Below are 72,089 nucleotides of genomic sequence, written 5' to 3' on the forward strand. Positions count from 1 at the left end.
TATGTGAAAATAAGTACACATCCTCTTACACACAAGTAGATGTTCAGAAAATGTTGAATAAATAAATAAATACATAGACATATGGATAAATACGTTGATTATGACTTGCTTCTAATGCAAATGACTTGTACTTCTTTAGAAGAATAATGCCAGAGTAAGATTATTACACCCTTTACATTTTCTCTTAATTGTTTTTAAAGTTTATTTATTTTTGAGAGAGACAGAGACCGAGCTTGAGCAGGAGAGGGGCAGAGAGAGAAGGAAACACAGAATCTGAAGCAGGCTGCAGGCTTTCAGCTGTCAGCACAGAGCCCGACATGGGGCTTGAACTCACAAACCACGAGATTATGAACTGAGCTGAAGTTGGCTGCTTAATCGACTGAGCCACCCAGGCACCCCTACATTTTTTCTTAAAGCATATATTCTCTTGCATTCCACTTGCTAATTAATTTGGGTCCTCCCCACCTCATGAATGGACAGCAAGAATAACAACTGGTCATTTCTGCCTCTACGACTCACTTTGAGTATGATTCTCATACAAATCTTGTATCACCTAGCTCTTTCAAAATCGTCAAAGACCTATTGCAGGTATTAAAGGTTTGATTTTCTTATCATTATCCCGTGCTAGTACTCTTCAGTTTAGCAAACTAAAAATTGACCAGCACATTTGGTCAACCCATTTATTTGCAATACATTCTAAATAAATATTCTACATTGCACATGTACATGGAGTCAAAACACCGTATTTGTTAATTTTATCATCAGAATTTTTCTCAGCTTTATCGATGTAATTGACCTGTAACATTGTGTACATTTGAAGGGCACATAGTAATGATTTTACATATATATATATATATATATATATATATATATATATATATATATTGCAAAATGATTACCACATTAAGGTTTGTTAACACATACATCATCTCACATAGTTACAATTTTGGGGGGCGTTGGTAAGAACAATTACAATCTATGCCCTTAGCAACTTCTAAGTAGGCAATACATCATTGTTAACTGCAGTCATCAGGCTGTACATACATTCCCAGGACTGGCTTGTACCCTTTCATACTTTCACCCATCTCCCCCACCCCCCATCCATGGAAACCACCAATCTACTCTCTGTTTCTATGAATTTAGTTTTTTAGACTCTTCATATAAGTGAGTTCATTCAGTATTTTTCTTTCTCTGGTTTATTTCACTTAGCTTAATGCCCTCAAGGCTCATCCATGTTGTTGTAAATGCAGGATTTCCTTCATTTTATGGGTGAATGATATTCCATTGTGTACACACACACACACACACACACACACACACACACACAATACGTATATGCATTAATAAATATATATACACAATCACCTTTTCTTTTCATCTATTTGATGGACGTTTAACATTTAGGTTGTCTTGGCTATTATAAATAATGCTGCTGTGAACATGTGGGTGTGGCTATTTCTTTAAGATAGTGATTTCATTTCATTTGAATATATGTCCACAAGCGAAATTGCTGGACGATGGTAGTCTTATTTTTAATTTTGAAAAAAATTTTTTTTTTTTAATTTTTTTTAACGTTTATTTATTTTTGAGACCGAGAGAGACAGAGCATGAACAGGGGAGGGGCAGAGAGAGAGGGAGACACAGAATCTGAAACAGGCTCCAGGCTCTGAGCTGTCAGCACAGAGCCCGATGCGGGGCTCGAACTCACGGACTGTGAGATCATGACCTGAGCCGAAGTCAGACGCTTACCCGACCAAGCCACCCAGGCGCCCCTTGAAAATTTTTTTACATTTCCCGGTGACACTCCATACTGATTTTTATAGTTCCTATACAAATTTACATTTTCACTGACCGAGTACAAGCATTCTCTTTTCTCCACATCCTCACCAACATGTGCGATTTCTTGTCTTCTTGATTATGGACATGCTAACAGATGTAAGGTGGTACCGTCTTACGGTTTTGATTTACATTTCCCCGATAACTAGTGATATTGAGCACCTTTTCGTGTACCTTCCGTCCATTTGAATACCTTCTGTGAGTAAATTTCTACTCAGGTCCTATACTCATTTACAATTGGCTTTGTTTTCTCTTGGAGTGTATGAGCTGCTTATATATTTTGGGCATGAGCCCGTCATCAGATGAATGGTTTACAAATATTGTGCTCCATTCCATAGGCTACCTTGTCAGGTAGCTGATTATTTCCTTTGCTGTGCAGAAGACTTTTAGTTTGATGTAGCCCCACTTGTTTATTTTTTTTGCTTGTGCTTTCGGGGTCATTTCCATAAAATCATTGCCAGGAAATAATGTTAGGGAAAATTTCCTTATTTTTTTCTAGGAGTATTAATGGTTTCATTTTTTATATTTAAGTATTTAATCCATTTTGAGTTAATTTTTTTGAGTGGAGTAAGATAAGGGTCCAGGTTCTTCATTTGCATGTGAATATCGAGTTTTCCCAGGACCATTTGTTAAAGAGATTACCTTTTCCTCACTGAGTATTCTTGGTTCTCTTGTCAAATCCTATTTGATTGTTTAGGCATGGGTTTATTTTTGGACTCTAGATTCCATTCCATTAGTCTATGTGTCTCTTTTTATTCCAGTATTACGCTGTTTTCGTTACTGTAGGTTTGCCGTGTCATTTAAAATCAAGAAGCATAGGGGCGCCTGGGTGGCTGTCGATTGGGGCGTCTGGGCTCAGGTCATGATCTCACTGTCTGTAGGTTCTAGCCCTGCGTCGTCGGGCTCTGTGCTGATGGCTCAGTGCCTGGAGCCTGCTTCAGATTCTGTGTCTCCCTCTCTCTCTGCCCCTCCCCCCACTCAAGCTCTGGCTCTGTCTCTCTCAAAAATAAATAAACATTAAAAAAATTAAAATCAGGAAGTGTAATACCTTCACCTCTGTTTTTATTTCTCAGATTTGTTTTGACTGTTCTGGGTCCTTTGTGGTTCTAGAAATTCTGGAATTGTTTGCTCTATTTGTATTTAAAAAAATAAAAGCCACTGAAATCTCAATAGAGTATATTGAATCTATAGATTACATTGGGCAGTATGGACATTTTGACAATATTAATTCTTCCATACCAAGAACACAGATCTCTTTCCATTTATTTGTGTCTTCTTCAACTTCTTTCATCAATGTCTTATGGTTTTAATTATACAGATCTTTCCCCTCCTGGTTTAAATTTATTTCTAAGGATATTTGACACTATTGTGAGATTGCTTTTTTAATTTCTTTTTCAGAAAATTTATTGTTAGTGTATAGAAACAAAACTGGTTCTTGCGTGTTGGTCTTGTAGTCTGCAACTCTACTGAATGTGTTGATTTGGCTCCAACAGTGTTTTGGTGGAGTCTTGAGGATTTTCTATATGTAAGATCATATCATGTGCAAACAGAGACAATTGGACTTGTTCCTTTCTAATTTAGATGGCTTACATTTCTTTTTCTTGTCTGATTGCACAGGCTAGAACTGCTAGCATTATTTGAACAGGGTGGTGAAAATGGACACCTTTTCTTGTTTTTGATCCTAGAGGGAACGTTTTTAACCTTTGCCTCTGAGTATAATGCCAGCTGTGGGCTTATTAGATATGACCTTTATCATATTGAAGGTACTGTAGTTGGAAAAAACCTATGTCACCATCTTGATGACTTCTCCCCACCGTGAATCTGTTTCTATCATTTGCTGAAGTCTACCAATATTCTTTCCCATGCATGAAAAAATTCATTTTTTATTTCTTTTTTATTAAAACAATTAAGATGGAATGTATTTTCCTTTAGTCTTACTTTTCTATCCCAACAATATATTTTAATTTCATATATATATGTATACACACACACTCACATATTCAACTATATTTCTCGTGTAGGGATTCACAAAGTTGAAAGAATAGCTGTGTGCTTTGACCATTTTTCCTCAGGACATTTCCCACACTTAAATTCAGGTCATAAAGATATTTTTAAATGTCATTTTAAGAAGACAGGGAGGTGGCAGATGCAGCATTTGATTTGTAGGTTTCTCGTGTTGTTTACGCGACCCTGCAGCAGCACAGAAGAGCACCAGATCCCTGAGCAAGGCAGGCGGCACTAGGGAGGTGATGGCATCCCAGTCGATGGGAGCTGTCTCTGTGCCCCTGGGTGCTTTTCTGATTGCCACCCAGACCTATGTGTTCCTTTTTAAAAAGAAAAAAAAAATGCATCTGCTTAGTCCACTCTTCTCTTCCTGCTGAATGTCATTCTGCTGCTGACACCGATGTGCATCTTGCTCTGTGTCATAGTCACTGCCCTTGGTGCATCATTGTTAAGGGCACATACAAAATCAACTCTGGGAAGGTGATGATGGTTGGACATCTTTCCATGGAAAAGAAGTGTATATATTAATCCAGATCTATCTATCTATCTATCTATCTATCTATCATCTATCAATCATCTATATATCTATTATCTATCTATTATCTATCTTATCTATTATCTATCTTATCTCTTTATCATTTATCTTTCTATATATCATCTATCTATCTATCTATTATCTATCTATCTTATCTATCATCTACCTATCTTATCTATCTATTATCTATCTATCTATTATCTATCTATCTATCTATCTAAAGAATAATATGCCCCTAGCAAGTCAGGCATCTTTCCAGAATGCTAAACTTGTTCAACAGTCAAAAATTAATTAATAGAATCCATTATATTAACAGTCTGAAGGGAAAAAGATCCCACATGATTGTATCAGTGAATACCAAAGAAGCAAATTTTCCCCATTCTTAAAACCTCTCAGTGACTTCGGATGGCTCTTAGACTAAAGAATACATTCTGTCAAGCATCCTGCAACTCTGTGTCTGAATTGTCTTCCTTCCGCCTCTCTGGCTTTCCTCTTCCCCACCTATCATAGAGCCGGGCAGGCTTTCCGGTTTTCTCCGGGAGAGGTGGATTATCTAAACTCTTTTTTACCCCCAGTTATTCTCACTCAAAGTTGCCTCTGCTTTGAAAGTTCTTTTCCACCATTTTTGCTTTTTCCCTTCTCTAGCTTTGCTTGAGCATAATTTAATCAGGGAGACTTCCTGGAAAGGCTGATGTAAATGAATTCTTACTCACCTACAACTCTTAGTTTATGTTTACGACTGTACTCACACAGTAATTCCACATTTACATACACATTTGTTTATGCTTACTCCTCCACATCTGCTGTCTAATTCATAATAGGTATTAGTAAATATTGATTGTCTGAGTGACTGAGTTGCTTTGTAATGACTTCAGCATTAGAGCATTTTATTAATAGCTGTGCCATCACGTAACAGGCAGAGCAAACATGTGAGAGAAAACACTCTAAAAGTACATAGAACTGAATCGGCTTATTTTGCACTTATACAGGCCTGTTATTCTCATCCCAATGTTATATTCAATATTTTTATTGATTTTTATTGTTTCTTTATGAAATGAACACTTATTGAGCACCTAATATGTTTCAGGCTCAAGGGACACAGTAGTAAGTAATCCGGACAAAATTTCCCAAATCTCAGAAGCGTGCAGATTTGTGGGTCTTTTTGTTGTTTGTTTGCTTTACAAAAGAGGATACAAGGGAGGAGAGAAGCAGTCAGTATTCTTTCTTCCTAGATAACCCCCGTCAATATCACAGAGTAGTATTTAGTTAAAAACAGTTAAGCCATTTGAAAACGAGTGAAATGAAGGATGAAAGTATCAATCCCCTCTGCAACTTTGAGCTTCTTTCCCTAAAGGCGACCACTGTTTTCTTTTCCTTTGACTCTCTGAAAATAAATGAAAAAATATATATGAGTACATTTTTATTTACTCCGAGGAAAGGAATGGTAGTTATTCACCTCTGTTTTCCATTGAAATCACGGCATGTCAATTTGCCACATTAGCATATGCACAGATAACTCAATTGTTTTCGCAATGCAACATTATGGCTAAACCGTGATTAATAAAACTCATCTCCTCTTGAGTAGCTCCAATTGTGTATGTTTTACATTATAAAAATTATTTTGAAAAATACGTAATATGTTGTAATAAATATTTGAACAGTGAGGAAGGTCATAGAATGATACTTAGTTCATTCTAAAAGAAAAATAGTAGATATTATAATATTAAATTGATCCTTTGACGATCTCATAAGAATCGAGTAGTTCATTAAGTATGACTTCCCTATGTATTGAAGGACCAAAAGGTCAGTTATAAAATAAGAAATGAGCAGTTACTGAATCACACTGGGAAAGTCACCAGCTTTGAACTATTTTGCCTTCTTTGGATCACAGATAAATGCTTTTCCATAAGAATGCCCCTTCAAAAAAAAAAAAAAAAGCATCCCAAAGTATACATATGTCTGGCCAAAAATTCCTGTCCTATGTTTTTTGAAAGTGGTCTAGGAGTAATGCAATTTTTGGACTTATAAAGCGGACTAAAATCCAGAATTTTCTATCGGCACATCGCTGATGATATCTACATTTCTTGCAGAGAGCAGTAGGTACAAAGCCTAGTAGTGCCTTTGCTAAAGGTAGCATCCTCTGTTTTCAAGGAGCAGCGAGAAACCAAGGCGGTCCAGGAAATTCATCACACATAAGCACATTGACAATGAAATGAGAGCATTCATCTGAAACAACCCACCAGATGCTTCCATGATATCCTGTCAATATGGTTCACTTCATTCTGTCAAAGCCTTTCTGACAGTATGGTGGTTTTGTCTTGTAACTGTCAAAGATACTTTTGTATTGGCAGGCCCAGAAGGGATCATTTTTGAGTATCTTTTTTTTTCTTCTTCTTCTTCTCATCCCATGAGCACACAGGTGCAGTGAAGGACAAGAATCAATAAGCCCGCAGAAGATTCTAATGAGGAAAGCACATGTATGTGCTAACCTATTTTGTTCTTTAAGAAAAAGTGTGACGGGAGACAACGTATACACAAGGAATAGCTGGTTTGTTTCTAACACATCGTTGCTGACTCTGTTTAATCTCTGCTTTTTCCTGGGCTTAGTGGTAGGAGCTACAGTTTCTTTTTCCTTTTAACTAGAGACTGTGTGACCAAATGTGTTGTCTTTGTGCCTGAAACCTGCACTATTTCTGACCCAACATCTCTCTAAACGTTGAAGGTGATGTTCTCCGCAGCGGAAAACTTTAGAGTTCCAACATCAATTCGTGGACACAGCTGAACCAACCACACGACCTGCATTGGGAAAGAAAAGGACCCAGCAGGCTAAAATATCAGAAAAGCAGCGGCAAAACTGGATTGGACTGAAAGCAATTTTGGCTCAGAATATGTCAGAACGTTCCTTTCTCAAAAGTAAGATTCACTCTCTCTGGAGTTAGAGGTTTTGAAACTTTTAAATTTGAAATCCTTTACATTCGAAAGAAGTTGCAAAAACTGGAGCCTTCACAAGCACCTCTCCCCCAGCTTCCCCCGGTAGTAACATTGTGCACAACAGCATGTTTCAAAGCAGAAATTTCACATCGGGTACAACACTAATATAGTCACACCCTGCTTCCAGTCCAACCCACGGGCGGCTACGGCATTGCCTCCATCACCCCGACTTTGTCATTGCAAGAATATTGGAAAAATTAAATGATGAAGTATTTAACCCAACCTAACAGATTTACAGAGAGATAGGACTCACATGTCATAAAGATCACCCATTTAGAGTATCTGGTTCAGTGCATTTTAGTATATTCACGGACCTGTGTAACCATAACTAAAATATTTTCATCTCAAAAAGAAACTCCAGGGGTTAAGCATCTGAGTCCTGATTTCAGCTCAGGTCATGATCTCTCGGTCCTGAGATGGCACTCCTACATTGGATTCCACGCCTACAGCAAGGAGCCTGCTCGGGATTCTCTCTCTCTCTCTCTCTCTCTCTCTCTCTCTCTCTTTCTCTCTCCCTCTCTCTTTGTCCCTCCCCTGTTCATGGTGCCCCTCTCACTATCAAAATAAGTAAATAAACGTTAAAAATAAAATAAACTCCATACCCATTAGCATTCACTCTCCGTTCCTCCACCCTCAAAAGCGCACAGCGTTAGATATCCAAGGATGTATTTTCCACTTTATGTCCCTAGAGATACTTCTACTCTAGATGTTTCACATTAATGGACTCATATGATATGTGGTCTTGTGTGACTGACCTTTCACTTGACATATTGGCATCAAAGTCCACCAACTTTTATGCTGCCAAATTATTCCTTTGTTATTTCCAAATCATATTCCATTTGATGGATATTACCAACATTTTATGTGTCCATTTCCAACATTTGGTGGAAATGTGGGTCCCTTACAGTCTTTGACCAATATGAGTAGTACTGCTGTGAAGAATTGTTTTCACATCTGTGTGAGCATGAACGTTGCCTGTCTGTTGAATATGGGTTTTGAATAGAGATATTTTTATTCTTTCATTATAAATACGCAGCAATGTAATTGCCAGGTCATATCGTATACATTTAACTCTGGAAGGAATTGTCAACTGTTTCCAGCATGGCTATGATGATTCCACATTCTCACAAGCAGTGCTTAGAGATCCCGTGGCTCCTTGCCCTCATCAGAACTTCGTATTGTCAGCGTATAATTTGAAAAAAAAAAAACAAAAAACAAAACTTTAGCCATTCTTAGCAGAGTGAGCGCCGTTTTGTTGTGGCTTTAATTTGCGTGTCCCTAATAAGCAATGACGTCGGCACCTTTCAGGAGTGCATTTGGTATTGAATATTCTCTTCCCTATTGTGGCTTTTGAGTGTTTTGCTCATGTTCTAAATGCATTGTTGCCTTTTTTTAAGTTTGTTTATTTATTTAGAGAGAGAGAGAGCATGGGGGAGGGGCAGAGAAAGAGCGAGAGGGAAAGGATCCCAAGCAGACTCTGCACTGTCAGCACAGAGCTCAACGTGGGGCTCGATCCCACCAACCTAAGATCATGACCTGAGCCAAAATCAAGAGTTGGACTCTTGACTGACTGAGCCACCCAGGCACCTGTAACTGCACTGTTTACTTAACTGTAACAGTAGAAAATACTTTATGTATTTTCCATTGTGAGATGTGTGATTTGCTGGTATTTTCTCCCAGCCTTTTTGTCCTCCTAACAAGGTCTTTCACAGGACAGAAGATTTTAATTCTGATGAAGTCCAGTTGAATCATCATGTTTTCAATGAGCTGTGCTCTTAGCGTCATGGCTAGGAAATCTGCCTAGTCTTGGATCTCAGTGATTGCTTCAATATTTTGCAAAGTTATAGTATACATTTTAATCTATAAGTAAACTTTAAAATAAAATATGGACTTTAATGGGTTTTTTTTTGTGTGTTTGTTTGTTTTGCCTATTGATGTCCCTTTGTTCCATCATGATTCATTTAAAAGACTCGATTTCCCCATTGAATTGCTTCTGCCATTTGGTCTATTTCTAACTCTTGGCAGTGGTGAACTTTACCTGAGCCTTGCAATCCGGTAAACAGCAAAGATTAATAAATACCTTCAACCTTTGTGTCCTACAAAGTTAAATGTCTTACCTGAGGTCAGCCTAGTTTCTAGGATGACCCCTAGGGCAGGGTCGGATGGTGGCAGAGGCCAAGTAGGACAAAGTCCAAGATGTGGTTCATAAGCATTTTGTTTCCATTGATAAGTGAGGACAAACAGTTCAGCTGATCATTTATTAGGTAAAAAATGGGAACTTGGGGTGTCTGTTTCTAACCTTGCCAGAGGTAAGCAGGGCAGTATCCCCGAGACTTACTTAACTCATATGGCAGAGGATGTTACCTTTAGCAAAGCCACTGCTATGCTTTATGTCAACTGCCTTCTGTAGATACACAGATATCATTAGAGATTTGCCAATAGAACATTCTGAGTTGTAGGGGTGCCTGGGTGGCTCAGTTGGTTAAGCATTGACCAGCTCAGGTCATGATCTCACGGTTTGTGGGTTCGAGCCCCATGTCGGGCTCTGCGCTGAGAGCTCAGAGCCTGGACCCTGCTTCAGATTCTGTGTCTCTCTCTGTCTCTGCCCTTCCCCTGCTCGTACTCTGTCTGTCCCTCAAAAATAAACATGAAAAAAAGAAAATTCTGAGTTTTAGCCCAAATTGTTGGTCAAAAGAAATTGCCATTGCTCCTATACACGTTTAACAAAACATGTGAAAGGAATGTCTCACTATACACGTGCGTATTATTGAAATATTGCTTCTTTTCTTTTTGAAGGAATGTTCAATGGAAAAGCTTCAAAGAAACAAAAACTAGCTCCACTCCAAAAAAAGAAGATAATACATAAAAACTGGCTACTTTCCATGTGTGATTCAGTGACATCTTTCTTATTCCCTATCTTATGGCTTACCTTCTGGTCCTTTAATACGTACGGAAGTCAGACTCACTGAACTATTGAGCTATGTTTATGGGATGGCTATAGGATCAGAATAACACTTAATATTATAATACCTATTAGTTTTCTTCTGGAATAAACCAAATATTCTGTGACATTCATCACTAATAGAATATTTATTACAACATATTATTACATATTTTCAAAATATGTAATTTCTTTTTATTTTTTTTTGAAAGAAATACAAAAAAGAAAGACATATAAGCAGTGTGTAAAGCAAGTGAATGAGATTATCTACTAAGAAACAATGTTGTCTAAGTGAAGAAAAGCTCAGGACCAGGCCGGACAGACTATAAGAAAGCAGCCAATGAATTGGGCGAAGATTGACACCCAGGGGAAGAGTAACACTGTGAGCATGTGTAATGTGTGGTATCATAATCCAAGATTGATGAGGATTTCAAGGGGTGTGAGAGTTTCTAGAATATGAGGGAACACGGGGTTCATTTGGACGTAAGTGAGGGGGGATCGCTGGAGTTATTGGCTATATAACCTCCTGGGGAAGAAAACTGTAGCGAATTGGAGATAGATCCTGAGAGGAGGACTGGAGTCAGTCAAACTTTGGAAAATCTGGTTGTAAAAGAATATAAGCTGGACAGGTAGGACAGGAGTTGGCGGAAGACGTGAAGCCAAAGAGCAGCTCATTTGCTTAAATGAGATGTTCTAGCATACATTTACACATTTAAGGGAGATAAATCAGGAGACAAAAAGAGGCTCATTAAATCGGAGAGAGACTGGGTGCCGAAGTTGAAGGAATAAAATTCTGTGGTAGACAGAACATCGTAGACAGAATAATGGCTCCTCGAGATATCCACATTCTATTCCAGACCCTAGGAATCTTGTTACTCACATGACTCTGCTGATGTATTCAAGTAAAGGACCTTCGGAATGGGGAGATGATCTTGGATTATCCAGGTAGATCCAATGTGTATCAAAGATCCACTATAGATCCAAGATCATAAAGTTTCTTAAAACTGAAAGAGGCGGGAGTGACAGAGTCCGAGGAGAAGATATGAGGACAGAAGATGAAGTTTAAGTGATTGCTGGCTTTGAAGATGCAAGGGGCCATGGGCCGCGGGGTGTCAGGTGCCCGTAGAAGGTGGAATGAGCAAAGAAATGGATCGTCCCCTAGAGTCTCCAGAAAGAGCACAGCCTTGCCGACCCCTTGGCTGCAGCTCTCTGAGACCCAGAAATCCTGAGCTTTCTGCCATCCCAAAACATAAGTTAACACATTTGTGCAGTTTTAAGCCCTTGAATCTGCGTAAGTTGTCTCAGCGGCAACAGAAAGCCAGCATAGCTTTTGTCTGGTCAATCTCCCTTAAAGATTTCACATCTGGAATGTGTTTGTGGTGGCAAGAGATGGTTCTTATTGACTCATTGACTTATTTCTTCATAAAACCATCTCATTAAAAGGGGGGACTTGGTCCTTATTGGCAAAATAGCTTTTCCTAACATATAAAGACAACTTTAAATTATCTACTTAATCAAAATACTTTGTAGTCGGGCCAACGGTAGCCAGCATAAGCTCCTACTTTCCCCTGTCTCTACTATAGTATCTAAATATCACAATTATATTTGTTTTCTTTTCCTTATCTCCCAAAGTTAATCATCAAAAAAAAAAATCTCGAGAAATTCCTGACAGCTCAGAGTTACGAGGGGATTCCTAGGAGTGATACTGGCCAAGCTTCTGTGGCATAGCCCCTGTGGCAGGCATCATGGGTGATCTCTGAGATGCAGTTGTGGGTGAGTCACTGTATTTCACCCTTTTAGCTTATGAATAACATCGATGAAACTCTCCCTAAGAGCAAATAGCATCTACAGAAGGCAGCTGTCCTTGTTTTATTCCCTGATGCCAGTGTAGAGGAAAAATTGTTCCCTTATTTGAGTTTCCGCATACTTTATACATCCCACTGTTGTAGAAAATTTTATATGGATAAGTTACTTACTTATATCAGTTTTTACCAGAAAGGTAAATTAAGGTTAAGAATATTACCTAATTAATGTTTGAATATCTAGCTCTAGTCTTGGTACCTGATATATAATAGATACTTCCTAGATCAGCAAAGTGAGAAGAAAGCAGCGATTTCTATGCCTTTACCACAGTGTGTATCTTAGAACTTTAGCTTGGTATGAATAGAATCTCTGAAATGATGGCAATGAAAACAAGGGCAAAGCTGTCACATCTCTCACCTGGGTAAGCCCTGGGCAAGTCAGTAAGTTCATCTCTGGCTCTGTTTTTACATCAGTAAGATGAAGATAATGATAGTCCCTACTTTGTCTTGTTATTTTCAATATCACATAAGACATGGCATGTAAAATTCTTAACCCAGTGCCTTATGTAGTCTATCTTCAAAAAAGTTCAGCAAAATTGTAACCATCTTGCAAAATCGTAACTCCATAGACAGTAAATATTGATACTATTACACATTTATTTTCCCAAGTGAGATGCTAAAGTCAGCGATGTTGCCTACTGCTTTTTATATTAGATACTTAATTGAAAGCAACAAATAAATTATGGATAATTTCACTTGAAGAGGAATGTACTAATAGGATATTAAATGATTCACCAAGCCTCTAGGAAATCTAACAAAATTTGGAGGCTGCAGAGAGAAAAACAATGCTCAAAATCAAGCCAGTGAAAATGCTTCTGGGGGAGACAGAACTCCTCTCCCAGAAACACCACCCACAGTGGACAACGCTCCACGTGGTTTTTAGTTTTTAAGTGTTCATTTATTTATTTTGAGGGGGCCAGGGGCAGAGAGAGAGGGTGAGAGGGAGAATCCCAAGCATGTTCCGAGCCACCCAGGCAGAGCCCAAAGAGGAGCTTGATCTCAAACACCTTGAGATCGTGATCTGAGCTGTAATCAAGAGTCGGATGTTTAACCGACCGAACCACACAGCCACCCCTCAGTCCACATTGTTTATGATTCAAATTATGAGGTCAGCATGTCCAGCTGGACAATCCCAGGTCATGTGCTCTGCCTTGCCTCCAAGAGAGCCTGAGAAGATGAAACTTTGGCATTTTGGTTTCCATGGGGGAGATGAAGGTGTTCCTACAATGCAATTCCCTGATCACAGAAAGGTAATTTAAAAGCTGAACGGCAAAAGAAAATGTAAAAAGTTAATAGGTAGAATCCATGGGATTTCAAAGAAAGAAAAATTAAGTCTAAAAAATATACTGTCTTGAGTTTAATCATATATCAGATTTCCTTTAAAGTTCTTTTTATCAGAGGCTACCCCTCACCTTCCCCCCAAACCAAAGTGGCTTTACACCCCACCCCCCCGCAACGTGTTACAAGTGTTTACAATCTTGCCTTTTCTTGCTCTTAGATTGGAATCGTGATGTGGCATCGTGAATGATGGCAAAGACAAAAGTGTCACGATCGCCGGGCTGTTGGTGGCAGTTGAGCGGCTGAGACGTGCACTTCAACTCAGACACGCTCTTGAATTCTCATGGGGGAAATCTTAAGGCAAGTCTATATTTGGATTGTGGTTATTGTTTTCTCTCCTTTGTTCTATATTCAAATTATCCCTAGATTTCACTCTGAACACAATCAAATCCTACCCATGCCTACTAAAGAAAATGTGTGAAGCTTCTACAAACACACTAGGCGATTTGAGCAAAGCCTCTGCTTCTACAACTCTTTAAAGTAACACTTTAAACTGTATCACTTGCCTTTTGTATTTCCCAGGAGAATCTTCTTGAATGTTGTTCCAAAGAAATAACATTTCTGGGTTGAACGGGGTGACTGTGTAACTAAAATCAATGTGAAATTTTTGACAAAAAGGATTTCTCAAGAGTGTTTCACAATTAATATGAATTCTCACTATAGTCTCCATAAAAAGGTAAGTTTTTTTTTATTATTATGGTAAGGTATTTTAATTCACTAGAGTTAGAATAATCAGAGAAAGCACCATATTTAAATATGTATGATTATGTGTGTATATAAATATTCATATTTGTACAGTTTATTAGTTATACCCTATGTCACTAAGCCCAGGGGTACAGTAACATAATTTAAAATACACACTCCACATTTCAATGTTTAAAATATTTAAAGTCAGTATGAAATATATGGTAACTAGTAATGTTAATGTATATTCTCTTGCCATAGTTGTGTGTGAATACATATATGTAAAATGTAAAAAAAAATTTGTTCAATACATTAAATATATTCTTATATAAGAATAAAAATTCTTTCTATCCCATTAATATCAAGAACATATTAGATGTCAATGACTGGGAGGTTAAATTCATTTCTAGTGAGTTAAAATTTAAAGCAAAGATTTAAAAATTCTTGCATAATATCCTGGCCAAGAACAAACCTAAGTCATGAATCTACAGAACAAGAAAGCAGTGGAGGCAATATTTCTTGAAGAGTATATGACAATTTCTGATGGCTTAAAACACAAATTTCAGGAACCATTACAGGAGACAAGAGGCAAATCTAAATCCCTGAGTTGGGTGAGAAATTGCACTTAAGAAACCCTATTTACAGTAAAGGCCTCTGACAGGTAGCAGATTCAGTGGATAAGACAGGAAACACTGAGGATTTATATGTTTTAACCATTGGGTTTATATCAATTTTGAGTTGGTAGAGCCTCTAAGCTCCTAGAAGTAACAACAACAACAAAGAAGTGAAAGACAGTGTGTGCACATACGACACAGAAACAGTAAGAGACAGAGAGACAAGGAGAGACAAGGAGAAGAAACCCATTCAGAAGAAACACTCCTGAGGCCCCTGGGTGGCTCAGTTGGTTGAGCACCCACTCTTGATTTCGGCTCAGGTCATGATCTCACGGTTGATGAGGTCAAGCCCTGCGAGGAACTCTGAGCTGACAGCACGAAGCCTGCTTGGGGCTGTCTCTCTCCCTCCCTCTGCCTCTGCCCCTCCCCTGCTCACACATGCTCTCTCTCTTTTAAAATAAATGAAAAACTAAAAACTTAAAAAAAAAGACTAAAAATGATGTTAGAAATTAAATGACTATATACCAAAATAAACATAACTGAAGAGATAATTAGGGATAGATCTGAAAAAGTTTATAGACAGTTTGAAAATATCACATGAGAAAAGCTCTGTAGAAGACAGGGGGCATCTTTGAAAGAACATTAAAAAGATATATCCTATAAGGTCCAGCACACATAATAGCAAAACTCCAGAAAGAAACAGAAGGAATGAGGAGGATAACAAACTGGAAGATGTGATTCACAGGTTTTCAGTTTTGTTTTTGTAAACCAATTTACATATTTAAGAAACCCAGTAAATTCCAGCCAGAAAATAACATATATATACATATATGTAGTACATATATGTATATATCTATGTACATACACATATATGTACATAGATATATACATATATGTGTAAGTATACATATGTATGTGTATATGTAAGTATATGTATATATATGTATATAAGTAAATGTAAGTATTTGTAAGTATATGTATATATATGTATATAAATAAGTATAAGTATATATGTAAGTATATGTATTTATAAGTATATGTATATATGCATATATATGGATATATGTAAGTAGATGTATATATGTGTGTAAGTATATGTATATATATGGATATATGTAAGTAGATGTATATATATATGTATGTAAGTATATGTATATATATATATGTAAGTAGATGTATATATGTGGATATATGTAAGTATATGTGTATATATATGTATGTATATATATTTATTTAAGGAACTGACTCACATGATATTGTGGGCTGGCAAATCTGAAATCTTCAGGGTAGCCCCACAGGCTGGAAATTCAGGCAGAATCTGATGTTGCAGTCTGGAGGCAGAATTTCTTTTCCAATAAAACTAAGTTTTCACTCTCAGAGCCTCAAATGGATGAGGCCCATCAACCTCATCGAAGGTAATATCCTTTACTTAAGGCTAATTTATATACACCACACCTATAAAATAGAAAAAAAAAACAAGAGAAGAAACCAAGAACAAAAAACTCAAATAGCAACTAAATTGACAGGTCTTTAACAAGAGGGGATGAGAAAAAAAAGGAGACTCAAATTATGAAAATCGGGAGTAAAGAGGCAGAAATTACAACTGACTTTACAGAAATAAAAATCATGAGGGGATACTCTGTACGACTGCATGTCAATAAATTACATAACAGAGATGAAATGGACACATTCCTAAAAAGACATAAACTATAAAACTGCCTCAGAAAAAATAGGAAACCTGAGTAGATCCTGAGCGGTATGGTTTACCCTTGGGAGGAGAAAAGACCCACACTGACGAAGGAAGTGAGCTGTGGCCATTTGGGTGGGGAATTCTGGAGTTTCAAGGGCCTTGGATATGGTCTATCGAGAGTGTAATAGCTGTAGCCAGCATATCCCTTTGCCGCCCAGGACTCCTTGCCTGGGCACAGAGATGTAGACAGAGAAAGGCTATAATGCAGACCTCTGTAGTGCAGGGTTCTCTTCTTTGTTTCCAAACACAGTGTTTCTTCCACTAACTACTTGTGTAATATTTGGCAAGTCTTGTTATCTTCAGCTGTGGGATGAATATAATATGTCATTGAATTATGAGAATGAAAGGGAATCAGCGATTGAAGAGAAAATATTCTGCATTGCCTGATACATGGAAAAGTACTGTTCTGTGTGTTTCCTTTCACTATTGCCTTAGTTTCTCCTAGGATCGTAGATTACTCATTTATATAAGAAGCCTAATATTATTGCTGAATTCTCAGTATTGATGTAATGAATACATCATGTAATATATGAAAATGAAACAGTAAGAAGTAAGTGGCATTAAAGATAGTCAATACATGAGTCACTGAGCTTCACTTCCACTTGGGAAAAATCTAAGTGGAATTCATAACTATTTGGAATTTTCTGCTAGAACCATCCTGATACTTATTTTTTCACACAAAATTTTCACACAAAATTTTAGTTGACCTAGAAATTCATTCTTGCTTTAGTTTTAGCAAAACCTAATAATATGTAAACTCAATTTGGAAAACCTGCCCAAGATTTATCATATAATTTCCAATAATATGTGTCAGAGAGATTTCTGTTGGTGTCAGTCCTCAGATGTCCCACTTTTTTCCTGGCCAGCAGAAACAGATGGCTTCTTGGAGAGAAGTTGGCCTGGAGATGTAATTAGAGAAGAGATTCAACGTGTCTGTAATTTGAAAGCTATCTGGTTATGATGTAACAGAAGTCATGGTGGGATTTTGAAGTTTAGGTGGGAGTCGTCAGAAGAACAAAATATTCTCCCAAAGTGAGTCCTGAAAAGTCTGTCTTATCCAGTCATGCTACCCTCTCTACATGCATGTGAAACTGCATGAAATGCTCTCATTTTTTTTTTTTTGCTAGAAGCTTTATTCAATCCCACAACTGCTGCTTTACTCATCACATCCCCCCAAGAGCATCAGTGAAAGTACAAATTTATCTTGAAGCAGTGTATCCTTTAGGATATCGAGAAAGTTTAGTAAAATTAGATTCATGAAAACCTCTCAGAGAATGATGTTTAACTGACACTGATGTTTAACTGACTACTGAATTTTGCATTGTTAATTTGAGAAGGCATAATATTAACTTTTGGAAAAGTCTGTACATCTGATGTAAAACTCATTTAGTTGTATCAATAGATTTAATAAGGAAAGTTGACTCTCCTCCTCCCCCATCTTAAGGTTTTTTACATCATAAGAACATATTCTAAAATAGTAAGCACAAAGGGCCATGACTTTATTTTAAAAGAAATATGCCTGGGGAACTTGGGTGGCTCAGTCAAGTTGCAACTCAGGTCATGATCTCATGGTTCATGAGACTGAGCCCCACATCAGGCTCTGTGCTGACAGCCTAGAGCCTGCTTGGGATTCTCTCTCTCTCTCCTTCACTCTATGCTCTTCCCTTGTGCTCTCTCTCTCTCTCTCTCCTTCAAAAATAAATAAACAAACATTAAAAAAAAGAAATATGCCTAACATATTCTTTATTTTATGTGAAGAGAAGTTGCATTGAGAGATAATTCAACACACGATTATTTTTATTTTTGAGAATAATCAGTTCAAATTGCAACTTAATGTTAAATATAAATCTACATTGCTCTGTGAAAAAGTTTTTTTCTTTTTTTCCCATTATATTCCACTTTTTTTGAATTCCACTTTTTTCCTATTATATTCTTAAGAAACACACAAAAAGAAAACCACAAAAGAATGAAAAGTATTCCATTTTTTTCCTACAAAGTTCAAATTAACACTAGAGGAAAACTTTGGTTTGCAAGGATAATTCATTCCAGAAACAGACTTGGAATCCAAAGCACTTGTATTTCAAAGTGAATTTTAAGAACCATTGGCTCAGTTGTGATCGTGTGATGTTCGGCAGCACATATGCTCATATCGCAAGAAATCAATCATTTATCAAGTTAATATTTATTAGAAATGTTTGCTTGTCTTGTGAAACACTCATAGAACAAGTTACAATCCAAGGTTTTACCATATATATTGTAAAAAACCTCAAATGACCACCAAGGTAGACGTACACAATTATACGATGGCTTAGCTATATTTTCTCTTCCATACTATATGAACAAAAACCTTAAAATGTTCCTCAAATTAAAATTAGATTAATGCATCCCCTATCATTATATATGTATGTATATATATCTTATTAGACATACATATAGTTTGTATCTACATTACATATGTTAGTATATACACTTAAGGCTTTAAAGACTTATAAGGATGCTCAAGTATATAAGGTATTATATAGCCTACTATCAAAAGAGGGACAAGGTATAAAACTTTGATCTTTTTGTTTTGAGAAATTACTATACATATCAGTAGATATCTATTGAGACATAGAAATCTCAGAGAGGATTGGGGAGCAAAGAGAATCTCCTAAAAGACCCAAATACCTGACAGCCAGATTAAAGCAAAGTGAGACCTCCCACAGTTCGGAAAGTATATATGGATGGTAAGTAAAACTAATTCTTCATATTTTTCCCTGCAAGTTCTGCTGATCAGAAGGTCCTGATCTTATCCTCAAATTATCTGAAGTCAAGGGTGAAGGGAATATCGCTGATACAAGAACAAAGTTTGGCTTCAGCTTATGTTGGCTTGTGCCATCAGGCTAATGTCACTAGCTAATATCAATAATTAATGTCATTTACTTCAGCCGCTATTTTTCTTTTACACACACTGTCCAGCTTACAGTAAACAATTAGAAGACACATAAAGAAGCAATAAAATATAGCCCATTGTCAAGAAAAGAGATTGTCAACAGCAACAGAAATAGAAATAGACCACATTTTAGAGTTAAGTTATTTAGAGTAACCTATCTTGAAAATAGCATTTAAAACACCCATGATACATATATTAAAGTATGCAGAGAAAAAGTGGGCAAAGTGCATGAATGGGTAATTTCAGAAGAGAGACGGAATTAGAGCTAAACGGAGATGATGTTCACGAAAAATGTAATATTAGAGATAGATACAATGGAATGAAGAATCAATACAGATAAAGTCATTTTATAGAAATAATCTTATATGAAACATAGAGTTTTTTTTTTTTTTTTTAAGAACAGCCTTTTGGATTGTTGGAGCAGAATCAAATTTTCTACTATTGTTGTAATTAGAGTCTCAGATGAAGAGGAGGAAGAGATTACAAATTTCAAGAAAACCAACAATTTATAGACCTAAGTAGAGTGAATCCCTGGCAGGAAAAATGCAAAGAAACCCACAGCTAGATATATGATAATAAGCTGCTGCAACAAAGATAAAGAGAAAATCATAAAACCATCCAGATGGGAGAAAACAGACAATGTATTGGGGATTAGCTATTAGAATAATAGCTGACTCCACATCAGAAACTATGACATCCAGAAGAAAATGTAAAAAACATATTAAAGTGCTCAAGGAAGGAAAAAAACAACCTAAAAATCTATACTCTTGAAAAATTTAGTAAAAAATGTGCCATTCAGACAGATAGATGCTGAGAGAATTTATCTCCAAGTGAACTTCCTTACTAAAAATGCTAAAGAAGTTCCAGGGAGAGGGGAGACGATACCAGATAGAAACCCAGGTCTTCAGGAAAAAAATAAAGAGCACCATTCAGGAAATATAAATATATATACCTTATAATTACCGGTAAAAATAAAACAAAAATAGCAATGTATTATGTAGTTTATGCTGCATGCAGGAGTGAAATTATACATCAATAGAAGCACAAACCATCTAGTGAAATTAAGTTAGGTGTAGTTAGCTGTTTGAAGAGTAGACTGTAATAAGTGAAATATGCATAGTGTAACCTAAGGGGCAACCATTAGAAATATAACACAAAGAAGCGAAACAATAAAGACAATGAGGGAGCTAAGAAACAATACTCAAATAAAACTCAATTCACCTAAAGAGAATAGATAATGCAAGTCAATCATTGCATCACAAAACTTAAAAGGATATATAGACAATATATGGTCATAGTTGTAGACTTAACAATATTTCTCAATAATGGAGAGAGATATAGACAAAAATAAAATCAGTAAGGAGATAGAAGAATTTAACAGCCTATCAGTAAGCTAAATCTAATCAATATTTAGGGAAAATTTCACCCAGCAATTACAGAATGCACATTCTTCTCCAGTTCCCATGGAATACTCACCAAAGCGGACCACATTACGGGCAATAAAAAACAAAGCCTCAATAGGTTACCAATAATTGAAATGATACTGAGAGGCTTTGGTTTCTGGCACATAAACAGCTTGAAAGTTGTTACCACCATTATCACAACAGGAACTGAGCCAGTCAAAAATCAAAAACTCTTCCTAGACCCATCAGAGAATTGAGTTCACAGGGCAAACCAACCACGGACCCCCAAATGGAAGAGAGACAGGTGGATACAGAACATCGCAGTGGACCTCCCGGAGCAGGAGCCCAGGACCCCTACAGGAAAAGTACTGGTATAAAAGAACCTAAATTGGAGTTGACAAATTGCTGGAGACTCAGTGTGCACAAGTTAGAGAGCTAAAAATTCTCTGCTGAGAGTGATAAGGCAGGCAGATACAAGACTCCACGCCGTGTGAACGCCACTCACACGATATTTGGGAAGAGGAAGCACTGATCTGCGGCCATGGAAGTCAGAGCACTGGCTTTGGAGATGGGGGACCGACCATGAAGGCGCACGAAGGAACCTTCCGGGTTACAATGATCTATATCGTAAGAGGGCTGTAGGTAACATGGGCATATCCATTCATGAACATTCAATGGACAGTACACGTACAACCTTTACATGGAACTGCGTGTAAGTTGCATTTCAACAACAGAATTAAAAACTAACTAAATAAATACACATGTTAATTAACTTAACTCTATTCCTGTTTAGTCTTTCTCTAAGTACAATTCAGTGAGTTCAAGAGAGTCAACCAAAGGACTCTGTTTCATAATACAGCACGCCCTATGCATGTGTATGTGTGTGGACACATTTGCATGTTTGAGAGAGAGAGGGAGAGAGACGCAGAGATAGAGGGAGAGACAGAGTGAGAGGAAGCGAAATGAAGATGGGACATGAAGTCAGAGAGATACAAATAGAAGGAGACATGTTCAAAAGTAGGAGAGATAATACTCAAGTGAAACTCAATTCGCCTAAAGAGTAGGTGATGTCGTCAATCATTATATTAAAAAACCTAAAGGGATATATAAACAGTAAAAGAGAATGCTTTTGCCGAATTGCCAGACTTCGGGAAAGTTACGCAAGTCTTTGTTTTTCCACAGGCCAAAGGACATATACCTGTTGATGAACCTAACAGCACCACTCTCTAATCAACGAAGCAAATCAAGTAAGTAGAGTCAGAGGTGAACTAGAACTGAGGCATATTAAGTTAGAAACGCAGGATACTTGATCGTATGTTCCACAAAACAGCTGAGGGCTTTACGCACTTTTCTTTCTATTTGAAGTGATTCTCACCCTTTCTATGTCACCAGTTCCCCATTAGGGTTCAGGAAGACAAGGCACTGAGGAAGCCAATAGGTAGTTGTATTAGCTTTTCTATTTCAAGCTGCGACAGCTGCAAAATTGTTCAGTGTAACTCCGCAGGGAGTGCTACCCAGCTATGCAAATGAATTCCAAATGTGACATTTGCCAGTATGGGGGATGGTGGCTGTGAAGGCTGAATGACTGCCACCGGTCTGTCAGACGGATTGACGCCGATCACCGAGATGCCTGCTGCCATTGATTTCTGCTCCTCAACGACCTTCTCCCTGGAAGGAAGGAAAGGAGGGAGAAAGAATAGAAGAACAAGAGCTGTAGAAAGGAAAAGAGAGAGTTCAGGTGTTTTCTTTCTTATCCCTCCTCCCTGAAAGTATTTCTATCGCGATGTCATTCTTCCATCCATTCCCCGTGGCCACAACACTTTACTCATGTTATAACCACATTAATAACTGGTCTTCCCTTCCCCTCTGTTTTTATTATGCGGCTTGCTTTGGTGTTGCTTAATTAGTATTTGTGTCATGTTCTTTAGAACGTACTACTTAAAGAATAGAGATAACGTAGGGATTTTGTGGCATGATATAAATTCTAAACCATATGGGCAGAAGATGTGAAATATTGTCGGTTTTCTTTCGGGAAGAAACTCCCGTGTCACGTATGTTAGTTTCAGTTTTGTCAACAGTCCCCGATGTAGTGTAATGATCCCCTGTTCTTGCCTGAAAACGTTTTAGGGGGTGGGACGTTACAGAAGAGCCAGAGGCAAGATAAAGAGTGAGTCGTGTCCAAGAGAGGGGACAGGATTCAGAAACCAAGGATGCCCCGAAAAGCTTCGTGGGTTTTGTAGCCCGGAGTGTATTTCTTTCTAAATGTTTTTGTTTTCTTAATCTTCTCTGTCTACACTGGCCTCAGTCATACTTCTTTATGAAAGCAGAATTTTTACAGAGAACTGTGCCTTCCATTTAGGAGTTTAAGAGCTATCTATCTTGTTTAAAGAGTTACAGCAAAGGCGGGGCGCCTGGGTGGCTCAGTCGGTTAGGTGTCCAACTTCAGCTCAGGTCATGATCTTGTCCGTGAGTTGGAGCCCCAGTTTGGGCTCTGTGCTGACAGCTCAGAGCCTGGAGCCTGCTTCGGATTCTGGGTCTCCCTCTCTGGCTGCCCCTCCCCCACTCACTCTCTGTCTCTGTCTCTCAAAAATGAATAAACGTTAAAAAAATTCTTTTTTAAAAAAGAGTTTCAACAAAGGCAATATTGGGATGGTTGGAGCTGGGCAGATATACAAATGAGTTCCTGTTAATTTTCTCCTTGGGGCTTCACACTCGGATTCTCTGGACCTTTTAGAAGTTCTCAAATGTATGTTTCAAAATTCCTTGCTTGAGTTGTATTCAGTTTGTAAGCAGAACTTAATGGCGATATATAAGGCTCAGGATGTTATGGCTGGAGAATAAAAACAGAATTTTCATCCTTGGAAGAAGTCTGTAAACAATAAAAGACATCAGAGTGTAGACGAAATCAGTATATGGCTATAAAGCTCATTTTTTAAAATTTTATTTTTTGTTTTTTAAAATTCATATCCAAATTAGTTAGCATATCGTGAAACAATGGTTTCAGGAGTAGAATCCTTAGTGCCCCTGACCCATTTAGCCCATCCCCCCTCCCACATCCCCTCCAGCAACCCTCAGTTAGTTGTCCATATTTATGAGTCTCTTCTGTTTTGTCCCCCTCCCTGTTTTTATATTATTTTTGTTTCCCTTACCTTATGTTCCTCTGTTTTGTCTCTTAAAGTCCTCATGAGTGAAGTCCTATGATTTTTGTCTTTCTCTGACTAATTTCACTTAGCATAATACCCTCCAGTTCCATCCACATAGTTGCAAATGGCAAGATTTCATTCTTTTTGATTGCAGAGTAATACTCCATTGTGTGTGTGTGTGTGTGTGTGTGTGTGTGTGTGTGTGTGTATCATATCTATATATATATATCGGGTGATATTTGATTGCAGAGTAATACTCCATTGTGTGTGTGTGTGTGTATGTGATATATATATATATATATATATATATATATATATATATATATCACATCTTCTTTATCCATTCATCCATCGATGGACCTTTGGATTCTTTCCATACTTCGGCTATTGTTGATAGTGTTGCTATAAACATGGGGGTGCATGTGTCCCTTCGAAACGGCACACCTGTATCCCGTGGATAAATGCCTAGTAGTGCCATTGCTGGGTCGTAGGGTAGTTCTATTTTTAGTTTTTTGAGAAAGCTCCGTACTGTTTTCCAGAGTGGCTGCACCAGCTTGCACTGTCACCAACAATTATAAAGATCATTTTTAAGGACTCAGAGCAATTTAAGGCAGTGAAGAGTAGACTCTGCTCAAGTTGACAGAACGGCTTTGAAGGATCATCAGTGCGTGTGCTAACACTCCCACACCAGAACCAAAGTGTCAAAGGACCTATAGCAAAAATATTCATGCATGGGGCTTCTGGAGCATGGTGTGAACCACAATTATATTCGTAGGAAACCCATGAAGGTTTTCAAAATGTTGTATGAAATAACTCCACAAGTAGCTTGGACTAAAAGGGCCAGAAACAAGTTTACAACAAAAGGAAGGTTCCGGGCTTCCCAGTTTCTATGATGAGGAAGCAGCATGATAACTGTTCAGTAGCAAAAATTATTTTCCCAGGTTTTAATCAACTTTATTTTTAAATCAACCATATACATATGTATATGTACATATATGTGTATGTATACACACATATATGAACAATTACATGCAAATATATATATATATATATATATATATATATATATATATATATACACAGTTCATTGAATTTCGGCAAATGTGTAAATGTGTGTACCCTTGTCACTGCCACCATAATGATAGAAAACATTTTCATTTTCTTAAAAAGTTTATTTCACTGGTTAATCTCCATCCATCCTTGTGTTTCATACAACTACTGTCTCTTTTACATGGCTATTGATAAAATTTAATTTTTCTAGAGTCATATATGTAGATGAAAATAACATGTTTTAAATTATGAACATTAAATTTTATATAAAGTTTCATACAAATGTATGTATATGGTAGAAATTGGTTTGGGCTGGCTTTTTTAAAAAAAATCACTGTAACGGTTTGAGACATATCATGAGTTTTCATGTTTCAGCTTTATCTTTACATTGTCTAATGGCATTGCTGAATAGAATTCTATCCCATAGATTTCCTGAAATTGGATTATCCACTCGTCTGTTGATTTGTATCTGGTTTATTTCCAGTTTGGGGTTATTATAAATGAAAACAGCCATGAACAGTAATGTATAAATCTTTGTGTGGACACATGATTTTCTATCTCTTGGGTAAATGCCTTAGAGTTGAGTAGCTTGGCCAAATTGTAAATGTAAATTAGCTTTAAAACATGATGTCAAAGTGTTCGCAAAATGTTACATTCTGACCAGCAGTGGATGAAGTTTCTGGTTGTCCATCCCAATGTGCTGTGGTCAGTGTCTGTGACAGAATTTCTAGAAGAGTGTTATCTCACTGTGCTTTGAATTTGCACTTTCCTGGAGACATAAAATTGAGCATCTTTTCATGTGCTATCATAATTATTGAATTTTAATTCTGTACACTTTGGAGGCAAATACTTTTTTCATATGTATGCAGAGCAAATATTTTCTTCCAGTTTGTGTCTTGCATTGTATTTCCTTCATAATGTCTTTCAAAAAGCAAAAGATTTGCATTTCGAAGTCCAGTTTAACAGACGATTATTCTGTGTGTTTTACTCAGTCATATAGCCAAGGAATCTCAGACTATACCAATGATGAAAATATTTATTCTATGCTTCATTCTAAATATTTTATAGTTATTTATTAACCTATATTATTATATATATATGTTATTATATATTAATATATAATATTAGATAGCCGTGACCAATTCTGAGTTATTTTTACTGCATGGTATATGGTAAGGTTAAGGTTTTTTAACATATTAATGCACAATTTTCAGGGATTGTGTGTTGAAATTTATGTGTGAAATTATATGTTGAAGTTTCGCTTCCTCCCCATTAAATTATCTTGGCTTATCTCCCCATTACATCCCCTTGGATGAAATAAAAGCTTGACCATCTATATTTTGAAACTGTTGGAAACCGTGATTGAAAGCGTCGCTTCAGAGACCCTGTGGACAAGCCAGCACAAACCCTACCTCACCTTGCGTTCCAACACCGATGCCGCACTGAAGGGTCCTGCGAGGGGTTCCATGTGGTTTGAACCAGTTACATTACAGCAGGTGTTTCTGAAGCTGAAAGTAAGACCTTCCATTTTCAAAAGTTCATTCGTGAACACGTGCACACACTCAATGCGACAAGCTACCTTTGCATTTATGTGACACATCAAACTCTTGGTAAGACGTTAAACCACTTCTTTTTTTTATATTTTATTTATTTATTTATTTATTTATTTATTTATTTATTTATTTATTGTTACATGAAATTTATTGTCAAACTGGTTTCCATACAACACCCAGTGCTCATCCCAACAGGTGCCCTCCTCAACGCCCCTCACCTACCCTCCCACCCCTCCCTCCCACCCCCCGACAACACTCAGTTTATTCTCACAAAAATAAACTCAAAATGGATAAAGAACCTGAAAGTGAGACAGGAAACCATCAAAGCCCTAGAGGAAGAAAGCAGGAAAAAACCTCTCTGACCTCAGCCACAGCAATTTCTTACTTGGCACCTCTCCAAAGACATGAAGCCACTTCTAGCGAAATAACGAGTTAAAGATTTGCCGTGGAGAGTGCCGAGAATGTCGATGGTGTGTTTATGTGTGTGTTTTAAATACTACATCTTTTTCTTGAAATCATTTTTTAAAATGTATGTTTATAGGGCATTTTTATGTGGATAGAGGGGTGACTTTATGCTCTATTTCTCTCACCTTGATTTTGACCAATTTTAGGTCCATGCCTCGCCATTTTCCCCTCAGTGCGAAGTCACCATGTGGAAAGGGAGCCTTAACATGCTGGTTTTGATCCTTCATGGCACCTGACCTCTCTCTTCCCTCCAGGCCTTGGAGGCGGAGGGGGGGCTCCTTGAATTCCACTGTCACTGAATTAGACGACATACTTTTTTGTTCCAGCTGCTGTTCTCAAATGAGCCCATTATTTTTGCAGTTACTTAGAGGATCTCCTGTTTTACACCAAACCCTCGCTGTCCCCCTTCTGCTGTCTCCCAGTCAGATACCAACAATTTAAAATTCTTAGGACGGCTGCTGATTTTTCCCCCTATTTGCTTCTATGTTTTGAAGACTAAGATTATACTTTGTTAGTTTATTATGCTGTAAACGTCACTTAGGGATTTTAAAAGTCTTGCTATCTCAGGGAATCTGGGTGGCTCGGTTGGTTAAGCATGTGACTTAGGCTCAGGTCATGATCTCTCAGTTCCGGGTTCGAGCCCCACACGGGCTCTGTGCTGACAGCTCGGAGCATGGAGCCTGCTTCCGATTCTCCGTCCCCCTCTCTCTCTGCCCCTCCCGTGCTCACGCTCTGTCTCTCTCTCTCTCTCAAAAATAAACATTAAAAAATATTTATTAAAAATTGTGCTATCTTATTTAATTGCTCTGTTATCAGGTGGGTATTTGGAAAGATCTAAAAATGTCTGCTGTTAACTCTACCCTCCTCTTCCCTAAATCCTTTTACACCTGATTTTTATTATTTTTATCTACTATTTATTTCCATAGGTCGTTCCTTTATACATTGTCCTTATACATCTTTGATTAAGTTACTCATTGTTCTAGATTTTTTCCCTTTGAAAATATTTCTTATTAATTTCATTTCTCTCTCCCCATGCTCCTAAATACAAATGTGTTTCCCTAGTAATTCTCCTTTCAAAGCAGGTATCTTTCTGCTCTCAAACTACAAATGATTTGTCCCTTTGAGTTATCAGTTATTGAGGGTCCATTTATTTTATTTCATTTTTCAATATTTGTTTCTTTATTTATCTAAAATGTATCCCACACACAACATATATCTGATTCTGAAAAGTGTGCAGATACATTATACATACAAGTGTGTGTATCTATGTGCATATACATATATATGTATATATATATTAATTTTTCACCTATTTTTTTCTAACTTTCCATCACTCCTGATCAGGTTAAGTCTTTGAAATACCTAATTCCCCACCTTAACCTTTTTTCTGAAAAGCTTTGATTTTTTTTTTTGCTGACATATTTTCATATACTTAAATAGTTATTATTAGAACTTCTTCGGTGGTAAGAATCCATTGCTTTAAGAGTTCTAATTTAGCACTTAAATATTCCTATAGAATTTTTTGTTTTAAGTCTAGGTAAAGATTGGGGCTCCTGGGTGGCTTGGCCCATTAGGCACCAACTTCAGCTCAGGTCACAGTCTCACAGTTCGTGAGTTGAAGCCCCACGTTGGGCTCTGTGCTGACAGCTCAGAGCCTGGAGCCTGCTTTGAATTCTGTGTCCCCTCTCTCTCTGTCCCTCCCCCTATTGTGAGCTATCTCGCTCTCTCTCTCTCAAAAAAGTAAATTAATTAACATTACAAACATAAATCTAGATAAAGGTAAAGGTATTGTGTGTTTTCAATTTTTTTGTATCTGTAAATCTTCTTCCGGACATGTGACTACTAGCTCATGTGGCCCTGCTCCTTCCCTAAGTTGGAGGCGATCCCACCGCCTTCCAGCCAGCAGGGTGTGGGCGAGAATTCTGGTGCCAGACTGATATTTTTTCTTTGAGAGAAAACATGCTCTGCTGATCCGAAAACTGGCATTTTTTAAGCCACGATGAGCCTAAGTTTGTGCTTTTTCTCGTCACTTCAGATTTAGATTCAGGTAAATCCTTTGACTTGATGGATGTTAATATTCCTTTAACTCCCTGGCACTTCCCTCTGTTCTCTGTGTAATTCTGTTCATCATCTTCCTTGTGCATTTTTTTATCTTCCTGGAACCTCAACTATTTGCAGTCTTTGGCATCTCCTAACACTCTCATGATTTATATCATTATATATATCTTAATATATGTGTGTGTGTGTATATATATATATGTATATCTTAATTTTTAATATTTATTTATTTATTTTAGAGACAGAGAGAGAGAGAGAGAGAGAGCATGAGTGGAGGAGGGGCAGACAGAGAGGGAGATGCAGAATCCGATGTAGGCTCCAGGCTCTGAGCTGTCAGCACAGGGCCCAACACGGGGCTCGAACCCACGAGCCATGAGATCGTGACCTGAGCTGAAGTTGGGCGCTTAACCAACTGAGCCGCCCAGGCGCCCCTCCATCACTTTATATGTTTCCTTATTCATTCATCTCTCATTCAGCTGTCAAATGAACATGTTGAAAAACTACTGTTAACCACATACTGTAAGAACACACCATGCAAAGTTAAGCATTTCAGTACAGTGTTAAATCCCCTCAGAACTATAAACTCCCATTGTGAAGAAGATCCAAATGACCTGTTAAAAACTGTCTTTTTATCTTTATATTTTGTCTCGTGTTCTTTTTTCTTTATAAAAATCACGTTAAGTCATTTTTAACTGTCGGTATAGGCAGGAATATTTAATTTTATTTGGAAAATTAGAACTCAGTATTTTTTTCAAGTTTGTTTATTTATTTATTCTGGGGGGTGCAGAGAGATAGTGTACAAGCATGGGAGGGGCAGAGAGAGAAGGAGACAGAGAGAATGACTCTGCACGGTCAGCACGGAGCCCGATGCAGGGCTTGAACTCACGACCGTGAGATCATGACCTGATCTGAAATTGAGAGTTGGACACTTCATCAACTGAGCCACCCGGGCACCTCCCCACCCCTCTGCCCTGAATATTTTTTTTTAAAGAGAAACTGGAAGTCGCTTTGACATTTATAGCAAATCCTAGGTTTGCTTTCAGGAGACTGCTAAAAAATAATACTAGGAAATGCTCAGGGTATTTTGAGAACAGACACTTGTCTAAAGTATTAATCATGGGCTATCCCATTCAGTTGAGGATGAAATACTGAGCTATAATCCAGAAAGTGCTGGCTGAGAGAGTTGCCTCTGCTAAATTTCCTAAACAAGTGGAGTAGAAATAGATAGAACTCTACGGGAATTGACCTGGAAATGCATTAAATCCAGGAGGTGGAGACGGGAACAAGAGAGAAAGACTTAATACCTCACTGGAGAGAAGCTTTCTAATTATGCAAAATGTTTCTGTGGAAAAGTCATCCGTTAAGGAAGTAACACTGGGTTCTGCAACTGTGCTCCTGACACAGCCGAGCAAGTTTCGGTCAAAACTTCTGTAACTAAAAGGAAACAAAGACACTGAAAAACCATGCAGCAAACTAAGAATCTAGATGCTACCAGAAGCAGCAGACGTAAGCTGGTGTTCTCTCCGTGGAGCTATCAGAGGCAGAAATGACAGAGAGCTGTGGGTACATGACATAGCTCTGTCCACGAGGATGGCAAAGAGACTTGAGGAGACGTGGGCTTGAGAGAGACAAGACAAAGAGACTTGAGAGAGACTTGAGCAGACATCTGTCTGCTGTCACTGTGAACCAGACCGTTTTCAAGATCTGAATAGATTATGGACAATGTAATAAAAAGGAAGGTTGCAGAAGCTAAACACGATTGTTAAAAGGAGATTTATAAGAAGGACCCCCCCGGGTGGCTCCGTTGGTTAAGCGCCCGACTTTGGCTCAGGTCATGATCTCCCGCTTCATGAGTTTGAGCCCCGCGTCGGGCTCTGCGCTGACAGTGCAGAGGCTGCTTGAGATTCCCTCTCTCTGCCCCTGCCCCACTTGCACCCTGTCTGTCTCTCAAATAAATAAGTAAACTTAAAAAAAAAGTAGATTTATAAGAAAGCAAACTTCGTATGAGGGCTTCCTATCAGTAATCATGACGTGTGATGGGTTGAGGTGAATCACTGGGAAACTGCCTTTTAGAATAAAATAGATTGTTCTCAAAATAATTTCACGAATGTGTACAGGAGAATTGAAACATGTAAAAAAATTCTTGAGTGTTTTTTTTTTTTTTTAGTTTAAAAAGGGCTGTCTAAGATAAAGTCGAATGAATTCATAATCGTAAACATCTGAAACATTCCTGCAGCATTTTCAAGGTTGGGTTTTCTGTCCCCGCTAACTCAATCCTCATCTGAGTCACCATATCACGATTTTGTGACTGCAGTGTCTCTAATAATCTCTGCTGGTAAAGGGCTATGAAAATCCAGTAATGACACAGAGCAGGACCTCAATAGATTCAAACGCTCATATTGTCTTAGGCTTTGAGTCTTCAGAGAAAGCAAATTAATGAAAATGGTTTTCTCCCCTTTTCCTCCAGAATGGTACGTATATCATGATTGTCTTTCCCCGGGTCTTCAGTATATTTCACTGTGAAATATAAAAGTAATTTCTGGATTCGTCTTGGTTTCGTCATATACTCAGGGGTTTGCCTCAGTATCACAGATACAGAAAACACAAAAACGTTCTTTGTATTTATGACTGATTACATAGATAAAGAGCTAATATTTTGAAAATCGAGGCAAAACGCATGTTGGATGTATGCCGTGGCAATGCCATGACGTTCTCACACTTGCACGTGATGAACCTCCCGACAGCCCAGCTGAGAAAGGAAACGTGTTTAACCTGAAGATACATAGAACCCAGGAGCAAGGGCATGGTCCAAGGAAGTCAATTCTGTCCGGTTGGAGGCTCGTTCAACTTTTCTGTAGAAAGAAATCATAATCATTTCTTCCATAAGGGACAGAGATGGACAAGCCGGAAAAGGTTTAGGTACTTCCATCCATAAAAGTTCACTTCTCAGTTTCAGTACAGACCCTGAGAAAAATCAAACGTAACATACTTAAAAGTTTCCATCTGTTCGATAAGTTTGATAATTTAAGCTTCCGGTTCTGAAGTCTGGGCTCTGTCATATTCCAAAAAAAAACCACAATGTTTACAATCAGAAATCCATCGTGAGAGTCTTTTCCTAAGAGGTCGCTGTATGGAGTCTGCTTTTTCAATTTCCGTATTTTCAAGAAACGCAAGAACTCCTCTCCGTACCTGAACCTGATTATGAACCCCTGATTGTCCGTGGGTGCGGAGAGCCTGCATCCATGAGGAAGCAGTTTACAAAAAAAAAAAAACAAAACCTTAATTATGAACTAGATTCAGAACTTTCTCGGTCAGGGAAGATTTTGGGTCAGATGATCAAAACACAGAGTTTCGCTAATCCTTTCTTCTGGATTAGAGAATGTCATTTAAAACGTAGAGAGAAATACACGTAATATATTGGATGACTTCTTGTGCTGTGATCATTGTGCGTTGTCGGAACTGTTGATGCTTTAGGTTGTCATTGGGCTCCAATGCCCTGGTGGTAAGGAAATGAAAATCTGAGGGACATCTTTCTCATTTGTAGCTGGGGAGGGCTTTCTTAACCGCTGGGAAAAATTGGGAGGCCACGTTTGTCCTCCGTTTAGTGGGACCATCAAATAGCCCAGCAAAGCGCCGTGTTGATTGCCCTGTGCACCGAGCGGGGCTCTTCCATTTCATTTTCATGCATCATTTACAAGTTGCTGCAGTGAATCTACGGAGTCAGCACATCTCAGCAAGTTAACACAAGTGGGCTCGAAGGGAAGAAAGACATTCTGAGGTATCGAGGCATGTTTGTTTCTGTCCACTGATTGCATTGAAAACACAAGTCAATCAGGAAGAAAGATTAATACTTTGTGTAGATGTGAGAAGTGTGCAGGTCTCCACACGGACGGGATCACTCGCCGAGCTCACGTTACAGCAACAGCGTGATAGAAGCTACCTTTGCGTTCTGAGTTTGGAGCATCAGGATGCGAATTTCACCTTCTTTTGCCTTCATAGTTATGCGTGAGCAGAAGCATACCCGTGAAACAACTATGGACAAAGAACCTTCACATCGCGGGGTGCCTGGGTGGTTAAGAGGGTTAAACGTCCAACTTTGGCTCGGGTCATGATCTCACAGCTCATGGGTTCAAGCCCCAGGTCGGGCTCTGGGATGACAGCGGAGCCTGGAACCTGTTTTGGATTCTGTGTCTCCCTCTCTCTCTGCCCCTCCCCTGCTCGTGCTCTGTCTCTCTCTCTCTCTTAAAAATAAATAACCATTCAAAATATTTTTAAAAAAAGAAAGTTTAAAAAAATAAGAACTTTCCCATCTCAATATTAAGGAAAAAATGGGAAAAATAAGGGCATTAAACATTGTCAAAGAATTTGAACACACACTTCATGAATGAGAAGAAACAGATGACAAATTATTACGTAAAAAGTTGGTATCTACCATTAATCATGAGGGAACTGCAAATTTAAAATGACTCTTAGAAATATCTAAAAATAATCTGACCATCCCAGTCGCCAGAGAGAAAGTGGAACAATAAAACTCATTTACATTTGTGTGAAAAGCAAAATGATACAGTCTTTTGGGGGAAAAAAAAACCTCAGAAGTTTCTCATAAAATTAAGCACAAGCTTAACAAATGAGCCCTAGTTATTCACTCAAGACAAATACGAGCCCGTATCCACACAAAGACCTGTGTGCAGATCTTTATAAAATCTTTATTCACACTGGCCCAAAGTGTAAACAGCCCACATTTTCATGGTGAATGAACGAATAAGTAAACAAATGGGGATGCATTCATGCAATTGAACACTACTCGGCAACCAAATGAAATCAATCCCTGATGCCCACACCCGCAGAAACGAATCGAATCTGCAAAGCCTTAGGTTAAGGGACAGAGCTCTACGCAAAAAGACTGCATACTCAATGCTTTTATTTGTGAGGGACACTTTGCAGAGGCAAAAGGAACCAAAACCAGGCAGACGGTTGGTTGCCCATGCTGGGGACAGAAGGAATTGACTGCCTATAAAGGTGGGAAATGTCCGTGGGGTGAAGGAAATACTGTGTCTCTTTAACATGTTGATGGTTAGTCAGTCGACTGTATCACTTTGTAAGTCTTATGAACAGTGAACCTAAAAAGAGTAAATTTCATTGTATGGTAAATGTACTTCAATATATTCGATGGGCACGTATATGTGTGTTTATACATATGTATATACACGCCCTTTCCCCATTTCACCCTTGGGTGAAAGTGGGGCAAAAGGTATGGATTTCCAACTTATAAAATAAATAGGTCCTGGGAGTGTAACCTCCATCATGGTGACTCTAGTTAAGAATATTGCATGGATTTTTTTTTTTGACGTTTTATTTATTTTTGAGAGACAGACAGACACGGAGCGTGAGCAAGGGAGGGGCAGAGAGAGACGGAGACAGAATCTGAAGCAGGCTCCAGGCTCTGAGCTGTCAGCACAGAACCCGACGTGGGGCTTGAACTCACAAACCGCAAGATCGTGACCTGAGCCGAGCTCGATGCTTAACTGACTGAGCCACCCAGGCGCCCCAACTATACTGTACTGAATATTTGAAAGTTTCCAAGAGAGTCGATCTTAAAAGTTCTTATCACAAGAAAAACAAAATTGTAACTCTATATGGTGACAGAAGCTAACTAGACTTATTGTGGTGATCATTTTGCAATATATGCAAATATACTATTATGTTAAACAGCTGAAGGTAATACAATGTTATATGTCAACTATACCTCAATAAAGATATACATGCAGAAAAAAAACATATGCAGATATTTTTACATATATAGTACATAAAGAGACTAGGTCGGTGTTTCTCCAATGCACATGTAAATCTTTAAGGCATCTTTCTAGAAATGCACATTATGAAACAGTAGGTCTGGGGGTAGCCTGAAATGCAGCATTTTCACAAATTCTCAGATGATGTCTGTGATGTTATCCATGGACCACTGTGAGTACCAAGAGATAAGGCCTGGTACAAATCAGATTGCGCCATCATCCGTGGTGCTAAAAACAGTGACGATATAATTGGCGTAAATTGCAGCCCATAATTTGAAAAAAGGTCTTGAAATTCTTGAAAGAGGAAATTCTTCTCCAGGGGCCCTGTTCAGCTGAAAGCATTCAATGAAATACATTCTATGAGGGAAGGCTTCCCGGGAGCCTCCGAAGGCCTATGGAATTCAAGTCAGTGGATCTTGATTTATATAAACCTTCTTGATGTCCACAGGACCTAAATGTCCAAGATTTCATTCATAAAATTCTTGTGTAATTTTGTGCCCAAATCCAATTGCATTACACGATATAATGAACACAAGATTTACTTTTTTATGCGTGAACTTTTGGAGGCTGTAAATATTTTTGCTAAGAATTGAACTTGGGATTGGCATGATACGTCGCTACGCAGGTGAGTGGATCGCAGTTCAGTCTTAGCTCTGTACTAACACTCCAAGGGCCATCTCGTATTAGTGCTTCCTTTTAAATCAGGCCATGGAAAATTAGTAAGGAAGATGTTTCTTTTTATCCATTTTTTAAAGTTTATTTATTTATTTTTGAGAGAGGGAGAGAGAGCAGGTGAGGGGCAGAGACAGGCAGAGAATCTCAAGCAGGTTCTGCACTGTCACCACAGAGCCCAGCATGGGGCTCGAACTCACTAACCATGAGATCATGACCTGAGCCGAAAGAAACCAAGAGTTGGATGCTTCACCAACCGGGGCACACAGGCACCCTCTTTATATCCATTAATGGAGGAAAACTTCTACCCTGTCAAGTCATATTCCGTTTTCAATTTTCCTTGATTTCATTCATTGTAAAATGATACCTTTGCAAACTAATACACTAGACAAGAGGATGTAAATGACTTAACATAATTTATGCCACAATGTTAATTTTACTTGGTGTTTGAAATGCTAATGAGAGTATAGTCAAAGTGCTTGCATAATATTAGAAAGATATTTTCTTCCTAGGGGGATAGTTATGAATGCATTCCGTCCTATATTTTTATTTTCTAGACTGCAATACTTTATGAATAAGGTATGCTTTTAAATACATTTTATTTGTGCTTTTATTCATGGTAAAGATGGAAGAAGAATCCATAGAAACAAAAGTACCACCAAAATAGTTCCTTTATATGTGGATAGCATTTGTACTTACCACACCCTCAAAGCAACCTCGGTATTTCTATTTGTCTCACAATTTGTTATTTTTTCCACTATCCACTTTTATTCTCAGATCACCTGCTTAAAATATAACATATAAAACTAAGGTCTAAAATTCAATGTCATGTAGGAAGGGTGTGAACGTCAACACTGATGACCTTCGATGTCTGGAAGAATTTTGTCGGACTTCGCCATTCAGGACAGAGCTTTGTTAGTAAGTTCTTTTTAACACAAAAACCTATCAAAATCAGTCAGTACTTTGTGTTGTTAAATGGAAAAAAATTATTATTCTTAAATTGTATCTTTATAACTGTAATTTGTTCAATTGATTCAAACACTGAAATGCCCTAATGGGTATTTCATGGAATATTTTATTGGAGAAAATTGGATTGGCACTTAATTCTTGTTCATCAGTAAACGAGCAACTGTCCTGCGTATCGTAGGAGACGAAGGGCAGGCTATCGACTTTGCTTTCTGCCTGCAGTATATTTACTAACTGAATTTTTATTGAGTTTGTGTTTTTGTTTTCTCCCCGTGAGTCACTGACAGTTCTACCAAAATGTAAAAATTCGTCCTGAATCATCTTTGGCTCTCAGATAACATCTTAGCTGGTTACTAAAAAAGCTAACTGAAAAACAGATGATATAACTCCAAGGAGCACAACTGAAATCGAGTTTTGTAACACATATCTACTGTCATGGCGGAGCCAGTCCAGTTTCATTAGACCAGAGGTCTTGCTAGACCACAGGAAGCCAAGCATTCTGGGTTCAGTTGGGGCTACGTCTCATCAGTGGCGTGAAGTGTTGGTCAATATTAGATTAGAGGCTTCTAAAGAAAATCAACAAGAACGATTGTTGTTGGCTTAGTGGACGGCACTATTTCTTCTGAAACCTTTTTTTAAAAATTTGTTTTTAAGAAAGGGAGAGACAGAGTGCTAGCAGGGGAGGGGCAGAGAGAGAAACACGCACAGAATCCGAAGCAGCCTCCAGGCTCCGAGCTGTCAGCCCAGAACCCTACATGGGGCTGGAATCCACGAACCGCGAGATCATGACCTGAGCCAAAGTCGGAGGCTTAACTGACTAAGCCATCCAGGCGCCCCTCTTCTGAGACCTTTTTAATGGACTCCACTCGCAGGGGGTTACTCCTTCTTTTTAGAAAAAAATTTTTTAATGTTTACTTATTTTTGAAAGAGAGACAGAGAGAGAACAGAGGAAGGGCAGAGAGGAGACACAGAATCCGAAGCAGGCTCCAGGCTCTGAGCTGTCAGCACAGGGCCTGACTCAGGGCTCGAACCCACAGACGGGGAGATCATGATCTGAATTGAAGTCGGAGGCCCAACCAACTGAGCCACCTCGGTGCCCCAGGGAGTTACTGCTTCTGAAACACAGAACATAAAAGCCCCCCCACCCCGGGGGGAAATACTAACAACTACCTCATTTCTTCAGTTCCTTTGCCAAGTGAGTGAATGTTTCAGAGTTGCGTATTTTTTACCACTTAGAAAAGTATGCGCAAACTTTCCTGTAATATCCCTCCCTGCAAAGACAATGCACAAGAAAACATTACGCACACATGCACACAAACAGAGACGTGCCTACTGTTCAGAACCTAGTGCAAGCACGCGGTCTAGAAAATTCAGGTGCAATGAGAGGCCTTCTTGCCTGTTTACCAACCTTTTCTTTAATGGCGTAAACTTAATATGTCATGAACGCTCAAAATTTTCATAGAGTCATTGCCAGCGCATTAAAAAGATCTTCTCTTTTTGGATCATATGTTCACAGAATTATTGGGTTGGATATAATCTTGGAACTTCCCACCTGAAGCTCAAATTTCTTCCATCATGGCGTCTCATCTATGTTTGATATTGGGAGCCACACATTTCTTAACTTGGTAACTATGGCAAAAAGAAAGTTCTTAGATTCAGTCGAAGTGCACCTCCCCAAGATTCTAGCCTGCACATCCCTACAAAACCTAACCTCATAGTCCTCTCTGGACTATCGAGAAAGCTAATTCCTTTCCATGCAACAGTCTTTCATAATTTGTGTTTTCCCAAAGTTAACCTTTCTTACAAATGAAACATATTTCAGCAGCTTCTGATAGGACAAATTTGCATTGCTTCGGCATTTGGTGTTGGTATTTAAAATACGTTCCAGTTTTTCCATCTCTATCTTCCAGTGGGTTCCAGAACCATCGTTGGGGATGCAGGAATTTCCAGGAAAATATTCACAATTACTGTTTTACGTCTTCTCGGTTACCTGATGATTGGAGCTTCATCTGCTAAGATAGCCCTTCAGAAAGAACGGGGATAAGTATTGTGTTTTACAGAATAAGACACTGCATTCCTTCTAAGACACTGCATTACTTCCATAGAAGAAAGACCGTGATTCACTCACTGCTTTGAGTGTATCTATTCATTCATTCCTTCATTCACTAGAAATGCACAAGGCTGTCTGCTAGTTGTATAAAATACATAAAGAGGAATCGCTCATCAATCCTGGTGCCAAAAGAGCACAATCATTAAGGAATAGAAAGTGTAGGGGTGCCTGGTTAACCATCCGACTTTGGCTCAGGTCACGATCCCTCCATTCGGGGGTTCAAGCCCCACATCAGGCTCTGTACTGACAGCTCAGAGCCTCGAGCCTGCTTCAGATTCTGTGTCTCCCTCTGTCTCTGCCCCTCCCCTGCTTGTGCTCTGTCTCCCTCTCTCAAAAATAAATATTCAAAAAGAAAAGGGAAAACAGCTTCTAAAATGTATTGTAGTGTGCCATGTGTTGGCATTATTTCATTATCATAAAATCAAAATACATATAAATCTAAATATAGAACACTTTAATAAATGAAATATTAAGTTATATTTCATACAATACTTTTGCTTTGCAGTTATTGAGCTGTGTCAGTGCTGATATTTAGACTGCCCCTAACAAACCTTTGAAAATTATGTTTCCAGGTGGCTCAGTCAGGTAAGCGTCTGACTTCGGTCATGATCTCATGGTTCATAGGTTCGAGCCCCATGTCAGGCTCTGCACTGACCGCTGAGAGCCTGGACCCTGCTTCAGATTCAGTGTCTCCCTCTCTCTCTCTCCTCCTACCCTGCTTATGCTCTGACTCTCTCAAAAATAAATAAATAAATAAACATTTTTTTAAAAGTTGAAAATAATGGGTTTGTGGTCAAAACAAACAAAAGCAAATTGTACAGGGAGCAGTTCCTATGCGTTACCCAGGCATTGAGACAAATAGATTGACATTTAGTCTTCTCACATAGGATGCAGAGTAGATATTATTAAACCCAATATTACAGAGAAAATAGTCAACTTTTAGAGATGTTAAATCATTCACTTTGTCCTATGGCTAATGCATTTCAGACCCCATTTTGATGTGACCTCAAACAGACATATGGTAAATGTTTATGTTTTTCGTAAAATATTTTAACTTCATGCTTACCAAAATGGCTTGTCTTGCCAGAATTCCTTGGGAGTCGGAGCATATGTGACCAGAGAAGGGACAGTTTACGGTTGCTTCTCAGTCATCAGGGTTGTGATGATCAACATCTGTATTTAGAACTGAAAAACCGGAGGGCGCCTGGGTGGCTCAGTCGGTTAAGCGTCTGACTGTTGGTTTCAGCTCAGGTCATGATCTCACAGCTCCAGGGATCAAGCCGTGCATTGGGCTTTGTGCTGATGGTGAAGAGCCTGCCTGGGATTGTCTCTCTCTCTCCTTCTCTCTGTCCCTTTCCCCTCTCTACCCCTGCCCCCCCCCCCACCTGTCTCTCAAAATAAATACATTAATTAAAAAAAAGAACTTAGGAACTGAGTCAGGACATATGCTGTGGGCATGTCTCTTTCTTTTCACTTCCCCACCAGGGCAAAATCGTTTGGCCTTTTCTTAAAGACATAAATCTGAAACTCATGTATCTGCCAAAGTAAAACAGGAGGGCTTGATTCAGATGCTATCCTAAAGGAGCTCTAATAAGAAATTATTGTAAAAAATTTAATGCCCAGATTTTTAGAATTCTAATGGTAGTTGTGAGAGTAGAAGTAGGAAATCGGTATAGCTTTAGGCTCTGCTTTATTTAATGTATTAAGATAATGAAGTTAGTGTCCGTGTTTCAGGAAAATGGATGATGACATTCACTATTGATCTCTGGACAGGTTGAGAACAATATTATAATAATCCATACCAGTCAGCCTGACCTTTTACTGATTTGGCTTTTAGCTTGAGTGGGAGGAAAAAGGAAGAATAAAATAAAGGCTTCTGTATGAGGGAAGTATAACATAGGAATGGTCATATCCCTGGACTTTATTATTATTTATCATTAAAGCAGTGATCCATCAAATCATTAATCTCATTAGAGACTTGTAAATCAGGAAGACAGGCCATCATGAAGCTTCATAGGATCTGCTTAGCAATGAACTTTAAACATTTTTCAAGGTCCATCTATGAAAATGGGCCTTACAAGCAATAAAGGAGTTATAGTAACTCTTGCAGCTCAAACAGCACCTCTGTAAAGGTTCCTGAGATTTTTCCACCTAGAATCAATTTCTCCTTCCTACATACTGTGCCTCTGTGATAAGTCAAACGTTATAATCAGAGAATGTTAGACGGGGAAGGTTCTAACAATTAAATGACAACGAATGCCACAAAGCTTGTTACGGAGACGGGGACCATTTTAGAACATCTGTCTCCCCCACTCGATTATAGCTACTGGACATTAAACCTGGACATCCCAGCTACCTCCGAAACGTGCACTTCCCATCACAGGACATCAGCGGATATGTCGCCCAGGCGAGAAAAGCTTATCAGGGGAGGGACAGAGAAATGCACAGCTGAGAGCCACGTTTCACTCACCGAAATGGGTACAGGGGCTATTGTGAGTGTGGACGGGGGCAAGCGTGTTGACGCTCAGGTGAGGCGGCCATAGAAAATAGCCAAAGAACAAGCAAAGAAGGGGAGTTCACTTGGACAAAAGCAGAAGGAAATCTTCAGTGCAGGCTCAAGATTATTTAATTAAGCATTTTAGACTAACTCTGTTTCCATACTCATGATGAGTATGCCAAGAAAAAATATGGTTGCTTATTCTGTCGACCTCTACACGGCATGTCGACATCTTCACTGTCAGTTTTGAAATCTCCCAGATGCCGTGTGTATATACAGAGCAGGCATAGAATATGCACGAAGCAGTGTTGCACGGTGTCTAAAAGCTCGTGTCAACACGCCAGGTTCGAATCTTGGCCTCACCCCTCACTCCCTGTGTGATTTCAGGCTGCCATATTATGTCTTTAAGCCTCATCGGTAAATGAAGATAATAGCATCTACTAGAGGAGAAAATATTAGAGCAAACATTTCTATGAGACAAATTCATGAATTGTGTGCTGATCGAAAGTTAGATATGACACCAAAAGCATAACCCACGCAAGAAAAACAGAGAAAAATCAGACTTTGTCAAGACTGAAAACTTTTGCACTTCAGAAGACATGATTGACAAAATGACAAGACAAGTCACAGACAGGGACAAAACCCAGGCTGGTTATTATCGAAAGGCCAGAAAACACTGACTGCTGGTGAGCATGAGGAGAAACCAGAAACTCTGCATATTCCAAGCAGGAATATATGTTACAGATGCTTTGGAAACACGGAGGCCATTGTTTAAGAAGTTAAACGTCAATTACCATAAGAGCAAGCAATGTCACCCCTTAAAATCTACACAGAGAAAGGCAACAGAATTGTTCATGACAACCCCGAACTGGAACAACCTAAGTATCCATCACATAACGAATAGATAAGATATATATATATATATATATATATATTTTATTCATTCGCTATACGATATATATATATATATATGTCTGTGTGTGTGTGTGTGTGTGTGTGTGTGCAACGTTCACGAAACGGCACACTGTTCAGCAGCTAGAAGGGAAGAAGTCTCAATGCGTGCCACGGTGTGGACCCTCAGAACTGTTATGATGAGTGCAAGGAATAGACACCAGAGAGAAAAGGTTATGTGAATGGATTATCTGAATCTACATGAAATGTATAGAAAATGCAAACTTAGATACAGAAAGCAGATCAATAGTTGCCTTGGGCTTGGACTGGGAGTGGATAGTAACTGCAAACAGACTTGAGGCAATGTTTGAAAGGTTCTAAAACTGTATTGTGGTAATATTTGCACTCCGTCGTTTTACGAAAATCATTTCATTCGACACATAAGAGGGGTGAATTTTGTACTATGTAATGTATCGCCCAATAAAGCTCTCAAATGGACATTGGTGGAAAGAGGGTAAACGAAACTACACAAAAAAGACTTCGCCTAAATGTCTATTAAAGTTCCCCGGGGGCGCCTGGGTGGCTCAGTCGGTTAAGCGTCCAACTTCAGCTCAGGTCACGATCTCACGGTCCGTGAGTCCGAGCCCCGCGTCGGGCTCTGGGCTGATGGCCCGGAGCCTGGAGCCTGCTTCCGATTCTGTGTCTCCCTCTCTCTCTGCTCCTCCCCTGTTCATGCTCTGTCTCTCTCTCTCTCAAAAATAAATAAACGTTATAAAGTTCCCCAAATAGGAACGTACATATGATGTAACCAATAGCAGCGACAAAATACTATTGAATTTATGGGGATTTCACATTATACAATATGTTAAATGTAAATTGCCTTGCTCCAATGCATATTACATAGCAGGTATTTAGTAAATGCTACATGTAAGTAATTGTTAGCATGTGAATATTACAAAAATCACTTGAGAGACATATGTACAAGCACATTTGTATCCACTTAACATAGTCAAATATACTTTACTTGACTTAATTCTTTTAGCTCAAAACTCGATTTTTGGCGGCGCCTGGGTGGCTCAGTTGGTTAAGCACCCAACTTCTCAGCTCAGGTCATGATCTCGAGGTCCGTGAGTTCCAGCCCCATGTCGGGCTCTGTGCTGACAGCTCAGAGCCTGGAACCTGCTTCAGATTCTGTGTCTCCCTCTCTCTCTGACCCTCCCCCATTCATGCTCTGTCTCTCTCTGTCTCAAAAATAAATAAATGTTAAAAAAATTTAAAAACTAGATTTTTGTTGTCACGCAAATGTAACTGGCAAAATCGTGAGCTCTGATTCATTTAAATGATCACTTGTGTTATTTTTGTTTGTGGATAAATTATTTTCTGATCAAACTCCCTCTTCCTGAATATGCTTTCCATTTGATGAAGTACATGATTGCAATGGAGCAGGGTAAAAATGTTTAGGAATGCTTCGAATGGTTGAAGAATAATAAAATAACAAAATTAGAATATTATCAGTTATGGGGCACCTGGGTGGCTCAGTCGGTTGAGCGTCCAACTTCATCTCAGGTCACGATCTCGAGGTCTGTGAGTTCAAGCCCCACGTCAGGCTCTGTGCTGACAGCTCGGAGCCTGGAGGCCTGCTTTGAATTCTGTGTCTCCCTCTCTCTCTGCCCCTCCCCAACTCATGCTCTGGTTCTCTCTCAGTCAAAATTAAGTAAACATTAAAAAAAAAAAGAATATTATCAGTTACTTACCATTGCTTAGTCCTTGCCAATCCCAATTGACAGTGTTCTCCCTACAAGTAGATGCTCTAATTATTTTTTTAAATTTTTTTTACGTTTATTCATTTTTGAGAGACAGAGAGAGACAGAGCACAAGTGGGGGAGGGGCAGAGAGAGAGGGAGACACAGAAACGGAAGCAGGCTCCAGGCTCCGAGCTGTCAGCACAGAGCCTGATGTGGGGCTCAAACCCACAGACCGTGAGATCATGACCCCGAGCCGAAGTCAGACGCTCAACCGACTGAGCCACCCAGGCGCCCCTACATTTATTTATTTTTGAGAGACAGAGAGAGACAGCGTGAGCAGGTGAGGGGCAGAGAGAGAGGAAGACACAGAATCAGAAGCAGCCTCCAGGCTCCCAGCTGTCCGCCCAGAGCCCGATGCAGGGCTCGAACTCATGAACCGCGAGATCAAGACCTGAGCTGAAGTCAGAAGCACAACCGACTGAGCCACCCAGGCTCCCCTGCTCTCCTAATTCTTGTGTTAAATACCTTCTTGCTCTTCTCTATAGTGTTAGTAGGTGTGTGTGTGTGTGTGTGTGTGTGTGTATGTGTGTGTGTGTGTGTGATTAAAAGACATACTATTTAGTTTTGGTTTTGAGCTATATATAAACGGAATCATACCATATGTATTTTTCTGACTTTTTCCTCAACATTGTGGGTTGGAAATTAGCACGTGTGTTAGGTAGCCAATCTACTTTTATTTTCACTGGTGATAGAATGCTCTTGAATCCATGCTTGGCAATTCGTCATTTATTAGATAGACAACGTCGGCTGCCCCAGGTTTCGCTCTAATGGATAATGCCACTATGAACATTATTATATGTCTTTTCGGTGCATATTTAGAAGCATCTATTTAACTGCTGGGTTGTAGGATAAACACATGCGTCTATTTACATGTTAATGTCAAATCATTTTCCCGTTTGCTTGTACCACTGACACTTCCATTAAGCAATGTATGTGAGTTCTTATTTCTCCCAATCCTCACTAATGTTTGCCTCACTCGTTCTCCAAATCCTCACAAACAGGATGTGGAATGGAATGTTGATTAGCACTTTTCTGATTATTCATGAATTTGAACATATTTTCCGACATCGATCGATGACTGAGTCTCCTCCTCCGTGAGGGTTTATTTCCAGGTAATTAATATTGATGAACTGGCTACTAAAATATTTCGCTTAATATTTTCTTGTGTAGAAATACATGCTTTGAATCCTGTTATATCTAGAAATTTTGCTTATTTCCCTTGTTCCACTAATCTATCTGTAGATTCTTTGAGATTTTCTATAGAAACAAGTATATTGTTCTTAAATATTTTTACCGTTCATTTATTTTTGAGGGAGGGAGAGAGAGAGATAGAGAGAGAGAGAGAGAGAGAGAGAGAGAGCAGGGGAAGGGCAGAGAGAGAGGGAGACACAGAATCCGGAGCAGGCTCCAGGCTCCGAGCTGTCAGTGCAGAGCCTGACGCGGGGCTCGAACCCACGAACCGCGACATCATGACCTGAACCAAAATTGGATGCGACGGAGCCACCCAGGCGCCTCTGTTCTTAAAAGAAAAGGATAGTATCGATACTGATGTTTCCTTTCTATTCCTTATAGTTTTCCTGTCCCCTGATTTATGGCCTGAGATACGACACACAGGTTAATGAGAACTAGGCATAGTCCTGCTGGCACTCAGTGCTTCTCACAGTCTTAAAGGAAACTGAGGTTTGCAGGTTCGCACATGACTTTTCCTAAATGATAAGAGGCAGAACCACCAACGTAGAACTATGATTTTTAGCAGAAAAGGAAGCCTCTCTCCAGTGGCTGCTACATTAACTGCAGAAGCCCTGATGGCTCTAAATTAGGTTTAAACAAGTGCTCTCTGCAGAAAGGCACACCGTGATTGAAAAAAAATATATGTCCTTAAAATAATTTGGCCTCTTTTCACTTTTTTTTTTAATGCAACCGACACTTTTAAGGCACCCGTGTGCCCACATCTGTGGCTCATGGGACTTTTCCATGAGAGGACGGTCCAGAACCTCTCTGTGGTCAGACTGGAGCCGATCTGCAGCAGAGATCGCACGGGCACGGTTTGCCTGTCCTGTTTCTCTCATCCAGGTTCGCACACATGCATTCCTCCAGAAAGTTACTTCCACAAAAATCCGCCTGTGGTTCTTCTTCTAAGAAGGCTGATCAGTGACAGCTGGGGTCAGAGGCTGTCCCCAGAGGCAGATCCTGCCGTGGGATCATGGAGCACTGCCATACCAGCCCCGAAGACTGCATCCCGGCTGGCAGGTGCAGCCCCAGCGTCCCCGGGGTGCTGGCAAGGTGTGACTGCTTGGATTTTCACTTGGGAGAACGGGGGTGGAGTGCACACAGAAGGGGAGGTCCGTACCATGCCTCACGCGTTCACAAAATAGTAGCTATTAGAAAGGCAGATGTGGGTGGCTGTGGCCAAGTGCCACTGTCAGGCTAACATCTATGAAGCAACAAAAGAATGAAAAGTTTTCAAAGACTGGACACCGTGCAAGCCGTACTCTCGAATGCGGGTGCGATCGATGTTGAACGCAGTCACAAAGAGACGAGCAAAAATGTGGTTGAAAATTAAAGAACGTCTTCTCAAACACAGGAGAATAATAAAAGACACGACGATTATGAGCGAGTCAATGGTTCACAAAGATTATGAGTGAATCTAATAAGTGGACATATCAGTAGGTGAGACATGTAGCCGAGATGTTTTCAAAGGTAAGGGCAAGAAGAAAGAATGGAGATCAGGGACCTAAATGGTCATCTTAAAGATCTGCAAGAGAAAACATGACTCCTGATGCGGAAATCTAATGTGGAAAACAGAAAAAAAAATAATAACATAGAAAACAAAAGATCATGTAATTATCAACGATTTTGATAGGTGTTTGGGCATGTAGTCAAGAAAAAAAAGATAAGGCATAAATATTGAAAACTCGGGAATTAAAAAAGGGAAAAGTAATACAAGTTCTTTTCACATCAATATAGTATTGGAGAAACAAGTTTATTGCAAAAAGTAATTGAAAACGTAGATGTTATGAACAAGGTCACAGGTAAAAATGCAAATGAAAAATGAAAAAGGAAAACGAAATGGTACATCTGGACAGTCTGATAACCGTTGAATTTATTGTTATAAACCTTACTAAAAATAAAACTCCGACTTCATTGGCTTTACTTGAAGGTGTTAACAAATACTTTAATGGAGAAATAGTTGCAAGATTTAATAAGTCTTTCAAAGCACAGAAAAGACAATGAGCACTCTGCAAATGTATATTTGCTAGAGTGACAATAAAATCTATCAAGGATAATATGAAACAGAAAATTAATAGGCTAATAGCATACATATGTATGAAATCAAAAAAAAAAGGGAGCAAAATAAAACTAAAGTAAAACAAAGGAAGGATATAATAAACCAAAGAGCTAAACCCATGGGGCGCCTGGGTGCCTCAGTCGGGTTAAGCGTCCAGCTCTTGATTTCAGCTCAGGTCATGATCTCCTGGCTCACCAGCCCATGTTGGGCCTTGCACTGACAGAATGGAGCCTGCTAGGGATTCTCTCTCCCTCTCTCTCTGACCCTTCTCCCCTCGTTCGCGCTTTCTCTCTCATTCAAAAATAAATAAATCAACATTTAAAAAAAGAGCTAAATCTACAAACTATTAAAAAAAAGAGGAAATTCACAAAGTCAAAAACTGCTCTTTTGAGAAGAGCAGTTAAGTAGGTCACATGAATTGACAAAAAATAGAGAGAGAGCTCATATCGCCGAAGTTAGGAATTAAAAAGGTGTTATCAGTGCATATATTAAAATGATAAAAGTAATGTGAACTACTTTATTCATTAGAATCAAAAAGTTAGGTAAAATGAACATCGTCCTTGAAAAACACAAATTATAGAAATTGACATGGAGTGAAACTGAATCAGAAAAACCTTGTGCCTATTAATGTAATTAATTGACCAATTTGTTAAAGAATTGACACCGTAATTTTACATCATATTTATTGAATTATTGAATATTGAACACTTCACATATGAAGTGTTAGATGCATACTTTTGAACTTAAGGCACAACACAGCATACTCAGGCAACGTAGAAAACATCCACAGCAAGATTTTTTTCCCCCATGACTTACAATTCTCAGTGGAATATCACTCTTTTTTTTTTTTTTTTGGAAGACCTGATTGGCATTATTAAATGATTCGTGAATCAGGAAGTACCCCACCTAGCAAGTAGAGAGGCACCCTGAGTTGTACAAAGAGGAAGGTTTTTCTTTCTTTAATTTGTTTCTGCTTACTATTTTGAGAGAGAGAATGGGGGAAGGGCAGAGAGATAGAGAAAGAGAATCCCAAGCAGGCTCCGTGCTGTCAGTGCAGAGCCCGACGCGAGGCTTGATCTCATGAACCGGGAGACCATAACCTGAGCTGAAACCAAGAGTTGGATGCTTAACCAAATGAGCCATCCAGGAGCCCCTGGAAGCAAGAAAAATCTATTTAAACTCTGAAACTGTCTACTGAAACAAATACACGTACACAACATGAAACAGCTTAGAAGCACAAAAAGATGAGGTTGAAGGCATCACACAACCCAGCAAACTGAGCTGCCACTTCTAATTTGGGGTAGCAGTCAGATGTCGACACTTTTACCTTTGAAGTGATCCGGTACATAGAACAGGATTTGTCAACAACACAGTCACTGAGCATAGAAAAGAATGCACAGGATGTTGGAAGAGACACCAGAGCGGAATCGTTCTATGTGCGTAGTACTTGTAAGAGCTAACTAAATACTCGCTGATTCAATGTCTTCTAAGATTACAGGAGGTGAACAAAAACATTTGTAGCTTAAAATAATTCAAAGAGCTTTTGTAAAACTGGACACGCAGGGGCTGAGTATTTCATAAAACCAAAGAACCACTTAATAAATGGTACTCAGAAAAATTGTGCTCTTGGCCCGCTGTTGGCAGAGCGTGTGCTGTGTGAGCTATTTATGGTGTGAGCTATTTATTTTTATTACGGGTTACTAAGCCCTGGTTTGGGAACTCGGTCTGACACCATATGGGGCCTGTGTATTTTTTCTTTGACTTTCTTTTCTTTCTTTAAAACTTTTTTGAATGTTTACTTACTTTGAGAGACAGAGCATGAGTGGGGAAGGGGAAGAAAGAGAGAGAGACACAGAATCGGAAGCAGGCTCCAGGCTCTGAGCTGTCAGCACAGAGCCCGACACGGGGCTCGAACTCACAGACCGCAAGATAATGACCCGAGCCGAAGTCGGACGCTCAACCGACTGAGCCACCCAGGCACCCCTCAAGCAAATTGCTCTTAAGCTGGCTTCTAACTTTGAAACTTTGATAATGAAACTGCAGCTGAAGGACACAATCAATCACAAGCTTTTCTCCAGGGCTATTTTTTTTATTATTATTTTTTTTAACCTTTATTTATTTTTTGAGACAGAGAGAGACAGAGCATGAACGGGGGAGGGTCAGAGAGAGGGAGACATAGAATCGGACACAGGCTCCAGGCTCCGAGCCGTCAGCACAGAGCCCGACGCGGGGCTCGAACTCACGGACCGCGAGATCATGACCTGAGCCAAAGCTGGATGCTCAACCGACTGAGCCACCCAGGTGCCCCTCTTCAGGGCTATTTATTCCATTAATTTGACTGTGCACTTCCCAGAGTTTCCTAGTGACCGTTAGGTGCCCCAAGAAACGCAAATGGCACAAAAGTGGGTGGATGTGAAGCTCTTTGAGCGTAACCAAGTGGACAAGTGTGTTGTTCTCCACCATGAAGTCCGCGGGACTGAACGGAATGCACTTTCCAGGCTCGCTCTGTAAGTATCCACATTCTAGGTTTTTAACTTATCTACATCTCTTTGATCAAGAGAATTCCAATCTCCCACGCAGGTGTCTGCCCTAAGAGAAGCCAGGAGGCTACGTAGGCCGTGGAATGAAGACCTGAGTCATGGCGGTCACTGTCCCACAGTGACTTGTCTTAGGCCCAATGGTATCTCCTCTTCAGAAGAGGCGTGCTATCATGAGGTCTCCTTGGAAAGAGAGAAGAGTTTATCTTCGGTTAGGGGTAGGTTCAGGACAACTATATTTTGGCTATAATTTCAACTCCGTTGCAAATAGCAGGACGGAAATATATAGGATTCCACAAATTATAACTCTTATAAATGATAACATCTTTATCAGGTGAAAGGCACCTGCTGACGGAACTGTATGAACTCACGATATCACTGAAGAGGCTGATCATACAACTTCTCAAAGAAGAATAGTATTTAAATGTGCTTTAAAATCTAAGTGAGGGGTTCCTGGATCATACAACTTCTCAAAGAAGAAGAGGATCTTAAAAGCTTTATTTCTTTTGAGAGAGAGAGAGAGAGACAGTGCAAGTTGGGGAGGGCCAGAGACAGAGGGAGACAGAGAGTCCCCAGCAGGCTCCACGCTGCCAGCACAGAGCCCTATGTGGGGCTCGAACCCACAAACCGTGAGATCGTGACCTGAGCCTAAACAAAGAGCTGGATGCTTAAGCGACTGAACCACCCAGGCGCCCCAAGAACAATTTTTTAGAATGTGCTTTAAAATCTATTTGAGGGGTGCCTGGGTGGCTCAGTCAGTTAAGCGTTGGGCTCTTGATTTGGGCTCAGGTCGTGATCTTATGGTTTATGAGTTTGAGTGCTGCTGACAGCAAGGAGCCTGCTAGGGACTCTCTCCCTCCCTCTCTCTCTGCCCCTTCCCACCTCTCTCTCTCTCTCTCAAAATAAATACATAAACTTCAAAAGATTTTCAATCGAATTGAAAGACTAAAGTGTGTGTGTGTGTGTGTGTGTGTGTGTGTGTGTGTATCTAGCAGAATCAGAAACATTTGAACTTAATTAATTGTCTTCCTCTCTGGTAAAAGATTTCAAATGACCTGAATGCATCTGGTCACAAAACTGGAATCAGTTCCCTGCACGGTATTCTTGTTTTTAAACCCGCTCACTCTGTGTGGCTCTTTCAGGGAAACAAAACTCTGACAAGCTGTCAGCAGGAATCTACACAAGAACCAAACCAATTAATTTTCATAAAAACAGGCTTTTGTTAGTTCCCCTTATAGTTTCAGGTCTCCATGAAGAAAAAAGGAAATAAAAAAATGCAGGTAGAATTCTGTTCTCACATCACTCACATGTTATTCTCATTGGCGATCCTTATAAAACCTGCGAACCACGTGTTTGGGCTCTTGCGGGCACCAATTTTTCCTGAAGCATACAGAAGAAATGTTAAGGAATTTGGGTTTATTCTCTAATCTGATGAATATTAAGAACCCTGCATCATCATCTATTGCTATTTAACAAACCACCTCAAATCACAGTTGCTTAGAACAGCAACCATTTATTTCCTCACAATTCTGTAAGTCAGAAATTTGGGTTGGGCTCAGTTGGGTGATTCTTCTTCTGGTCTCCGCTGGGGCAAATCCTGGAGACATCACTTGTTCACCTGGTACGGGATGGTCTAACTTGCCCTTACCCAATACCTGGCAGTTAATAATGCCCACTGTTGATGGGGGCCTTGGTTCTCTTCCATGTAATGAGACTGAATTCTCTTTCTGAGCATGGTGTCTCAAGAGAGTAAAAGCAGAAATGTCAAAGCCTCAGAATTTGCACATTTCATCCCTCCTAACAAGTTTAGATTCAGGGAATTGATTCCATGTCTTGATGGGGAAGTGGGAAACTCACATTGTAGAAGGATATGTATGCAGGAAGTGTGATTCTTTGCGGGGACACGATCGCAATAATCCATCCAGACCCGCTTCCCGGAAATATATGCATACACATTGTTCATAAAACTCCATAGACCACATCCACAGATCTGAGGTAAGGAAAAATAGAAGGAGATAGAAGGAGCAACGTTGTTTTCCTACAGGATTGGTTAGTGATGCTCTGTAGCTACCATGGAGAATAACTTCACTGATCCTCACAAGAGATGATGCTTCTGTGGTAGTGTTATCTAAACGATGCCTCAAATCCTTGCCTCCACGTTTCATGACATTGAACAAATGCCAGGGGAGATTTTGGCCGGTTCCAAGCTACGAGCAGCCAACTGTGGTTCTTGGCACAGTTGTGCTTTATCTTGTTCGTGACAGAACAAAGTTCATAGCTGGGAAAATGAAACATTTCATGGATGGAGGTTCCAGGGCCATGCGACTGCTATATTACACGTAACAGGCTATTCTGTGCCTCACTTCAGACCTATTAAATACCACATCTCTTGTTACGGATACTACGTGTGAAGACAACTGTTCATAGTTTTAGCTAGTTTTTATTTTTATTTATTTTTTAATGTGTATTTTTGAGAGAGAGAGAGAGAGAGAGAGAGAGAGAGAGCAAGTGCCCAAGCTGGGGAGAGGCAGACAGAGAGGGTGGGAGAGAATCCCAAGCAGGCTCCACACTGTCAGTGCAGAGCCTGATGCAGGGCTAAATCACACCGACCGTGCGATCATGATCATGACCTGAGCCACAATCAAGAGTCCGACACTAGACTGACTGAGCCACCCAGGCACCCGTTTCACTCGTTTTTAAAGCATGAGCCAAACACATGAAAATTTCACTTCAGATTTGTTGCTAGTAGATGAGTTGGATATCTTATATGGTTTTGAAGAAAACATATGATAATGACCTTAAAATTAATCTGGACTATTTCCTCAGTACTATGAATACCAAATATTTCCTTTAGGTCTTCTAATATATTTTAGCATTAATAAATAAACTATACAGTTATATATATATATATATATATACATATATATTTAAATATATAAAATACATGTATTCAAATAGTAAGACATGTACAGGCAAAAAAAAAATCATCTGGTTCATGATTTAGAAACTATCCCTCTGCTTTCCATAATCACAGGTGATTTATTTAAGTTTCCCATATATCCTTTCAGACAATGTTGGTACATATTAATTTCTAGACTTAATTTTTATCCTCACGTTCTTATTCATGATGGTTTTTCAAGAGAATGTGTGGTACACATACTCCTCAGCAACTCGCTTTTCTTCTCAAGAATGTTTCTCGGAGGTCTTCTCATATTAGCAAGTATAGACTTCTTGAATTCTTCAGAACACACCCAGACTATTTTATTGCATACGGACCGCAGCTCATGGAAGGTGTGCTTCAGCAAGAGTTTTTAAAGAGTTTCCAGAACTTTGCAATGACAGTAAATACTCCTGATGCCTCTTTCTCTATGCGTGCAAGTATCTGTTGGTGAGATGCTTGCATTTTAAATTTTGCTAACTATGGTTAAGACTGTGGGCATTTAAAAATTTTGATAACCGTGGTGAAAGAAGTTTCAAAAATACCTATTTCTTCCTGGGCTGGAAAAATCCTTTTTTATCTCTAACGAAGACAAAAATGATCTATGTCTAATTTGATTCCTGAGTATCTACCAGTTTCCAAAATTCCCCATTTTTATGTTATCATCATAGAGTCAATTAAGAATAAGATTGAGAGCAGGGGTTTCTGGCTAGCTCAGTCCATTAAACGTGCCCGACTCTCGATTTGGGCTCAGGTCATGACCTCGAAGTTTGTGAGTTTGAGCCCTGAGTCGGGGTCTTCTCTGATGGTACGGATCCTGCTTGGGATTCTCTGACTCCCTCTCTCTCTGCCCCTCCCCCGCTCACAATCTCTCTCTTTTCCTCTCAAAAAAAAAAAATAAAATAAATACTTTTTAAAAAGGATAAGATTGAGTATATTTTCAAATGTTTTTAAGTCTCTTGTGTTTCTTTTTTTTAATGTTTATTTATTTTGAGAGAGAGAGACAGAGACAGAGAAAGAGAAAGAGAGAGGTATTGCGGGGGAGGGCAGAGAGAGGGGAAGACAGAAAATCCCAAGCAGGAGTGGAGCCTAACACAAGGCTCGAACTCATGAGTCATGAGATCATCACCTGGGCCAAAATCGAGAGTCAGACGCTAACCGACTGAGCCACCTGGGGGGTCATAGTTGCTTGGGTTTCTTATTCTTAATTAAGAGACAGTTTGTTCTTAGCCGTTGCCTCCTTCACTATTTAGATCTGCTCTTAGCTTTTCTTCATACTGATTACCTGATAATCAATCCATCATTTCCCACTGCATCGAAATGCTCACTTCTTTCTCATATACTAATATTTCTATATGCGTGCGAATTTGTTTACGGAACATCTAGTTTGTTTCATTAATCTAATGCTATATTTCTGCCAACTAGTGCTAACTTTTGAAAACACTGTGGATTAACTGCTCACGCATTTTGGAGATTGTGTTCTTGCCTGCTACTCTCAGGTTCTAGCATCTTTCTAACAATTAAATGGTGCCTATTACGTCGTAACACCTTAAAGTCAGCCTGCTGATTCCAGAAAAAGAGGCAGTACAAAAATATAGCAGTGAAGTTAAAAACAAGGGGTAGGATGGATTATTGCTATTATTTTTGATAATACGCAGCTTTCTTATTCAAACCCAAGAATGCTTTTACATTTACTCAATTTTTATTTTATGCCTCTTCATAGATTATTTTTCTTCGTTTCTAATTTTCTTTATGTTTAGTGCAGATCAGTTTAAATATAATTTAAATTGTATGTAGTTGCTGTTTATTTTTGTATACTAGTTTCTGATCAATATGTATGCTAATTTATCTTGTTATAAGTAATTTTTAGCTGATATTCAGCCTAGAAATAGCAGGTAAACAATGAAATTTTATTTTCTCTTTCCACGGTTCACTGCATTACGTTTGCTTGTATAATATCACCAACTGTGTCTTTTACAACGAACGAACCAAACTGATGTTAGCGGACACACGGAAATTGTTTCTCAATTGAATAGGATGGTTCCCAGTGTTTCACATCATGTATGGCGTTGAATTTTGTTTTGAACAATATATTAAGAAAGTAAATTTTTTTATTAAGAATTCTTTTATATTATGAAGGAAAAACAAATAAGATTTCTCCCTGTCTTTGGACTCATTAAGAGAGTCCAATTTTTTACTAGGTTTTCAAACAGATTGAATCATCCTTGAAATCCTGGAGGGAAGCAGTCTTAGTGATTTATGCCCGTAATGGTCTGCAGCTTCCTTTTCTGTTATCTCTTTCAGGACTTTATGGAAGTGTTCTATTTGCTACATAAAAGAAGCTCAGTAGTTAAATGTTCCTTGAAGTTTTGATAGAGTCCACTTGTGAAATGGAATAGACCTGCAGTTTTTAACACGTTCTAAATTTCTTACGTGGTGATTGATCACTTTAGATTACATGAAGCAGTCGCTTGTGTTAGGCTGTATTTGTCGAGAAAATTTCCCATTTCACCCAGCTTTTCAAATATATTAAAGAACATGTATCAACATATTTAATATCTATCTATATTTGAATCTCCTACAAATCTATGGCTATTTGCCTGTTCTCAGTTATAATTCTATGAAATTACACTGCTTTATTTTTATAAGATAGCTAGTACTTTTTTTTTCTACTGAAATATTTTTGCACAAATGAGCAGAGATTATATTTATTTTTTTTTAGTTATTCTACCCAGCTTCAAATTAATGTACCTCTGTTCTTATCATTATTCTTCCTTTCTCTTTCCCCTCATTTATTTCTTAGTTTTTCCAATGTTTTGAGTTGATTGTCTTTTTAAAAAATATCTTTGAATTTTAAATATTTCAGGTCTAGTGTATTTAAGTATTTACTATTATGAAATTTTCTCTAAGTTAATTTATACAACTACTCTGAATGACTATTTGACATATTTATCTAAATTAGTAAATAGATAATTGATGATAGATGATAGATAGATAAGCAGCTGCTTATTACAGATTTTTGATGTAATAAATTTAGCTCTTGGAATTTAGAGTAGACAAATCATTAAGGTAAGGATATTTATATATTGAGTTAAAAAGGTGTTTCTTATTGAAGTACTGGTTTTAAAGGTTAAAGCAATAAAAATATCCTACAAAAGAAAGTAGGAATTTTGTTAGATCTGGGTCATGAATGTTATGTCATTATTAATAATAATGTGAGAGAAGTATGAAAATATTCATTATTAATATATTTTGTTGTCTATTCATTTATTTTGAAAAAATGTACGTGTGTTTACAAACATAAAACAGGAATACGGCAGAGTAGGAGCTCACCTCTTCCCAAGGATATGACTGGATAACACCCTCATCGGTGTGAATAACCCAGAAAATGACCCGAAGACTGGCAGAACAGACTCTCCACAGCTAAATGTAGAGAAGAGACCACACCGAAGAGGGTGGGAAAGGCTGAGAGGTGGTAAGAAGGAGAGAGGAAAGAGAAACAGACCTTGATATCAGGAACCCAGACACAGGGAAGACGAATCCCCTTAATACCTGGCCTTGAAAACCACAGGGACCTAATTTTGTGCTTTTTTGCAAGTTGCAAGGCTTAATACCTAGAATTTATTATTTATTTATTTATTTATTTTTTAAATACCTAGAGAGCCTGGAATACTGGGAGAGCCTGGAAGGCATGGGAAACTTGAGCTCCTGCCTTTAAAGAAACAGCACAACAAGCAGCCCCGTGGAGATACAGCATAGAAGTAGCAGTTTGAAAAATGCCTGGGATACATGGGAGGATTTCTTTACTAATGTCAGAGCATGCGCTGCAGGGCGGGAATCCTTAGGAGGCTTCTCCAGGAACAAGGAGCTGGCAGGTGCCAGTTTCCCCCCTACTCTAGCTGAGACACACAGAAACGTGTAGGAATTACTGCTGTGCAGACACTCTCCACCGAACTTGCTAGCAGCATGCTCTGTGTTCTCCTGGGGATATTCTCCCTTCAGCCAGGCCTTCCTTCCAGGTCTCTTCCCCCCACTGCAAACCTGCCAAAAAGGTACTGTCACTATTCACGCTGCCCCCACACTCTCCTGTGGACTCGTCCTCCGGCCCCATGGCAAGAGTGCTCTAAAGTGGCTCCAGGTCCCTCCCATTAGAAGACCTGTGCAGACCTTGCTTTTTCCCGGGTGCCCTGCCCCATGTTCCCCTGCAGCCCCACCGCATCCAATAGGCCCTTGGCTGGAGCACATCCAAAGTGGTGTCACAAGCCTGGCAGTATGCAAGCAGCCTGAAAGGGACAAGCAGCACTCCGAAATGACTCCTGCCCCAAGGAGAGGGGAAGGTAGCCACGTTGGTCTGACTGCAGCCTCAGAAATCAGATGGGGGTAGACATCTGGTCTGACTGCAGGCCCCACCCACCAACAAAAGCTGCTCAGGGGCCAGGGTAGGGAAAGTGTCCTCTACTTCCCTGCTGCTACATCTCAAGCAAACACCTGGTCTGCCTCAGCTCAAGCCCATGGCGGCCCCAGACTGGCCCACTAACAACAAAGAGACTAAATCCTGCCCACAACAGGCAAAGAGAGCCATTGCAGACAGGTGGACTGAAGGCAAAATCAGCTCAGCCACAACAGCAGGGCACACACATCACACACAGGACACACCCCTGAAGAGCCAGGTTCTGGCTGACACACAGAAACAGACACAGAGAGTTAGACAAAATGAGGAGACAGAGGAATATGTCCCAAATGAAGGAACAGGACAAAACCACAAGAGACCTAAGAGAAACAGATAAGTAATGTGCCTGATAGATCTTAAAGTAATGTTCATAAAGATGCTTCCTGGACTTTAGAAAACAGTGGAAGACCTCAGTGAGACCCTCAACAAAGAGACAGAAAACCTACAAGAGAATTCAGAGATAAAGAATTCAATAACTGAAATTAAAAATACACTGAATGGGGCGCCTGGATGGCTCCGTCAGTTAAGCGTCCAAGTTCAGCTCAGGTCATGATCTCGCAGCTCATGAGTTCAAGCCCCACATCGGGCTCTGTGCTGACAGCTCGGAGGCTGGAGCCTGCTTCGGATTCTGTGTCTCCCTCTCTTTCTGCCCCTCCCAGCTCATGCTCTGTCTCTCTCTGGCTCTCAAAAGTAAATAAACATTAAAAAAAAATTTTAAATACACTGAGTGGAATGAATAATCGACTAGATGAAGCAGAAGAACACATCAGTGACATGGAGGATGAAATAACGGAAGGCCATCAAGCTGAACAAGTGAGAGAAGACAGTAGGAATAAACAAATAGACCTAGGGAACTCGGTGACACTATCAAGTATAATAACATTCACATTATAGGGACCCCAAAAGGAGAAAGAAGAGAAAAGGGGGAATAAAATTTATTAGATGGAATAACAGCTGAAAACTTCTCAAATCAGAATAAGGAAACAAATCCAGATCCAGGGGTCACAGAAAGCCCCCAAACCTGACCCCAAGGAGGTCCACACCACGACACATAGCAACTAAAAATTATTGATAAATGGAGAATTTTAAACGCAGCAAGAGGAAAAAAAAACCAGTTGTATACCAGGGAAACCCCATAAGGCTATCAGCTGATTTTTCAGCAGAAACTTTGCAGGCCAGAAGGGAGGGACATGATATAGTCAAAGTGCTGGAAGAAAAGTACCTGCAACTAAGAATACTCTATCCAGCAAGGCTACCATTCAGAATAGGAGAGATAAAATGTTTCTTAGACAAACAAAAGTTAAAGGAATTCATCATTCCCACTAAACTAGCCCTACAAGAAATGTTAAAAGGAACTGTTGGAGTGAAAGACCAGAAGCTGGAGTTAGAAAAGTAGGAAACACAAAAGCAATAAAATTAGGTGTGTCTCTAAAAATCAGGGGTGCATGGGTGGCTCAGTTGGTTAAGTATCCGACTTTTGACTTTGACTCTGTTCATGATCCCCAGGTCGTGGGATCATGCTCTGTATTGAGCATGGAACCTGCTTAAGATCCTGTTTCTCTCTCCCCCTCTGCCCTTCTCCTCCACTTGTGCTCTCTCTCTTTCTCATCCCCCCACCCAAACAAAGCAAAACAAAACAAAACAACCCCAAGGGATTCACAAAATAAAAGAATGTAAAGTGTGTCACCATATACATAACAATGTGTGTGTGGAGAGGGGAGGAGAACAGTAAAGAATGGATTCAAAGTTAAGCAATCATCAATGTAACATAGACACCAATATGCATAAGATACTGTACATAAGCTGGATGGTAACCAAAACTAAAAATCTGGTTATAGACACTCAAAAATAAAGAAAACAGAATTAAAGTATATCACTAAAGAAAGCAGCGAACTGTGAGAGAAAAGAACAAGAGAAGAAGAAAAAATAGACTGTAAAAACAAACACAAAACAAGTAGACAAATGGCAATAAGTACATACCTATCAGTAATTACTTTGAATGTAAATGGATTAATCATGCCCATCAAAAGGCATACAGTGACAGAATGGATGAAAAAGCAAGACTCATCTGTATCCTGCACACGAGTGACTTATTTCAGACCAACAACACATGCAGATTAAAAGCAAAGGGATGACAAAGTGTTCATCATGCAAATGGAAGCGAAGGGAAGCTGGGGTAACAATACTTATATCAAAGAAAATAGACTTAAAAAAAAAAGACTGTAACAAGAGACAAAGAAGATACTCATGCGCACACACGCACACACACATACAAAACAAAAACAGAGGACCCAAATAAACTCTGAAATGAAAGAGGAGAGGAGAAATAACTAATATCACAGAAATCTAAGAATTATAAGAGACTATAATAAAAAATCATATGCCAACAGATTGGACAACCGAGAAGAAATGGATAAATTCCTAGAAACATATAACTTCCCAAAACTGAAGCGGGAAGAAATAGAAAATTTGAACAGACTGATTATCAGCAATGAAATTGAATCAGTAATAAAAAAAAAAATTCCCAACAAACAAAAGTCCAGGATCAGATGGCTTCACAGAGGAATTCCCACCAAACATTTAAAGAAAAGCTAATACTTATTCTTCTGAAAATATTCCAAAAAAATAAAAGAGGAAGGAAAACTTTCAAATTCATTCTATGAGGCCAGCATTACCCTAATACCAAAAGCAGATAAATACACTACAAATAAAGAGAACTATAGGCCAATATCTCTGATGAACATAGATGTAAAAGTTCTCATGAAAATATTAGTAAACCAAATCCAATAATACATTAGAAATCATTCACCACAATTAAGTGGAATTTATTCTTGAGATGCGAGTATGCTTCAATATTCTCCAATCAACGTCATACATCACATCAATATGAGAAAGGATAAAAAACCATATGATTATTTCAATAGATGCAGGAAAAGCATTTGACAAAATAGAACATCTTTCATGATAAAAACCCTCAATAAAGTAAATTTAGAGGGAACATACCTCAATATAATAAAAGCCATATATGAAAAAATCACAGCTACATCATACTCAATTGGGAAAAACTAAGAGCTTTCCCCTTAAGGTTAAAGAAATAAAAGGCTTCCAAATTGGTAATGGAGAAGTAAAACTTTCACTATTTGCTCATGACATGATATTATATATAGACAATTATTAAAACTCCACCAAAAAAACTGCTAAAACCGATAAATGAATCCAGTAAAGTCACAGGACATACAATCAATGTACAGAAATCGGTTGCATTTTATATAATAATAATGAAGCAGCAGAAAGAGAAATTAAGAAAACAACCCCATTTGCATTTACAATTGTACCAAAAATAATAAAAATAGCTAGGAATAAACTTAACCAAAGAGGGGAAAGACCTCTATTTGGAAACTATAAAACACTGATGAAAGTAATGAAAGAACACACAAAAAAATGGAAAGACATTCCACGCTCCTGGATTAGAAAACAAATATTGCTAAAATGTCTACATTACCCAAAGCAATCTACAGATTTAATGCAATCCCTGTGAAATATCAACAGCATTTTTTCGCAGAATAAAAACAAATAATCCTAAAATTTATACGGAACCATGAAAGATCTCAAATCGCCAAAGCAATGTTGAAAAAATCAAAACTGGAAGCATCATAATTCCAGACTTCAAATTATATGACAAAGCTGTAGTAAAACAGTATGGTACTGGCACAAAAACAGACACGTAGATCAATGGAACAGAATGGAAAGCCCAGAAGTAAACCCATCATTACATGGTCAATTAATCTTCCACAAAGGAGGAAATAATAGGAAATGGGAAAAAAGTTTCTTCTACAAATGATGTTGGGAAAATTGGACAGCTGCATACAAGACAATGGAACAGGACCACTCCCTTACACCATACACAAAATAAACTCAAAATGGATCAAGAACCTAAATGTGAGACTTGAAATAATAAAAATACTAGAAGAGAGCACAGACAGGAATTTCTCTGACATCAGTCATCTTTCTAGATATCTCTATTGAGGCAAGGGAAATAAAAGCAAAAATAAAGTATTTGGACTACACCAAAATAAAAAGTTTCAGCACAGCAAAGGAAGAAGCCAAAAAACAAAACAAAACAAGAATAAAAACAAAAACAAAAACACCTAACAGACAACATAAGGAATGGGAGTAGATATTAGCAAATGATATGTTCAATTGTTGCAGGATTTTTTACCTCAATACCTGGGAGTCATTGTCTTGCCACTTCAAAGGATGAAGAGTTGGATGTGAAATGAGCAGCAGGCAAAAGTTTATTAGAATATAAGATTAGAAAGGAAGAATAATAGGAAAGCTCTCTTTACAGAGAGGGGGCATTCGAAAGTGAATGCCCATTGCCAATAGGCAAGGGTCCTTATTTTACAAGGTTCTGGTTGACCTCCTCTTTCCCTACCACCTTGTTCCTTCTCAGGTTCTATCCTTACTGGCTGGATAACCCCAGCATTGTTTCAAAATTTGTGTTTTTCCCCACCCAGGGACCTCAGGTCCTAATCCTTTCCCTCTCTTCCTATCTTATCCTATCTTTTCCTATCACACAATCAAGGGTTAGTATTCAAAATATATAAGGAATTTACGTAACTCAACACCAAAAAACCAAATAATCCAATTAAAATTGGGCAGAAGACATGAACAGACATTTCCACAAAGAAGACTTCCAGGTGGACAACACATACATGAAAGATGCTCAACATCACTCATCATCAGAAAAATGTAAATCAAAGCCATAAGGAGATATCACCTCACACCTGTGAGAATGGCTAAAATCAAAAACTCAAGGAAAAAGAGCTGTTGGCAAGGAAGTGGAGAAAAAAGAACCCTTGTGCACCGTTGGTGGGAATGCAAACTGGTGCAGCCACTATGGAAGACTTATGGAGGCTCCTCAAAAAAAAAAAAAAAAAAAAATAGAACTACCCTCTGATCCAGTATTCACACTATTGGGTATTTCCTGAAAGGATACAAAAACACTGATTTGAAAGATACGTTCACCTCTACATTTATTGCATCATTATTTACAATTGCCAAACTCTGGAAGCAGCCTAAGTGTCTGTCGATGGCTGAATGAATAAGGAAGAAGGGTATATATATATATATATATACACACACACACACACACACACACACACACACACAATGGGATATTATTCAGCCTCAAAAAAGGAATGAAATCTTGCCATAGGCAGGACATGGTTGGATCTAGAGGCTACAGTGTTAAGTGAAGTAAGTCAGTCAGAGAAAGACAAATACCATATGATTTCACTCATATGTGGAAATTAAGAAACAAAACAAATAAAGAAGGAAAAAAGGAGACAAGCCAAAAACCGACTCTTAACTATAGACAGCAAGCTGATGGTTACCGGAAGGGAGATGGCTGGAGGGAAGGGTGAAATAGGTAGAGGGGATTAAGAGCATACTCACCACGATGAGCACTGAGGAACATATCCAACTCTTGAGTCGCCATTTTGTACATTTGAAGGTACTACAATGTTGTATGTTAACTATACTGGAATAAAAAAAAAAGAATAAGGGCTTTTAAGGCAGAAAAACAAACCATAAAACAAAGCACTGATAGTAGATGTCTCTATGTGAATAATATTGTGAATTTTGTATCGTGGGCTTGACTTTATTTAGGGGTTGAATTTCCATAATAAGGAAAATGCAACGTAAGGTTTTATAGTGGGGAAAGAAAGCAGAACGCAGAAAAGAAAAGTCGTGAAAACCCGTGAAAGAACAACAAATAAATACATAAAATAGTTTTCATCCCCACTTGTAACCAAATGAAGTGTTATCAAAACAATTAAATACCATTTTTGACTGGGACGATAGGCAATGATTTCGTGAAACTAAAATCAGTTGTTGGATCTGATATTGGAAAAAAGATAATATGCTGCAATTAGAAACATGAATTCTATGGATTATAATTAGCGATGCATATCCAAAGCCATCAATAAAAAACAAACCATTATTTCAGCAATCCAATCGCACTTCTAGATATTTACCTTAAAGTAGTAGCCGAAAAAGACTGTAACATTGAATGAACAGTGATGTCCAACAACATTTGATTTAAAGACTAGTAAAATTTCAGCGGCGCCTGGGTGACTCAGTCGGTTAAACATCTGACTTTGTCTCAGGTCGTGATCTCACAGCTCATGGGTGTGAACCCTGCATTGGGCTCTGCGAAGACAGCTCAGAGTCTGGAGCCTGCTTTGGGTTCTGTGTCTCTGTCTCTGTCCCTTCCCTGCTCGTGCTCTGTCTCTCTCCCTCTCAAAAAATAAAATAAAATAAAATAAAATAAAATAAAATAAAATAAAATAAAATAAAATAAAATATTTAAAAAATAAAAAATAAATAATAGTAACATTTCTAATGTGATGAAAGTAATTAAATAAAACATGACATTTCCATCCAGACTGGCAAACTTTTTCTGTAAAAGGACTGATTCGCGCAGGTCTCAGCATATCCTTAACCAGTGTTGTGGCTGGACCAGCCCTCGCGGTTCTTATTATGTTTGCAAGAACCATTTCAGCAATAACAATCAGGAAACTTTGACCAAAAAAAAAAATGGTTTATTACTTATGAAACCTAAAAATTACGTGGCACCCCTGGAAAGTGCCCAAATGGGCAGTTATGGAAATCAACCAAGATCTCTAAAAAAAAGGAGCCTCAGCTGGGGGAGGTGGCTTGCCTTTTTATCTAGTGTAGACCAGGCAATGTGTTTATTTGAGATAGCTGTCTTTGAAGTGGATGGCTAGGCAATCAAAGCTTAAGTCAGGCACTTGCATTAAATAAGGGGGAAAAACCCAACTGCCAGGGTTAACTCTACAAGGAGAGTAAATTAGGCTTTATATGTCCTAAGGTCTTTGCCACAGCTATTTAACTCTGATCCTGTAGCAATGAAAGCAACTTTAGACCACAGGATAACAATAGGCATGCTTGTGTGCCAATAAAACTTTATTTACAAAGCAACCAATCAGACCGATTTGGCTTGGGTTAGTATGTTATTAATATATCACAGATCATTTAAGCAATGGAAAATATTCATAGAATATTGTCAGATGGAAAAGAGAACATGTAGTGCTTGATTCTATTTGCTACTTGTGTATTTAAATCATTTAATATTATTTTTATTTATATATAATTTATATTTATATATTTATTCATATATTTTTTTTATTTACGTATGTACAAAAAGCATCTGTAATGTTCATCAATGTGCTCATATATTTATTGCTTGATAGTAGGATTATAATTTGGTTTAATTTTTCACTGTGTGTTTTGTAAAACTTTCTATTTTAAAGTTAGCAGTTTAAATGCCCTAAACATGGTAAGTAAAAACAGAAAAGCAATGACTGCAAACTCATGCAAATGAACACATGAAACAAAATGATACACGGTCTCAATCAATAATAAGACTGTTTATTGATATGAATAATTAGTCCATCAACTAGAACGGATAAAAACAAGTTAGCAACTAAATAATGAAATGTTCTTATAGGGGGAGCAGAATATATTTTGTTATCTCTTGCTGTTTGAATTATTTCTTTTCCAAAAGATTTTTAAAAATCCATAAGGTTAGTGAACCTGCTGAATCAGAAATTGTGTGTAATTTAATTACTTCAGGGAACTGGAATCACATTCTTAATGCAGCTATATTGAGCTATATAAATTATCAATAATATAGCTAAATAAATCATCAGTTAATCACTTCTTCGGTGTAGATACTATGTGGAAAAGCAGTAGCAATTTCCTATGCCAATAACGTCAGTCAGAGTATATCTGAGAATCTTGGTATTAGCTTGCAAGAACGTTTGAGAAAAAAAAAAAGATAGAGAGAGACATTTCTCTATTGGCACTGTTTATTAATTTGGACCAGTTTATTTCTGCCATCTTAAATTTACAATGTTAATGCTGTTAGGGTTTAATGCAGTAACTGACTCAGTAGATGGCATTCTTCCTCAAGTTAATATTGAACCAATACCCTGGGTATCAGTTAGGATGAGCTATAATATTAAAACTGACAGAGCTATAAAGCTGAGCACTTTTTACAAACATGTGCTCATTGCATATTTGCATCAGGGTTCAGTCATCATTAATGTCTGGCGTTTCTAGATCATTCTTTTTTTAGAAAGTTAAACTTCACGCCAAATTCTTATTCGATTTTTTATGATTCTCCCTGGTCCTGGGACACATTGCTGTAGTTTCAACAACGAATGTAATGAGATGAGACCTATCAATACAACTCACCGAAGAGTTATTGGCAGAATCAGATTTTCGTTGGCATTTTTATTCGGTATTTTATGCTGTTATCTAACGTAATACTTGAATTAGGTTTAATGGTGAAAATTGGGATGGATTTGAATGGTATTAGACTTATTATAATGCCCTTGTTAATTTTCTGGGAACATAATATCCAATCTTACAAAGATAATTCATGCTTCAGTATTTTTTTTGACAGCTGATATATGGAAGCAGTTTGATTTAACAACATAGTGGCGTAATTGAAAACAACAGATATAAAGCCAGTAAACATGAGTTCTAGCACAAGTGGACACAACTAATAATCAGCACTTTCAAGATTCAATCTCGTTTTGTCTCTGAAGATGATGCTTTTATTCACTAGGCAATACCGCTTCTCATTTCAGAAAATATTCTCAATTTATCGCCATTGTTTAATTTTATAGTTAGTTGATTTAGTAAGTTTCCTTCTGAAAGCCTGTACACATACAGTCAGGAATCTATATTGCTAATTGAATTTTTATCTTAAGATAATTGTAGGAGTGCCTGGGTGTCTCAGTCAGTTGAGCATTCGACTTCACCCCCGGTCACGATTTCACTGCGTGAGTTAGAGCCTTGCATCGGGCTCTCTGCTGTCAGTACGGAACTCCCTGCAGATCCTCTGTCTCCCTGCACCTCTCCTGCTTGCGTGCTCTCTCTCTCTCAAAAACAAATAAACATTGGGGCACCTGGGTGGCTCAGTCGGTTGAGCGTCCGACTTCAGCTCAGGTCACGATCTCACGGTTCATGAGTTCGAGCCCCGCGACAGGCTCTGGGCTGATGGCTCAGAGCCTGGAGCCTGCTTCCGATTCTGTGTCTCCCTCTCTCTCTGCCCCTCCCCCATTCATGCTCTGTCTCTCTCTGTCTCAAAAATAAATAAACATTAAAAAAAATTTAATAAAAAAAACCAAACATTAAAAAAAAAGGTAATTGTAAATTCACATAGGGTTATAAAAATAATGCAGACATATATTTAGTCCCGTTTATCCAGTGTCCACATTATAACATCCTAGAAAACGATAGGACAATAGCACAGCTAGAACACTGACCTTGATGTGCTCAAGATAAGGTTCAAGATATTCCATCATCACCAGGATAGTTCAAGTTGCCATTTTGTAGTTACATCCACTTTCCACTTTTGTCTCTCCCTCTCATTCCCCCCCCTTAACCCTTGGCAACCCTAATATTTTCTGTCTGTAAAATACTATAACTTAAGGAATGTTATATAAGTGAAACCACCTAATGTGTCAACTTTTTGGAATGGCTTTTTTGCTCAGCCAATCTCAGGCTCAGGAGATTGATCCCTGGTGTTGTGTGTCATGCGTTTTTCCACGTTATTGCTGGGAAATATTTAACAGATGAACGCACCATGGTGTGTTGAACCCTACACCCACTGTAGAAAACCTGGGTCATTTCCAGCTTTTGACTATATTACAAATAAAACTGCTATAAACATTCATGCACAGGGCTTTGAGTAACTATACATCTTCATTTCCCTGGATAAATGCCCAGGAATTCCATTGCTGGGTTCTACAGTAGTTGCATATTAGTTTTTAAAGAAATTGTCAAGTTGTTTTCCAGAATGGCTGGAAAAATTTTACATTTCTGGAGTGATCCAGGCCTTCCTATCTTCACTGGTATTTAATTCTGTCACTACTTTTTTTTTTTTTTTTTTTTTTAGCCATCTTAAGAAGTAATTAATGAAACTAATTGTGGCTTTAATGTATTTTCCTAATGACTAATGATGCTGGATATCTTCATGTGCCTATTTTCCATCTGTGCATCCTCTTCAGTACAATGAATCTTTATGTATTTGTCCATTGGATTGTTTGCTTTTGTTCCTTTTGAGTTTTGAGAATTCTTTACATACTTCAGATACTAGTCCTTTGTCAGGTATGTGTATGCGTATATTTTCTTCTACTCTAACATTTATCTTTTTATCTTCTTCATAGGGTCTTCCACAGAGCAAAAGTTTTTAACTTGAGTGAAGTCAAATTTATCAGTTTTTCCTTTTAGTGATTATATTTTTTGGTGAACAGTCTAAGAAATCTTCCTGGCTCTAGATTGAAACACTTTCTCCTATGATTTTTTTCTAAAACTTTTACGCTATGCTTTCTATTCAAGCCTATTTTCTATTTAAGTCTATGATCCATTTTCTGTTAATTTTTGTACAATGTGTGAGTTCACTTTTCTCTTTTTTTTTAATTTTTATATTAAAAAAAATTTTTTTAACGTTTATTTATTTTTGAGACAGGAAGAGACAGAGCATGAACAGGGGAGGGTCAGAGAGAGAGGGAGACACAGAATCCGAAACAGGCTCCGGGCTCTGAGCTGTCAGCATAGAGGCCGACACGGGGCTCGAACTCATGGACCGTGAGATCGTGACCTGAGCCAAAGTTGGACGCTCAACCGACTGAGCCACCCAGGCGCCCCACGTTCAGTTTTCTCAGGTGAGGTTTCATTTATTTTGCCTATTGATGTCCAATCACTCTAGCACCATTTGTCAAGAAGGCTATTTTCCCTCCATCAAGTTGGTTTCACCTTTGTCAAAATCATCCAGTCATATTGTATGGGGTCCATTTCTGGGCTCTCTAATCTACTTTCCTAGTCTATGTGTCTGTGCCTCCTCCAATACCACACAGTCTTGATTGCTGTAGCTACATAAGTCTTGATATTTTAGACTGATTCCTCTCACTTTTTTCTTCCTTTTCAAAATTATTTTATCTATTCTAGTTCCTTAGAGTTTCCATATAAATTTTACAATAATCTTACCTATACCTGTAAAAGCGTTGCTGATATTTTGACAAAATTTGTTTTGAATCTATATATTAGTCCTGGTAGAAGTGATGTTTACTATCTTATTCTTCCGATCCATGAGCATGGTATGCCTCTATATATTTAGATCTTTCATTTCTTTCATCAGCATTGTGTAGTTTTCAGCATACACATTCTGCATATGTTTTGTTAGATTTATACCTAAATATTACATTTTTTGAGTGATAATGAGTGATATTTTATTTTTAATATCAGTGTCCACATTTTCATTGCTAGTCCATAAAAATATAGACAGGTACTTTTTTTTTTAATCTGTTACCTTGCAATTTTGCTAAACTGACTTAATTCTAAGATTTGGGTTTTTTTGTAGATTTCTTCAAATTGTTTACATAGCCATTTATGTTATCTACAAGTAGGTCTGTTTTGTTTTTTCTTTCCAGTCTGTATACTTTTTATTTCCTTCTTTTGCCATATTACATTGGTTAGAACTTCCAACATGATATTGAATTAATAATAGTGGTGAGAACAAACATCCTTGACTTGTTCTCTATTTTAGGATGAAAACATTCAGACTTTCATCTTTAAGTATAATCTGAACTTGGATTTTTGTAGATTTTTGTCATGTTGAAAAAGTTTCCCTTCATTCCTATTTTCCTGTTTTAATCATGAGCAAATCCTAAAGTTTATTAAATGCTTTTTCTGTCCCAATTGGTATAATCATTTGATTTTTTTATAGCCTGTTAATAGAATAGAATATGTTGATTGATTTCTAAATATTGAATCTGCCTTCCATCTTTGGAATAAACTCTACTTGGTCCTGGAGTGTAAATTTTTTTTTAGATAGTACAGAATTCTCTTTGCTAATTACTAAGGATTTTTTGGTCTATGTTCATTAAGTTTGTTGGTCTGTAAGTTTCTCTTTTTTTCTTTGTCTTGTTTTGGTATTAGGATAATGCTAGCTTTGTAAAATAAATTGTGAAATGTTCTTTCTTCTAATTTCTGGATAATATTATATAGAATTATGTTAATTCTTTAAATATTTGGTAGAATTTCTTAGTGAAATCATCTGGAGCTGAACATGTCTTTTTGGGGGAGTTTTAAAATTATAAATTCAATCTCTTTAAGTTTATTTAATTTATTTTTAGGGGGAGAAAACATGCAAGCAAGGGATGGGCAGAGAGAGAGAGAGAGAGAGAGAGAGAGAGAGAGTGAAAGAATTCCAATCAGGCTCTGTGAGGTTATGAATCATAATATCATGACCTGGGGTGAAATAAAGTGTCGGACGCTTAACCAACTGAACAACCCAGACGCCTCTATAGATTCAATTTTCTTGATAGTTATAGGGCCATTAAAGCTCTTTTACATTGGCTGAAGTGTGGCAGTTTTTGCTTTTTACGCACTTTGTCCATTTCCTCCAACTTGTGATATTTATTTGTGTAGAATTTTTCATAGCGTTCTCTTCTTATTCTTTTGCTGTCTACGGGGTCTGGAGTAGGTCTGCATGGTTTGCTGTCTATTGTTGTTTCACTCCTGATCATAGCCTTTCAAGAGTGACAGTCTAGGCTTCCCATTTGTCCTTTGCTGCCATTGGTGGGCATGCCATCACATTTTTTTCTGCGATGTATGGCTGAAGTAGAGGAGTTATTGTTTAAATTTTCTACCTTGCTCAACTATCTCTTTCCTGACTCTTCAGTTATAGAGAGAAGGTTTGGGGAAGAGGTTATTGTTGTCCATGTGCATCAGTGTTTCTGTTTCTGGCTTCTCCGTTTTGAAGTCTGGGATACATGAGGCAACCAAAAAATCCAGGACTCTAAACACAGTGTCAAGAGTTCCAAATTCCCTAGCAAGTGTACCTTCTTCTCCCTGCCTTTCAGAAGCTCATGTTTGTCTTATGTATAATGTCTTAGAGGAATAGGGGTGGCATGCCAGGGTGGCTCAGTCGCTTAAGCAACCACCTCTTGATTTTAGCTCAGGTCACGAGCTTATGCTTCATGGGTTCAAGTTCTGGGTTGGGCTCTGTGCTAACAGCACAAAGCCCACGTGGGATTCTCTCTCCCTCTCTCCCTGCCCCTCTCCTGCTTGCACTCTTTCTCTCTCTCTCTCTCAAAATAAATACATAAATAACATTAAAAATTACTTTCAAAAAAGAAAGAAGAATAAGGGGAGAGTGCAGCTACTCCATATTCCCAAAAGTAGAGACTCCCATCTCTTCTTTTGAATCAGTGGTGTTTGAATTACCATTTCCTTCATCATTTAAACCCAGTGTTTACATCTTCTCTAAGACATTCTCTGACTAGTGACTTCTGACTGCTATTACTGACAGGGAACCTGTTATATCCGGGGGTAGCCCCTCACTAGGATGTTCCTCCATGTGTTAGTAGAAATTTTAACAAAGAGTGGAGTTTTTTGTTACATTGAGAAAAACATAAAACATTTTCATAGCTAGTCTCACGATCTATCTTTGCAAATTTTAAATTGGAAAAAATGTCTAGGGTCAAATCTTACCATACAAAGCTATTTAACGTAAAGGGTATTTTAAATGATTGAGGCTAGTTTATTACTGTATTCCTCAGAGTGAAATATTCTTCTATAATCTCTAATCATAGAAGGAACACTCCAAGAGTGCCCCTTTGTTTTTGTGCCTTTATGATAGAGCAGCCATGTGATCTGGGCAGAAGTAGTGTCAGATGACCCATTACTTTATTCATGGCTTCATAAATCGAGTGGAAGAATGTATGCTGCTTGCTGTAACAGTCCAGCATCCTTATTATAATATGTTATTACTTCATGGTGAACTATGTTGAGCCTTGCGCTGCATTTTCCAGGTTTTTAGGACACTGAAATTCTAGGCAAGGCTAAGTATAGGTGTATATTTATTATCTACTTTTCAACCACTCAGAAAGAAAAATGACAATTTTCAGTAGCCTGGCACCAGGGTTTATTGTAAACATAGAATCACAGGCTAAAAGCTATCATTGTTTATCTATTTTTATTACTTTATGTCTTTCCTAATAGTGACCAACTCCATCAGGGTTTGGTTTTACTTGGAAACCAAAAACAAACGAAAATAGCTCCTACATACTTGAATAGGTACAGAGCAGTATATTTCACAGGAGAAAATGTGTAGCTTTTCTCAATTCTGACAATAAAGCTTTAACACTGGTTTACATAAGCTACAAAAAAAAAAAATCAAGAACAGAAAATGTCATGTTAAAAATGGCACTTTGTTTTGTGTAGCTTTTAAATTCAAACTCCAACCCAAGGGCGATACAAATTAATATGGCTGGGAGTGGGAAAGGGAAAAAGTAATTATGAGTTGAGGTGTTTCTTTTATAGCGATCTTCTCCAAATGGATGGAAAATTAGTTGAATCAAGAGACAAAAGTTATACCAGACGACAGTGAATGCAGAAGAGAGGATTTTTAAGAACCCGGTTCTAATGGCTAGTGCTAGAGAAACGAATAGAGAGGATCACACACAAAAAAATTGAAATATAGTGAAATAAAGTGCTTACAAGATGTGAATGTCACTAAAATAACTAGGAAAGATTCATATTTTATTTGCTAAGAAACAAAAAGGTACATGGTTCCTTCCTCTTCCTTGCCACAGACTTGAGATTTCACGCAAAGTTTGATTTCGGCAGTAAACACGGAGTTACCTTTGTCTGCCTTCAATTTAATAATCGTGTGGCTTCTTCATATAGGTTAGTTGCAGCTGCATAAAGTTCCTGAGTACCTCAGGTACACACGTGCATCCTGCTTTCCATGTAGAAGGCCATCCACTCTTTCTATTTCCTCTAGGACTGGAGACTGACTGGGACCATGCCACCTAAGATTAGTAAAGACAGATGTTCGGCATGAAATCCGTAAGACGTGGTCTTATCCAACAGGGTTGAG

The sequence above is a fragment of the Panthera pardus genome, unplaced genomic scaffold (assembly GCF_024362965.1).
Source record: "Panthera pardus isolate Hobbes unplaced genomic scaffold, ASM2436296v1 HiC_scaffold_17, whole genome shotgun sequence".
In the NCBI taxonomy this organism is placed as follows: Eukaryota; Metazoa; Chordata; class Mammalia; order Carnivora; family Felidae; genus Panthera; species Panthera pardus.